Source organism: Silene latifolia, chromosome X (assembly GCF_048544455.1).
Source record: "Silene latifolia isolate original U9 population chromosome X, ASM4854445v1, whole genome shotgun sequence".
In the NCBI taxonomy this organism is placed as follows: domain Eukaryota; kingdom Viridiplantae; phylum Streptophyta; class Magnoliopsida; order Caryophyllales; family Caryophyllaceae; genus Silene; species Silene latifolia.
In genome coordinates this window covers 286,281,804-286,353,892 of record NC_133537.1, presented here as the reverse complement: position 1 = coordinate 286,353,892, position 72,089 = coordinate 286,281,804, and the positions used below count along the sequence as shown (strand labels likewise).

Below are 72,089 nucleotides of genomic sequence, written 5' to 3'. Positions count from 1 at the left end.
AACCCGTTCGAATCCACTTTATACCTAGGTCAGTCAAGGTAAAAAGTGGTGTTGGACATAGGTACTAAAGATAAGGACTCGTCCCCCTTTTAGCATTCTATGCCTAAAATGACTCTCGTACGCCCTGGATAAGGCCATCCACTATCAAAAGGTTTTGAGTAAGGGGTGAGGGTACGTATTGGGAAGCCCTTTAATCGGACACCCAATCTCGCCCGCGTTAGCGGCTTCTACTGATCGATCTTGGTTGTTTAAGTGCAAGAGTTGATAAAACGGTAAATGCATGAATGCGCATCCAAAAGTCTTAACCTAACATGTGAGTTTTCTAAGTCGGTTCGTTAATCCAAATATCAAGCATAAGATGTCAAGTTGGATTTAGATTGATTTGCATGTGAGAACAAAAATTAAACATCCATTTACTAAGTTCGGATTATGATGCTTAACACGATTCCATTGTTTTGAGAAAGGGTGTCAAATGACAAAGTGTAAAAACACGTAAACTTGTCAATCTGACCTGTTAAGGCGCAAGCCTATTGGCGAGATAAAGGGCTCTGCCCTGGTTTTGAAATATGGAAACAGACGGCCGCTTGGGGCGCGAGCCATGAGCCGACCTAAGGGGGCGTCTCCTGGTTCTTGAAAAGGTTATTTAAAATCGTATTTATGATGAAAGATTTGCAAATGTTGTTTGTGATGTGACCATAATTAGCGCATATTTAGCCCCCGAATTAGCCTTGTTCCCATGCTTTTTAGTGCATATTTGGGTCGTTTATTGTCTTTAGTTCTTTGTTTTGCATATTCTTTGAGATTTTGATCCCTTGGTAGGAAAGGAGTGCAAATCTTGCATTTTCATGGCAAAACGAGACTAAATTGATTAAATTCAATGACCAAGCATCAAGGAGAGACAAGATTAGAAGGCCTTTGTACATATGATAGTAGATGAGCAATGTTGAGAAAGGATCCTAGCATCCCCGAGGAAATCCCCACGGATTTTATGAAGAAAAGAGAAGAAAAGAAGAAGAAACCATGCTGAGCTACAATCCGAGCGGATTGTTCCGAATCCGCCCGTCCTCCACAAGCACGATCCGTGCGTTTTCCTTCAAAGACGCCCGGGTTAGCAGCCACCTGAATCCGCCCGGATTCCATTGAAGACGCCCGTCTTCCACCGCCTGAATCCGCCCGTCCTGACTCCAATACGCACGGATTCCAGTACAGCGAAATTTCGTCTTCTCCAAGCTACAAAGAAAGAAGCCCTTCCTTCGAAAAATACCGGCTTCTCCCTGCTCAATCTAAAAAGTGTAATTACTAGTTTAGCCCTTAGTTAACCCTAATGCATCCACCTAATTTCCACTATAAATACCCCATTAGTCTAATTAGAAGAGCATGTTCTTCTTATCAATTATTAGAGTAGTTAATATCAATCAAATCTCTCTTTAGTATTGTAATCAACAATTAATCAAGTTTTAATACAAGTTTTATTTTCTTAATCTCTCTTTTGTTCATCCTTTATTTTGGGTAATTGAAGATTATTTGGGTTATTATTGGGAGATTGACAACCTCTCAATCAAGCATCAAGTACTTCTTTTATTCTTTGCTTTATTATTGGAATCATTAGTAGGTATAATTCTCGTAATCCCTTTTTAATTATTGTTAATTACTTTCATTTATTCATCATGTTTCCTTTTGTTGGTATGATTGACAACCTTGCTAGCATGATCAACATGATAATGAGTGAGTAGTGACCTAGCTAGGGTTAATGGGTAATTAGGGGAAACCAACATGGGGAATGATTCATGCTTAAATTAATATGCTTTCATGGTTTATTTGCTTGCTTGTTTTGATCTCAACTCATGTACATGTTATGTTTGATGAAATGTGAGCCTATGAATCCTTACATTTTTTACCCATCACCTATCTTTTCAATGAGACTTGTAAGACATAAACCAACTCGAGTCTCATTAGACCATGCATGTTGTTGAGTAGGGAAGACTAAGTCGACTTGTAGGTGTTGTACAATCTAATCGATTTGGCTCCGGGACCCAAACTTTCCTAGGATTGTAAGATATAACCCAACTCAATCCATCACAACAATAAATGTTTGCTTATAATTTGAGAACATGTTTGTATGATCAATTCCCATGGTTCCCCTATGACCCCATGACACCCTAGTGCTTTTTATCAATTGTTTACAACCCTTTTAATTCATCTTGCTTATTTATTTTCATTGCTATTTAGTTAGTGACCTTCTACATCAACCCAAATTGTGACACCCCTAAGACACCACTAGTTTCAATAGAAATCTCATATCAATTCCCGTCCCTTGGGATCCGACCTTTACTTGCCTCTTTACTAATTGTAGGGTTGTTTGTGAAGCTATAAATTGTGTTTTGATTCGGACGTGACCCAACGACAACATCTATTAAATTGTGAACACGAAACGGACCGATCAAAAATGGCGCTGTTCGGGACGTGTTAACTTGATTTATATTTTCTTATATTGTTATTAGTTGTGTCTTTCTTTGCCTTGGGGAAGTAAAACTCCTCAAGGTTTGTTCTAATTATTTTCGAGTTGTTTGATATTTTGCATGTCTAGAAGGTCACAAGGTGATTTGTTACCTTCTGACCGTGAAATTGAAAGGACCTTGACAAACAATAGGAGATTTGCTAGGAGGAATTTGAGAGGTATTAGTGAGGTAGTGGATATTCAACCAACTATTGAGTTCATCAACCCTTTTGCAAGAGAATGTGAGGAGAACCCAACACAAGATACCCCACAAAATCAACCTACAATGCCTAAATTTTCATCACATCACTAGTAGAAAAACCCCCTATCGTGTCGCCGCTATCGTGGCGGTTCTAATAGAAAACGACACAAAAGGCAAAAAAATTTGGCGGGAAAGAATTTTTTATGCTATAGGAAGTTTATTGTGGCGGTTTTAAAAAATAACTGTCACAATAAAATAAATTATTTGTGGCGGTTCTAAGTCATAACCGCCACCACAGATAATTTGTGGCAGTTATTTGTATAACCGACATTAATAATGACACTAAAGATAATGATATATAGGAACGCTTATTCATCAAAAACCGCTACCATAAGTGTTTTATGGCGGTTTTAAGTACAATCGACATATTTTAATGGACATATCAAGACCAGACCTTGCTATCACATTACCTACTGACTTTAATTTTGCCTCTCACAAACCCTAAACCACAAACCATCTGACCATTCCAATAACCATTACATATGCCGCCTCCCGTCGACCACCACTATATGCGCCGTCGCCCCCCCGCCCCCCCGCCGTCAGTATCCACGCCTCGCCACCGCCCACCACCAGTTACCTATAGATACTAATAGGCTGTCCTTATTTTTCTCCGTCAATACCCACGAAAACAACCGCCTTTGCAAATTGCTCATGCCACCACTACCACTGCAACCGCCTTTGTTGCACATCGCGTTCCCTCCTCTGTGCTCAAGACGTCTCTGCCCTCGTTTTCTTTGCTCTCAACGCCTCGGTCATAGCTACAACATCAATATAAAGGTACCCGTTACTACTTATCGACATATATTATCTATAAATTTAGTTTGTTGCAATTGGTATTTTGCAATTGTTTTGCAATTGTTATCAATTAATTAGCAAGAGTTATTGAAGGTACGCCTTACCACTTCATCACCCATTTTCTTTCTCTTCTGTATTACACTCCATCTAAACTTCGTATCCCAGGAACTTCCATAATTTGGGTTTCCTCTTAATTGTTCTTTCACTTATTAATTTTAATTCAATTATTGTATTAAGTGAGTTTGTTGTTAATTTGATGCATTAAATCAATCTTAAGATTAATGGCAACCTAATCACCTCCTCCTAATTCCACTAATCCAGGTTTTTTTCCTTTATTTTTATGTTCTGTATTATTATTTACTATTTACAAGTACAAAGATTCACTTTTTGTAGTTGGGTGTTTTTGTTTTAATTTGACGAAGATGCGGACTTTCAATTATTTTTCGTTCCGGTCATTTGTTTACTTTTTCTTTAAATTCCGGCTCAGGAAAGTGAAAAGGTAAAGAATTAATTGGGGCAAAGGAAGTATATGAGAAGGGATTTAAACTGAAGTATTTACTTGAATTGCTTATCCGTGATTATATGTTGATTTTTAAGCTTCGTATGTGGTCGTTAAAATCAAATTGGGCGGAGAGGGAGTAAAAGAAAATTGGTATTTTGCAATTGTTTTGCAATCATTATCACTTAGCAAGAATTATTGATTGTTTAAACTATCAATTTTTTTTGCAATTGTTATCACTTGGCATGTTGTAAGATCTTTGAGTGCTCATATCAATGAGTAAATCAACAGCAAGGTCGATCTTCTGGGGAAACAGAAGCTACTAATTACTGTGTAGAAGGAGTGGGTGTAGTTGTAATTGAAATTGAAAGAGCAAAAGATATATTAGCTTTCTTTTGTAGTCTGCATGACAAAGCACCTTAAAAGATATATTAACTTCGTGCTTTTGTTGTTTTTGCCAGGAGATATTAAGCTAATCTTTATTCACCGCCTCACCAAAGTGATAGATGCATAGAGCAATCGATCGATGAACCAGGCATTCAGTTTTTCTCGCTCTATCGTACCTGCTCTCTTCATTTTTTGGTTAGGTCCGTCCTCCCTGACATCTAAGAAACAAGTAAACTTAAGATGTATTCTGCTTAAAATTAGTGTTTTTGCTGGTTTCTAAGGTAAAATTGTGAACTTGAGGATACAAGGTCAAACCCGTCCCTCTTTTTACTTGAGGATACATTGTCGCCAAATCGAATTCGGATAATGGGATATTCTTGTGGTTACCAGGAGGCAATATAGGCAATTACGCACCTTTTGATTAACAAAAGTTGTTTTCTTGATTTTTGAAACTAGATGGGGGAGTATAAGTTGCTTGGCAACTTGTGAAATTTTGTGATATGCAATGTTGGTTTTTGTTCTATGTTCTCTGTTCTCTGATCCTGCCTGTTCGTGAAGTTTTATACAATATCTAATGATGCTTTGGTGTTAACTTGTAGTCTGAGGGTTTCATTTTGTGGCTACAACATTCCTCATCCTTCTGAACCTCTGGTTAATATCCAAGTCCAAACAACAGGTAATCATGGAATGTCTTGGAATCTTAATTGTTGCTTGCCTAGCTCGGGTTAATATCTAATGATGCTTTGGTGTTACAGAATAAATTGACTCTTAGCTAATTTATAGTCGTGCTAAATGAACTCCACAGTAATTCACTAATTCATCATAAGATGACTTCATACATGAAAAATTATTATTGTTCCTCGAAGATAAAAGGCTTGCTTGATCATAATTTCAATAATACTAATGATTTACACGAGTATTAGTTTAAGAACCTCAATTAATCAAAAATTACTTTGGTTGTTAGACCGTCTAGCCGACACAACACGATACAAGTACTATTAAACAAAAAATGATCATGTTTTAAGTATCACCGACTTAGATGCCTGTTCAAGATTTACTGATTAGAAGTAAATGTTCAATGGTTCTGTTCTTGATATTCTTATAATAGTTTATTTATTTTCTGTTCAATAATATTTTTCTTATAACTAATTTTGTTAAATCTAGTTTATTGCAGATTCAACCATGGCACTTGAGGATATGAATGAAGTTAAAGAGGTGTGGGCTACAAAATGTTTAGAGAACATGTGTTTATATTAGATTATTGGATCTTAATTGTTGCTTGCCTAGCTTGAATTGTTGACGAGGATATACACGTTAGTGTTGTTGGTATACATTGATACTATTGTTGTGTTAGATGAGATGTAAGGGTGTTTCTATGACATTGTATGAAACATTTTATTGCAGTAGTTTATTGCAATATTATGCAGGTATTGTTCCGTTAATAGTTATATTCATACTCGGATATTGTCAAATTTATGAGGAGGTGCTGTTAAAATTCCGCTAGCGATTTTTTTTTTTTTAAAAAAAAAAAGTATAGTGGCGGTTCTTAAATTGGAACCGACACCATAGCTTACTCCTAATATGTCTATTCTTACTTTAAAACCGACACCATAGGTAACCCTATAGTGGCGGTTCTGGAATCAAAACCGACACCATAGGTAACCCTATAGTGGCGGTTTTACAACCGACACGAAAAAAATATGACCCCAGCAATCACGTCGCTAGGAAACCGCCACTGTAGGGTTATTACAACCGCCATTGTAGGGTATAATTCTACTAGTGCATTCCGTACCCACCGAGGAGAACCTACCCAATGGTACTCCCACACCACAACATTTGACCGGAAATTTTATTGCCAAATCCGCCTTTATCCAATTAGTCGAAAGGAGCCAATTTGGGGGGATGCCTAGTGAAGACCCTCATTCTCATATGGAAACCTTTTGTGACTATTGTGATGCGATTTCTCAAACCGGTGTGACTCAAGACCAAATTCGATGGGTCTTATTTCCTTTTTCTCTAATCGGCACCGCGAAACAATGGTTGAAGGGCCTTGATAAGGCCACTCTCGGAATTGATTCTTGGAAGAAGTTGGCTCTAGCTTTCTACAAAAAGTTCTACCCACCGGAAAAGACTAACATGCTAAGAGCTCAAATTACGGGTTTTAAGCAAAGAGATGAAGAATCTTTGTATGAAGCTTGGGAGCGGTTCAAGGGAATTTGTCGCTCATGTCCTCACCATGGACTTAGCGAGTGGTTCTTGGTACAACAATTTTGGAACGGTTTATATGAAGATTCAAGGAACATTCTCAACATGGGATCAAATGGAATGTTCACCGAAGTTGATGACAATCAAACATGGAACAAGATTGAGGAAATGGCGGTCCATAACTCACAATATAGTATACCTCGCAAGGCTACTAGAGGAAAGCATGAAGTGGACTCCGTTACTCAATTGGGTGCTCAACTTAGTGCTCATATTGACACAATCAATTTGAAGTTTGAACAAGCTATGGCTATACTTGAAGAAGCCTCAAAATCACCAAAGCATCATGTTAATGCCATGACGGCATCCTCATCAATCCCAAGTGGGATATGTGAAAATTGTAGAACTTTGGGACATGACCAAAGTGAATGTAGGGGAACAAATGAACAAGTGAATGCTTTCCAAGCATACAAGAGTGGTACCCCTTATTCCAACTATTACAATGAAAACACCAAGTTTCATCCAAATCTCTCATACAAAAGCCAAAATGTTCAAAACCCTCAAACAACATACACCCCACCTCCCATGAGAAACCAAAATCAAAGACCCTTTTTCAACCAAAATCAAGGTTACCAAAACCAAAATCCATACAATCACCAAAATGACCAAGGCTTTGATGTTCAAAAAGCGGTCCTCCAAATGCAAAAGAATCAACAAGAGTTTTTCACTCAAATGCAAAAAGATAGTCAAGCAAAGGAAACCACCATCAACAACATTCTAGCTCACACCAAGATGTTGGAAACACAATTGACTCAACTAGCATCTTCAAGCTCACAAAGACAAAAGGGGCAATTACCACCTCAAAGTAATCCCCCAAGACATGAAATGGTTAGTGCCATTCACTTGAGAAGTGGTACAAGGTATGAAGCACCGAAGAAGCAAGTTGAGGATGAAGTTGTGGAAGCAAGTGATAAGGAAGAAATTGTGCAAAACTCCAAAGATGGAGAATCATCAAAAGAAGAGATTTCAAAGAAAAATGAAGACAAGGTCAAGGAGAAGGAGCCCATTGTGATTAGACTTCATTTTCCAAGTCGTCAAGCCAAGCCCAAGTTTGATGACCAACTTGGAAAGTTTATGGAAATTGTGAAGAATTTGGAAGTCTCAATTCCTTTCACGGAATTAATCAATCACGTGCCGGCCTATGCGAAATACATGAAAGACATCCTCACAAAGAAGAAGTCGATCCGGAAACTTGAGACTATCGCCTTCACTAAGGTGAGTAGTGCAATACTTCAAGGTAGTTCACCTCCAAAACTAAAGGATCCGGGAAGCTTCTCAATACCGTGTACCATTGGCGACACCACGATCAACAAAGCCTTATGTGATCTAGGGGCTAGTGTGAGTGTTATGCCGTACTCGGTGAGTAAAAGGTTGGGGATGGGAGAGCTTAAATGCACCAATATCACACTCCAAATGGCCGATAGATCGACGAAGACACCATTAGGGATATGCGGGAAGATGTCCCCGTACGAACTGGGAAGTTTTTCATCCCGATGGACTTTGTCATTGTTGATATGGAGGAAGATTCCAACATTCCAATCATTCTAGGAAGACCCTTCTTACACACCGGGGGTGCGGTGATTGATGTAAAACATGGTGAGCTCACTCTAGAAGTGGGAGATGAGAGTATAACTTTTAATCTTGACAAAACTATGAGAGCTCCTCGTTTACATGAACCGTGTTTTATGATCGATCATTATAGTCGGAAGGATGAAAGGAAGAAGTCGGAACTCCAATGGAAGAAGAAAATTGAAGATACTCCATTCAAAAAGCAAGTAAATAGTGACAAAGAAAGCTTGCAAGGCTCATCAAAGACAAGCAATGAAGAAGATGGCCTCATTGGCCAAGAAAAGGGAATGGGAAAGTTGTCTCCATCAAATCAAGAGATTTTCAATGATCAACTTAATGAAGTTTGTGGTCTTTAGGACGACGAATTTGAAGGGATTTTTAATCCCTACATTGGTAATGCCATCGATCAAGACCGACAACAAGGGCCAAGGTCTATTGAAGAGCTCTATCATGATAATGAACAAGCATTTGATTACTTTTTCAAGGTGTTGAGCAACATCAACAACACCTTGGACATGCCCCCTTGACATCTCATCAAGAATGAGAGTTTGGTGGAGTCCTCCCTAAACCACCATTTGTAAATATTTCTAACTCCCTAACTTGCATTTCAATTCTTGTATTGCATTTTTGTTATTTTTGGATTTTTATACTTTGATCAAGATAATTATCATGTTTGAGAGAAGTGAGGGAGGGACTAATAATTTCAATTAATGTGTAGTGCTTTAGCTTAGTGTGGGGATGGCAATTGCCTAGGCTATCCATGCCTTAGTAGTGCCCCCACAATGAAGAACACGAGATATGAAGAAGAATGGAAGAATGACAAGGGATATGCATTGTACACAGATGGAACTGAATCCGGGTACAAAGGGGTCGAATCCGAGCGGATTCAGGAGAATCCGCCCGTCTTCAAGCAATCCGGACGTATTGGGTAGAAGACGCACGTCCTGAAATGAGCTGAACTTTTGATATTTTTGATCATCGGCAATCCGGGCGTCCCGCATCCTAATCCTCCCGTCTTTAAAAATCCGCCCGTCCTGAAAGGAAGACGCCCGTCTTCTTGGCTGAAGAAAACAAGAAAAATCCCTGTGAAGGAATCCGCCCGTCTTCTATAGAAGACGCCCGTCCCGTGTTTGCAAATCCGAGCATCTTCACTGAAACACGCCCGTATTTAGGCGAGGATTTCCCAACCTAGAACAGGAAGAATCCGCCCGTCCCGAGCAGAATCCGCCCGTCTTGCCCCTGCAGTTCAAAATTTTCGGGTTTTATAAACCCCCTCCCACCTTCATTTCTTCATTCCTTCATTCATAACACTACTCAAAACCCTCAAAACCCTCATCCTCTCCATTACAAAAACAAGATTCCTCAACAACATTCACCAAAATCAAATCAAAACATCCTTTTAACAACAAATCAATCACTCCTCTTCCAACAAAAATCAAAACCAAGCACAAAATCTTCAACCTTTGAGTCGATTTTTGAATTCATAAAGGCAAAGCCTTTCATCTTTAAATCGATTTGGGTGTACTAGAAATTGAAGATTTTTCACTCTTTTCTTGGTTAATTCATCAATGGCAAGGACTAAGGGAGCAACAAAGGCAACAAAGGCAAAGGCACTCTCCTTAAGGCAAAAGACTCTTCAAGCAAAGAAAGCATTGGCTATGGTGGTAGCAAACCCAAACTTGGAAGTGCAACAACAACAACAACCTCCCATGGGAGCAACAACATCTACTACTCCGGAAATTGATCAACTTGAAAACTATCCGGAGGTAATTTTCATTTCCAAATCCCATAGGGATACTTTTGCCAAATTTGCTAGAAAATCATTTCAATCCACCAAGTTTATTTGTGAAGAAACCTTAGAAACATTGGGTGTCCTTGAGCAAACTAGAGCCTTTTTCAAAGCCATGGGGTTGGAGAAATTGTTTGAATCAAAAGAATTGACATACCCCTCCCTTACCTTAGAATTTTTGAGTTCTTTGAAAGTTAACAAAGTTGAGACCATGGAGACCATCGAGTTTCGTCTAGCTAATGTTAGTAGGTGCATCTCCTTTGAGGAAATGGGTAATGCTTTGGGTCTTAGTGATTCTCTAAGTTATTTTAAGAATGTTGGCAAATATGACCCCGACCCTCTTTGGGAGGCGATTTCCGGAAGGAAATTTGAAGACTTTCATGCGAGTCGCGCTCTATTAGTCCACCATCCGGGCATTAGAGTGTGGCACAAGGTCTTAGGGAATACCATCAATGCAAGAAAAGACACCAACCATTTCACCAAACTCGATTTTGTTTTTCTTGAGTCGGCTTTGAACGTTGGTAGGGAGCACACCAAGCCTTTTAACTTTCTAAGGCTCTTGGTGGATAGATGGTTAAACATTGATTGTGGGAATAAAGGCACTACCGTTATTGTGAATGGAGGCCTAGTCACTATCCTAGCTAAATACTTTGATCCAAACTTCAACAAAGATAACAAGCATGAGGCGAAAGAGGGTGGTCATCTCGTTGATATGCATACTATGATACACAAGTACAAGTGGGTTGCCCATAACTCTCTTGACACCAAGTATGGATGGCTCACTAGTGAGGCTAGTTCTTTCACTTTGCCTTCAAAGATTTGTCGATTGAGTGTCCACCGGACCAATTATCTACTTCCCCTTTCAAAAGAGGCCGAGTATATTATCCAACAACAAAAGGGTGAAATTGAAATGCCCTCCTCTTCCATTGTCACACCACCTTACCCTTTTGAGTACCAAGAGTTCAAGCCGGAAGGTGTTGAAGCAAGAAATGATTATTTGACTCTTCTCATGCAAGCAATGCACAAGCAAGCCTTTGAGGATCGGAAAAATGCTTACTTAGCTCAATATCCACCCCTCCTACATTTAGCTAGGCAAGGACTACTTGACCCATCATGTCCTTTGCCTAGTTGGGCGGATAAGGAAGTCCTATTTCTGAGTGCATCTAGGGTTGTTCCGGGTGATAATGAGGTTGTTGGTAATGAAGAGGTTGATGATAACATTGATGAGGAAGCAAGTGAAGAAGGAGAAGAGGATGATGAGCAAGGTGAAGAAGAAGGTGAAGAAGCGAGTGAAGAGGGAAGTGGCAATGAGACCACTTATAATGAGGAAGATGATGATAGTGATGATATGATGGAAGATTAGCAAGCTTTGGAGGCTCCTACCCTCTCAAGGTTTGTCTATTTCTCTCTTTGTTCTATTTATTTATTTTTCTTGATCATTGTTGGAGTAGTCCTAGCACCATAGAGGACTTACACCTCGGTACTTTTGAGGTGTTCTCATTTTATTGTTCCCACTTTTCAAAATCCAAAATGACAAAATTAGTTTCATGCATTGCATAGTGTGTGCATGAACTACACCCATCCTTGGACATTAGCAATAGTGTCTCACTCGGTTTGGGGAAGTTAATGCATATACAACGGGAGGTAATCTAAATTATCCTCTCCGTCATAAACAAAAACCATGCATCATGTAGTGTAGATTAGTGTAGCTTGCATTTAGTGTAGAAATCATGCATCATGTTTGCATAATTTCCCATCATTTTGGCCATTGAGGACAATGCCCATATTAGTGTGGGGATGGGGAATTCTAACTTAACTTTTATTCAAAAATCCAAAAAAATTGAAAAATTTCGAAAATCCATAAAAATTTGAAAATTGAAAAACCCAAAAACATGTTTATTCCTTTTGTAGTGTAGTTATATATATTGTATATATTGTTGTATATATTGTGTTTGTTCTATCCTTGTTCACATTGATTGACTACGCCACATCCGAGACATGAGGATCATGAAGACCGCATGGTATGATCTTTCCAATCTCCTTTCCCCTCTTTATGTTAATGACTATGTGGCTTTATTTTGATTGATGCGGTATAACAATGTGAATTTAGGACTTGCATTTAGTTTATATGTCATATTAGTTGATAGAATCACTTGCATTAGGATGTATATATTAGTTGCATCATGGCATGTAGTTGCATTTAGATAAAACATTTTGAAAAGTGCCTAATTGAGAACTTTGACAAGAGCAACTAAGCCATTACAAATACTTTTTCAACTTAAGACTTTGCCTACTAGAATGGTTGTAAAATACCCTAGATAGTGTCATAGTAGTGTCTTTTGACCCATGACCCAAAGCCTAGTCAAGGGTTTGCATGTGAGTCACTTATCCAACCCCGTAATGCGATGTGGACTTGGTTAACTTGTCTAGGTGACCTTGATTGACCTTGTGGTAAGGCAACCCAAAAATACTTTCTATCAATAAGTTTGAAGTGCTCATTTTGAAAATTTTGTCATGTGGAAGTAATTTATTGCTAAGGAAACCTCAAATGTTATGAAATGTTGAGAAATTTAGTTGTTTTGATGGAGGCGTACCACTTCGATGTGCTTTGGAGAGGGATCCATTGAATTGGGCCCCCACACGGTTGTGAATTCGACCGCCCAGAGACAGAGTGACTATCACCCCGAAAAGCTATTGTCTAGAGGTTAACCGGTTGCCTAATAAGCGATTGGCGAAAGCAAAGGACACTAGCCCGGAAGGGACAAACCCCATCTTAAATTTTTGAAATGTGAAAGTTGAATGAGGACAATTTTGAATACTAGTCATATCCACCTTTGTTTATAAAGATTTGAGCATTTCATTCCCAAAAAGCCTTTTTGTCAAGCCACTTTGTCGAGCTTGGGACGATCCATGACCTTTACTTTTGTAGAGAATTCGAGACTTGTCATGTCATATGCTACTAGCATCATAGGGATCATCATTCCACCACCATCCGATCGCTCTTGACGAAAGCATTTGGAAATTGAGGACGAAAGTAGTCTAGTTTAACACCATTTGGAGGTGATTTAGTGCCATCCTCTTAGCCTTAGTAATTTGTTGAACTAGTATTTGTGAAGGATTATATGCTCTTAAATTTGTTCTCTTTTAGTTGCCTCCGCCACTTGATGAGGAAGTGGCTATTCTTTTTGTAGATGCATCCATTATTTTATTTTTGTGTGCTTAATGTTTGGATGTGTCGCCATTTTGGCAAGACCCACCTTGCCTTGCAAGAAGGCATCCTACCTCATGGTTGTCTTGTTGTGAGTTGAAGGGGCGGAGTGAGACCCGCTAATTGTCTCATATCGGCTATGTTATTAGGTTAGTTTAAATAATGGTCCTAGTCTTTGTCACCTCTTTACTCGGGACGAGCAAAGGTTCGGTTTGGGGATATTTGATGTGACCATAATTAGCGCATATTTAGCCCCCGAATTAGCCTTGTTCCCATGCTTTTTAGTGCATATTGAAGGAAAAGTAGATCTATATACTTACATATTCATATATGTTATAATTTAATTTGTCATAAAATTAATGATTGATCTTATGCATGCAAACATTAAAACAAAATCAGGAAGAAACATTGTTCTTACATTGTGATTTTCGGTTTAATGGGCACAAGAGAGATCACCTTTCTCTCTTGTTCTTGAGCTTTCCCTTTTGGATGAACAAAGACCCAAGTGTAGGATCTCTCCCAAGGATTTATACCCAAAGCTTACACTTAATTAAAATTAATACTATGAATACTAGATAATATTAATTTTGTAGAAAATTGACCCAAAAATATTATAAAACACTTAATATTTTTGGTTTTTGGGAGAAGGAAGAATGGGAGCTTTTTATCTCTCTAAAACTCAAAGAATTAGAATAATGAAGAATGAATTAATCACACAAAACATTTTGTGTATATTAGATAAAAATAAGAGGAAAAACCAAATGGTTTTTCCTCTCTCAAAAACCGGGTGGTAGGGGGCATTAAGGGAGCCAATGCATGCACTTGTTTATCTTCACAAGGTAAACTAGGGTTGCATGGCTACTAAAGCAAGTAATCATTATGTTTTCCACTTATAATGTAAACACAATATTTAGCTTAAAATCCCTCTTAATTTCGGTACATTAGATAATATGGATTCCATATTATTTTTGTCAATTTGTCAATATGTCACATGTCATATGTTACATAAATTTGTTATGTATTTTTAACATATTAAAAATCAACGTATTAATAAAAATACGTCATATGCAAAAATCGACTTAGTAATTCAAAATTACTTATACCAAAATAATTTACCAATTTATAAATCGTATTTATAATAATTCATTCAAATTTAATTGTTTCCTTAAACAATAATTTCATCTGAGTAATGATACAATTCGATTACTCAGACCGTATCTCATTTAATCAAATTTCAATGTGATACGTAAATTTTACTTCCAAAATCGTCCGTCAATTTTCAAGTAATTTAATTAATTCGTAACGTTATACGATTAATTAAATGATCAATTAAGAGTGTTGCCCTATAGGTATGACCTAGGGGATCAACTGATCACCACCGTCGCACGACAGTAATGTCAAACTCTAGTCAGCCAATCATTACCGATATATGTTGACCAGTTGACAGTAAAAAAAAATTACTTCCCAATTGTATCCTTTATAATGAGATTTAAACATGTGATCATCATGATCAACAGTCGTGATCGCATTATTGTCGGAGGACACATATTCCAACAATCTCCCACTTGTCCTCGACAAGTGTGCGTCACCAATTCTCTTGTCCTATTACTATCTCCCACTCAATGCAAGGTGTCTTTCAGGTCGTACTTGCAAGTGATCATATCGAAAGTGGTTTCCTCGATCTGGAGAATAACTGATTCACCGGACTTATCTATCATAGATACTTTCCGAGCGTGGCCACGCATTTCCAGTTCATTACTCCTTGAGTGGCCCTGAGATATCCTTATAACCCTGACTAGGGGTGGACAATTCCTATCGCACTCATTCCCTTCAACTAGCCACAGCCATCATAACCCAAAATGTGCCCATTTGACCCCATTTACGAAGGTCGTAGTAACACAAATCAAAGTTAATCTGAAACTGTGCCATCTTAGGTGAATAGTCTTTAGTCAAAAGAATCGACTCATTTGAATACTATAGCAGCTCTCGCCACGACCAGGCTATATAAATTTGCCAGAACTCTATAAGCGGTCATTAGGCCCGACAAAATGTTCCTAACAGTCTGCCTATGTGATCGACTAGTCATCTCACATGACTCTATGGCACTTGAACTTGCCATCAATCGCATCACACTCTAGTCACTTCGAGACGTGACCTCATGTAAGTAACTATGGGCAAATGCAATGTTAATCCATGTTCACTTTAACGGGGTTCAATTGTCTCCACAACCCGTTTGGATATAACAATGTACAAGGTGAGTTAATAATAACTCAAACGATAAATGTCGACATCACACTCGGGTAGTCAATATCATATTACAACCTTGTGATGTATATCGTAAGTGTAAACACTTATTGATTTCGATAGAAGTTTAACATGTCATGTGTCCATGTGTTCAAACTTCTTATAATCGCATTTTCCTTTACATTCATGTTCTCTCTCATAGCATGAATCTTACCAAGTACACATCAAGGTTCCCGACCTCGGTTTTGGTTCTTTATCTTGAAAGAACTTCCTTATCGATTATCACATAACGAATGAATTTGTGGTGAATGATATAACTTGTACTGATCAAGTACTCCATCCACACACAATGCACTAGGTACATGTTTTGTAGAGTCTTGCAACAATTTGTCAAGATTATTAGCCTAGCACTTCTTACAAGTCCTAGCTTAGTTAGGAAAGATTAGTTTTGAGTAACTTCTTATTCAACTAAGTATCTTTCCAATAACCTCTTATCTCTCCTTTTGATTTGAAAAGTTAGGATTTCCATAAATCTTTACGTGTGTTCGAACTTTCTATAATATGTGCCCTCTTAACACATAATAGAGTATTCCGTCAAACACCGAAATCGCTCATCGGATTCTACTTGAGAATTCATGATGTTTTTATTATGGCTTACCAATGAATCATCATGCTCTTATGCATATGATTCACTATTGGACATGTGCATGATTATTCTAATGGCGGAAACATTAGTTACTAATAATCATGAGATCAACCATTCATAGGTTCAATGAACGGCCATGACTGCTAATGGCAATTCCATTTTCATCTATATGAATAACCTATGTGTATGTTGATATGATGTGTATTTCTTAATACTAATCCAATATTTCTTGTCGTAATTGGATTCATCCAGAATTGAAAACTCAAAAACTTCCTCTATGAAGGAAGGTGTTAGCTCGTCATTCTTTAATGAGTGGTGAGTTGTAAACATTCAAAGGATGATAGCTCCCACTAAATTCCATGTCTTCACATGATAATTTCCTAACTCCCACTCAATTCCACATATTTCGAAATTGACTTCTCAATCGAAACTTTTCAAGAATTGAAATATAAATTCCATTGCCAAGTTATTAAGATAAAACCATATATGTTCCCATCATATCCCTTCAAAATACCTATTTCGAAGAGGTCTCATTTTAACCTTACGGAAAGAGATTTTAAATCTCTAACACACTCATGTCATAATGATGTGTAGCAATGTCATTATTCAAATATAAATAATATCTAGAACACGTCCTTTGAAATACCCTTTCGGAAGGAGGTTTAACCATTTCATAATGAGGTTAAGCAATGACATTTGCGTGGTTAAAACTTGGCTATTGAAGATATCGGTATATCAATCTTTGCAACTCGATCATAACTAGTATGTTACTATGATTCATTTAGGCTCTTAAGTAAATCTCAAGGTTGAAACTATTGGTCAAAATTTATCATATAGAACTTAGTCAAAAACTTGTTAAGACTTTACATTAGTCATTTTTCTTCCAAAACTTTCTTTTGGTCTCCTCGTGTAGTTATCATAAGAATATGTTCTTTCGATTACTTCACTTGGTCTCTTTTGTCATATAGAACTTACTTGAGACCATAGATCTCATCTATTTGGTATACTATGTAAATAGATATACCTTCATTCAAATCATTCTTTCTTGCGTAGATCTTCATTTACACAAGTACACAATTTTTATCTTGTCTCGTATGTTGTGTCCTCATTTTTCTCCCACTCTATCTTTAGAATAAATACACTATAGATTCAAAGATAGCATATGAGACACAAATAATGATGTTGAAGTTATAAAGAGAACTATCTCATAGATTGACTAATAGTTATAGATATCGTAAGTGTACTTGGTGATTGACATTCCTTTAAGAGAGTTCATAGACTCAAAATCGCTTTATAAATGATCATACAAAAGCCTTAGGCATGTGGACATATAATGAAACCCGTCATTATATTTGTCTATTAGATCACTTTAAGTTATATGTTTCTAAGAACAAGCATTTAAACATGAATTTTAGAACAAAAAGGATAAAATGATAAAACGGGTGACTTGGGTTGCAAACCAAGTCACCATTATCCAAAATACAACCCATTATCCATAATACCTTTCCATGTCGAACACGGAAACTTAAGGTTCTAAAATCCAAGACATAATTTAAAATAAGACAATAAAAAGCAAAGCTCCATGAAAGCTATTCCTAGCTCCTTGATGGTTTCTTATGCTTGCTTTTCTTTTCCATTGTCTTTGCTTGGTGGAGGCCCTATTTACAATAAAAAGGGAGATACATTATCACAACTTTGTATCATAATACCATAGTTGAATTAGAAACATAAAAGAAAGGATAGTCATTTACCTACTGGAGTGATCTTTCCAGCCTTAATATCACCAAGGTATTTGGAACAATTTCTTTTCCAATGTCCCATACCATTACAATAATGGCATTTATCAAGAGGACCCTTCTTGATTTTTGAAGTGCTAGCTTCACAAGTCTTAGCTTTGGTGAATGTGGGAGTTTGCTTCTTACCCTTCCTCCCATTCTTCTTGAACTTCCCCTTACTCTTAGTGCTTATGTTAAGCACATCCTTTGGTGGGTTCACATTTAACCCCATGTCCCTCTCGGCTTGCACAAATAACTTGCGCAATTCTTCAAGAGACACATCCTTGTCTTGCATGTTAAAATTCACCCGGAATTGAACATATGCTTTGACTTTGGACAATGAGTGTAGAATCCTATCTACAATGAGTTCTTTGGGGATTTCAACCTTTTGAATCTTCAAGGTCTCGACAAGCTTCATAAGTTTGAGCACATGAGGGCTAACCTTTTGGCCCTCTTTGAAGTCGAGATCAAAGAATGCCGCGGCCGCCTCATATTGGACGATCCGCGGAGTTTGTGAAAACATTGTCACAAGCTTGGAGTAAATCTCATTAGCATTGCCCATTTTAAAGGCTCTCCTTTGGAGGTCCGCCTCCATCGCAAATATCAAGACGTTTTTCATTGCGGCGGACTCCTTTTGGTAAGCCTCATATGCTTCCCTAGTGGCGGCGGTCGACCTAGTAGTAGGTTCGGGTGGAGAGGCCTCGGTAAGGTAACGAAGCTTGTCGTCACCTTGGGCGGCCAATTTGAGTTGGGCATCCCAATCGGAGAAATTTGACCCATTCTTTTCAAGTTTACATCGATCCATGAAGGATCGGAGCCAAGAAGTATTAGCGAGAGGCGTGGCGTTTGGTGTTGGTGTTGCCATTTGTTATGAGAAAAAGAAGTGGTCTAAAAAACAAAATATAAGGAGTAAAACAAATGTCGTTTTAATAATAATACTCGTAAAATGTATGATTTAAACAAGTTTTATGCATTTTTCTAGTGACCTCTACCCAACTAGATAAATGATTCCAAGACCCAAATTCATATCAACTTAGGCACGGGGTAAATCGATGAAACCTTTATCAATATAACTCGGTGGATTAACCTTTTAATCGATTCTACTTTTAGAACTCTTGGTCGATAAAATTACTCTAATGTTTATCTATAGCCCAAAACACATCAACAAGGGCACGGGGTAGCCGATGAAACCCTTATCAATAACTTTTGTTGAGTTCAATCCAAATTTCGAATAAATGTGTCCATTATCCAAACCCACATTAACTTAGGCACGGGGTAGCCGATGAAACCCTTATCAACATGAATTCGGTGGATAGACATTTATCACCCACTTCCCCTACGTAACAAGGTTTGTACCCCGGGGTAGCCGAGTGCACCCCCTCGCGAAATAGGTTTTCATGGTTTCTACTATTTGGTAAGGCTATGTCTCAATTGATTGTTTTAGCGAGAGGTCATGTCAATTCATTATCTATCACGTTTTAAGTGAACTAAAGCGGTGAACTACGATAATTTTAATTGACACGGTCGATTAACTCGATGAAAGAAGATGCATGTTTTAGTTATGGCGATTTAGCGATGCATGCGACATAAAATAAAATGCAAGCATAAAAATAAATAAATCCTAGTATGGCCTTTCCTAAAATAGAAAAACTATTTAACTATTACATATTCGGAAACCAACTCCATTGGTCCCTTGAACTTCGGTTGTGACACGCATCTCGAGGTAACACCGTCTTTATGTATCGCCATTCTTGAAGAAATCCGTCTTTGGGAACTCCGGAATGAATAAAATTACATAATAAATTACATAATTTCCTATTATACATTTGTAACTAAAATAAAATAAATCTATTAAATTACAAAACGGTGATACGAGATCACAATAAAATTACAACCGAATCGATATTCCCATACATTTCGGGAAATACCAATTAAAATCTAAGGCCATACTAAGTAAAATTACATAATTCAAAAATTACATAAATTAAAATTATGACAATCATAAATAAAAATGCAGCATTATAATATGTATGAACATGCCCAATTTTATGCTAAATCGCCTTTAATTAGCCAATATCGTATATTACTCTTTTTCACGATTTGCGTGATTTCAACATTTTACAATCACAAAAATTACATAAATTCATATTTATGCATAAGTTAGTTACCCTAACCTCTTAGGACTCAAAATTTAGTCTTCACTAATTATTTGACCATAATTAACTCATATTTATAAAATTGTTCATTAATGGACTAAAAATTACAAAAATAAGCTATAAACTTCAAATAAATCACAAAATTTCAAATAAATTTGAAATTTGAAATTTAAACTCATGAACATTCTGGAAAAATACCATGATACTCATAATGTTCAAAACCTTAGGTCAAAAATTTCGAAATTTTTCCGGAAAAACAATGTTGCGGTTTATCGGTTTTTAATAAAATAATCATAAAAACATGGGAAAAATTATATTCATTAACTTTTCAATTTTAGATCTGAAAAAGATAATAAAATGCAACATATAACGTTTTTCCTTAGTCATAGATTATGTTTTATTAATTTTTCACTAATAATGTCACTATTTATGCTATTTTTCTTCAAAAATCCATAAATCATGCAAAAAGACTTCATTATAGCCCATTATTTTACACACATCTTGTAACATTGCATGTGACAACATACTAAATTGCTATGACCAGATTCGAAATTTATCTCATATTAACCTATTTTTCACCTAAATCCGAATTTAATAATGAAAAATCCATTTTTCGAGCATAACAAGTCCAAAAATTATGAAAATTTACAGGTTATCTCAAAATAATATATGTGACAACATATCCAAAAATCACTGGAAAATTCGAAGTATAGCTAATTTTAGACCGAAAATGACATTTTTACTCATAAAATCACATTTAAATGCCATTATTGTATAATATGAACAATAAAAATCCGTAAATTTAACCAAAATATCCTAAAACATTTTAGGACCAGAAATTTTAACATGCATGAATTAATTTCATGATATATCATAATAACACAAATTTTACAAGTTTTATATGTTAATCTTTAAAACTCGGAAAAACTTTTAACCGATTTGCATGCAAACAACCATGGCTCTTGATACCGATTGAAGGAAAAGTAGATCTATATACTTACATATTCATATATGTTATAATTTAATTTGTCATAAAATTAATGATTGATCTTATGCATGCAAACATTAAAACAAAATAAGGAAGAAACATTGTTCTTACATTGTGATTTTCGGTTTAATGGGCACAAGAGAGATCACCTTTCTCTCTTGTTCTTGAGCTTTCCCTTTTGGATGAACAAAGACCCAAGTGTAGGATCTCTCCCAAGGATTTATACCCAAAGCTTACTCTTAATTAAAATTAATACTATGAATACTAGATAATATTAATTTTGTAGAAAATTGACCCAAAAATATTATAGAACACTTAATATTTTCGGTTTTTGGGAGAAGGAAGAATGGGAGATTTTTATCTCTCTAAAACTCAAAGAATTAAAATAATGAAGAATGAATTAATCACACAAAACATTTTGTGTATATTAGATAAAAATAAGAGGAAAAACCAAATGGTTTTTCCTCTCTCAAAAACCGGGTGGTAGGGGGCATTAAGGGAGCCAATGCATGCACTTGTTTATCTTCACAAGGTAAACTAGGGTTGCATGGCTACTAAAGCAAGTAATCATTATGTTTTCCACTTATAATGTAAACACAATATTTAGCTTAAAACCCCTCTTAATTTCGGTACATTAGATAATATGGATTCCATATTATTTTTGTCAATTTGTCAATATGTCACATGTCATATGTTACATAAATTTGTTATGTATTTTTAACATATTAAAAATCAACGTATTAATAAAAATACGTCATATGCAAAAATAGACTTAGTAATTCATAATTACTTGTACCAAAATAATTTACCAATTTATAAATCGTATTTATAATAATTCATTCAAATTTAATTGTTTCCTTATATAATAATTTCATCTGAGTAATGATACAATTCGATTACTCAGACCGTATCTCATTTAATCAAATTTCAATGTGATACGTAAATTTTACTTCCAAAATCGTCCGTCAATTTTCAAGTAATTTAATTAATTCGTAACGTTATACGATTAATTAAATGATCAATTAAGAGTGTTGCCCTATAGGTATGACCTAGGGGATCAACTGATCACCACCACGCACGACAAGAAATGTCAAACTCTAGTCACCAATCATTACCGATATATGTTGACCATTGTGATAAAAAAAAATTACTTCCCAATTGTATTCTTTATAATGAGATTTAAACATGTGATCATCATGATCAACGTCGTGATCGCATTATTGTCGGAGGACACATATTCCAACACATATTTGGGTCGTCTATTGTCTTTAGTTCTTTGTTTTGCATATTCTTTGAGATTTTGATCCCTTGGTAGGAAAGGAGTGCAAATCTTGCATTTTCATGGCAAAACGAGACTAAATTGATTAAATTCAATGACCAAGCATCAAGGAGAGACAAGATTAGAAGGCCTTTGTACATATGATAGTAGATGAGCAATGTTGAGAAAGGATCCTTGCATCCCCGGGGAAATCCCCAAGAATTTTATGAAGAAAAGGGAAGAAAAGAAGAAGAAACCATGCTGAGCTACAATCCGAGCGGATTGTCCCGAATCCGCCCGTCCTCCACAAGCACGATCCGTGCGTCTTCCTTCAAAGACGCCCGGGTTAGCAGCCACCTGAATCCGCCCGGATTCCATTGAAGACGCCCGTCTTCCACCGCCTGAATCCGCCCGTCCCGACTCCAATGCGCACGGATTCCAGTACAGCGAAATTTCGTCTTCTCCAAGCTACAAAGAAAGAAGCCCTTCCTTCGAAAAATACCGGCTTCTCCCTGCTCAATCTAAAAAGTGTAATTACTAGTTTAGCCCTTAGTTAACCCTAATGCATCCACCTGATTTCCACTATAAATACCCCATTAGTCTAATTAGAAGAGCATGTTCTTCTTATCAATTATTAGAGTAGTTAATATCAATCAAATCTCTCTTTAGTATTGTAATTAACAATTAATCAAGTTTTAATACAAGTTTTATTTCCTTAATCTCTCTTTTGTTCATCCTTTATTTTGGGTAATTGAAGATTATTTGGGTTATTATTGGGAGATTGACAACCTCTCAATCAAGCATCAAGTACTTTTTTTATTCTTTGCTTTATTATTGGAATCATTAGTAGGTATAATTCTCTTAATCCCTTTTTAATTATTGTTAATTACTTTCATTTATTCATCATGTTTCCTTTTCTTGGTATGATTGACAACCTTGCTAGCATGATCAACATGATAATGAGTGAGTAGTGACCTAGCTAGGGTTAATGGGTAATTAGGGGAAACCAACATGGGGAATGATTCATGCTTAAATTAATATGCTTTCATGGTTTATTTGCTTGCTTGTTTTGATCTCAACTCATGCACATGTTATGTTTGATGAAATGTAAGCCTATGAATCCTTACATTTTTTACCCATCACCTATCTTTTCAATGAGACTTGTAAGACATAAACCAACTCGAGTCTCATTAGACCATGCATGTTGTTGAGTAGGGAAGACTAAGTCGACTTGTAGGTGTTGTACAATCTAATCGATTTGGCTCCGGGACCCAAACTTTTCTAGGATTGTAAGATATAACCCAACTCAATCCATCACAACAATAATTGCTTGCTTATAATTTGAGAACATGTTTGTATGATCAATTCCCATGATTCCCCTATGACCCCATGACACCCTAGTGCTTTTTATCAATTGTTTACAACCCTTTTAATTCATCTTGCTTATTTATTTTCATTGCTATTTAGTTAGTGACCTTCTACATCAACCCAAATTGTGACACCCCTAAGACACCACTAGTTTCAATAGAAATCTCATCTCAATTCCCGTCCCTTGGGATCCGACCTTTACTTGCCTCTTTACTAATTGTAGAGTTGTTTGTGAAGCTATAAATTGTGTTTTGATTCGGACGTGACCCAACGACAACATCTATTAAATTGTGAACACGAAACGGGCCGATCAGTTTGCATGACTCGGAATAATTACTATTGTGTTAGTAACATTCGGTGTCGGATTTGCATGTTTGAAAAGTATAGTTTACAAATAAAAATGTAAAATGTTTGATTTGAACTAATCATGTTAAGTTCATTTCTTTGTAATTAGTCAAGTTTGTCATCGTACTCGGATTAAACCGACATGGTATAAAGAACCAAGGATGATTATGAATTATGACTAATATGTTTGTAAATGTAAATAAATGAGAAAAATGGTAAATAAAGAAAAGGGTGTTAAAATACCCATTAAAATGTAATTAACCAATAATATCATCGAGTTACGGAATAAACCGTCATGGTATAAGGAACCAAGGATGATTATTGTAATGGTCAAAATATGTTTATCATAAAAATGAATTAAAATGTTTGAAATGGTAAAAACCGTAAAAGGAAAGAAGTAAAAATAAAAGAAAGTGTTGAAGGAAAGACGAACTCAAACACGGATGAGTCTGACCTGGACACCCATAAGAGGTGCGAGCTTCCATGCATAGCAAGGAGCTTCTGTCTCAGGCCAAAACTCGGTTTTGGCTCGTCTAACCTAAATTTGAATCGTGTTATGCATTGTTCATGCTTATAAACTCAACAAAACAGTAAAGACATGAAATAAATGGGATATTTACACCCTCAAACTTACGTATTTTGATGTTTGCGTGGTAGATGACTTTAGAGACGGTTTTCTCGTTGTGACTACTCGCGATCAAAGACGTTTAAAAGAGTGCCTTAAAAAGGATTTGGTTTTGAAAATATGTTGAAAATATATTAATTAAAACATGTTGATTGATGAGTTGAGTTGGTCAAATGGGTCGGTCGAATGCACGGCGATGGTACCAAACAAAATGTGTAAGGCTTGTGTTTACGATCGGTAGGTCTTAAACACGTGTCGATTTGTTGACTTAGGAAGTCGAGTATAGAAGTTTAAGGGAGATGTGAAGGGGGCGGACTCTCGCGTGAATATTATGGTGTGTGATGGTGGGTATTTATAGAGAAATGTGGGATGGCAGATCGGTTGTGTTTGCTTGGAGGCTAAGCAGACACCCCATTGAGGCGCGAGCTACCTCGTGATACAAATGGGTGTATTGTCCCTTTCAATTTGGGCGTGGCCTATTCTCCATCCATTATTGATTTGTGGTATTGAAATGAGATGTCGTGTAACAATATGGGCCTCTAATAAGATGATTTTGGTGTTACTTGGGGTAGGTAATTTGCGTGCTTGACTCGGGTTTGACCCGTGTGAGTCGGGATTTGAATTTCGAGTCGGTTTTTGGCTCGGAGTCGGTTTTGACTCTAATTAGGGTCATTTTAATGAAAATGACATGATAAAGACATTAATGGCATTAGTTTCGATATTCGAGATTTGGTTTGACTCGGTTTGACTCAGGTTGACTCGAGTTGCGGGTTTCTGAGTCGGTTTTGGGTCCGAAGATGGTTTTGACTCTAATTAGGGTCATTTTAATGGAAATGACATGATGAAAACATTCATGGCATTATTTTTGACATTCGAGATTTGGGTTGACTTGGGTTGACTCAGGTTGACTTGAGTTGCGGGTTTCTGAGTCGGTTTTGGGTCCGAAGACGGTTTTAACTCTAAATAGTGTTATTTTAATGCAAATGAAGTTAGAAAACTTTTGAATCATTTTTCATATCCGAGTAGTGCATTAAACCGTCTCATGTATAGCCAATCCACGCACGCATATCAAAGACACGTTATAGGCCGATCATCATCGGGTGGTTTTTGGAAGGTGCAGATACTGGGTATCTACAGAAGTTCTCTTTTAGGGGGAATGAATGTAAGAACTCGGAAAATTTAGAAAAGAAGAGCACGATACGTGAGTAAGTAATGAGAGTGAACAAGAAACATAAGATAAATATGATATACGTGTGTAGCAATAAGAGTAATGATGGCAAGAGAACACACAAGAATCGAGAATGAGGCATGAGAGAAAACCGAGGAATAACTGGGGAAGAGAGTGAGTGGCGAACTTCGGGGACGAAGTTCATTTTTAAGGAGGGAAGATTGTAATACTCAGATAATTTGGGACCCACAAAGGACCTAGGGACACGTGAGGGAACCCACGTATACTCGGAAGTAAAGGATGACCCCTCCTACGAGACCAAGTAAGACCTAAACTAGACCTAGTAGACTTCCAGTGGACCGAGTAGAACCTCTAGTGGAACAAGTGAGTTGACACTCGGTCGAGTAAAGAGTATACTCGACCGAGTGACTGTCACTCGGTCGAGTAAACTGGTCACTCGGTCGAGTGAACCGGTCACTCGGTCGAGTGGCACTGTGCTGTACCCGAGAAATGATATTTCGGGATTTCATCTTATCCAAACCCTATCCCCTTCATTCTTCTTCTCATGCCTTCTTACTCTAGAACACTTTTCCCTCTCTCTAAATGCTCCCTAAACTTTCCCCTTGGCCTTCAAGCTTGGATTGATGATGGAAGATCCCTCCCAATCCTCGATCTACCTTTGTAAGTCGAAATCTCACATTTTTCCTCTTTGTCTTATGATTAATCTCGAGTTAGGGTTTGCTAAGAGAGATTAATTAGTATTTAGTTATGTAATATGAGTAATTAGTAACTAATAATAGGGGTTTTGTGTGGTATTATTGTATAGGGTGATTTGTGATAGTTATTATGTGATTTATGTAGGATGAGACGGTTTTATGAGATGGGTGCTTGGTGATTTCGACTAGCTTATGGATTATGCTAAAAGGTAGGTTATCCTACTCGGTTTCAATATTGTGTATGCATATTTGGCTGTCTTTCCTTGTTGGTATATTCATGAGTCGGTTGGCATGTCATGTGGGTGCTCGAAGGGTTGTTATTCATAACATGTGGGATTGGATTCATGAAAGGGTCGTATGTTTAATGTTGTTCTTCCATTTGTCATGTATGGTTGTGAATGTGTTGTGTTGGGAGTCTTTGGTGGTGGTACTTGATGGTTGAGGAGACGTAAGACGGTTGGGAAAACGTCTTGCGCTCGGGTCGGCCCTTGGAGCTTCCCACTCCAAGGAGGATGTGCATATTAATGGCTTGAGTCACGGAGGGACTCGTGTGATTGAGTCACGATGTCTGGCAGGGGATCTGGTTGGCTTACGAACGTGGTACGTCTGGGCATGTCCCAGTACCTTTGTGTGAGGTGTTGTGTCGTGGGCGTCCCTGGCACCGGTGGTTGTGGGTACGTCTGGGCGTGTCCCGGTACCGGTATGGTGATTGCATAATCGAGTTTCATTCACATAATTATGTCGCGTCTACACTTATCGAGTCATGTCTTATGTTTGTGTATTGAAACTGACGTTTGTTGTGTCCGTGTAAATGTCACCTATTTTCGAGGTGGTCTGTGTCGATCCATATGATATTTCCGATCATATGGGGAGCAGTTGTTTACAGGTTAGCCTTGGTAGTATGCGGGAGAAGGGACGAGCCATGATGACATTGGAGTCGATGCATAGTTGATTAGATTAGTATAGTAGTCATGAGTTATATTATTTATTTCATTTATTTCATTTATATTTATGTAATCAACTAAATATTTCATTTATATTAATTGTTTCTTAATTGCAACTCCGATTTCACCGCCTCGGTAAACCGAGAAGGTAACATCTTCCAATTACCTTGGCCAGGTAAGAAGGGGTGTTACAAAAATAATAAGAACAATTTATAAATTAGTTTCAATATTTTTTTGAAAAATATTAAACAAAATAATAGCTTGTCAACAGTAGTTTGTTTTTTTCGCTCAAAGATTACGAAAGTGACACGTTAAATTTAATACCCACTAAAACTTTTAGAAACTATCGGCTGATCGTATGTTATATTTTTCTTTATATTTCAAATCTGGGGAAAAAAATTCTTGTCGATTTATAAAATTTTAAAATTTAGCTTTAGGTGAATTCAATTCCTGGTTCCGCCCCTGCCCAGTTTGATCCCATTGCTTTTGAAAACTTCATAGTACTCTAGGGCTGATACTCCCGCGATTATTGGCTTAACATTTATTTCAAGCATCATTAGCGTAAATGTTAATACAATTAACATGCGATTAAGAGTGACACCCATATTATTGTTTGTTTGATTGATGAATGCCCTAGCTCGTCTATGGAGTTCCTTTTATTGATGAAAATCTATCAATTACAATGTGTAATTATAGTAAGAATTACTTGTGGCCCTGTTTGGTAAATAGCGGATTAATTTCAGCATAAGCAGATTGCAAAAGCAGATTATAAATGGCAGATTTTATCAGAAGGTTTGACTAGCATATTATAATTAGCAGAATTGATTTGAGTGTTTGGTAATTGACAGATTACGATTAGTAGATTGTTAGTTTTCTTTGTAAAATGGAGAAAAATTTCCTATTTTACAATATGCTAACCAATATCTTTGGGAGTAAAGATATTGTAAAACAGCATATTGACCCCAAATATGCTGTTTCAATATGTTGTTTACCAAACACTAAAATTAGCATATTGATTGGTCAAACATGCTAAAAGTCTTGAATATGCTAAAATTTGGCCAATATGCTGTTTACCAAACAGCGCCTGTATATGATTAACGTTAGCCGTAGTTTTCTGGTATAATATAGGAATATAATTGATAGAAATATGGAAAAATGTACGCGGTGCTCTTCAACTTTGATGTTTTGTCCGAAATACCCAATTTTTTGATCCAGAGAACTTTAAGAGACTATAATTCGTGTTTACGAGCTCAGAAAGTGATGGTTTTTTTTCAAACTGATTACCTTTTCGAGAACTACGACTTGAAAAAAAAAATTGTCGAGTTTGGAATTCGTGAGCAAGAGATATGGTCACTCAAAGTTTGTTCGGTAAAAAAAACTTTGACGTACAAAAACTCCTAGCCACGGGATCCAAATACGATAATTTTTTTTTTCAAATCGTAATTCTCGAAAAGATAATCGATTTGAAAAAAAAAAGTTATCATTTTCTGAACTCGTAGACACGAATTATAGCCTCTTAAAGATTTCCGGAACATAAAATTGGGTATTTCGGGCAAAAATCGAAACTTCAAGGGCACCACGTGCATTTTCCCTAGAAGTATTCTCACCTTTAACCGTTTGACTACTCTTTCCGAAATAGTCTACCTTTTTTATTAATAATCCTGAAATAACCCACCTTTATAGGATATCTTCTCAAAATAGGCCATACTTGCTAATGCCCTACAATGCTTTTATTAGACCTGGTAAACCAACTTAACCTGATTGACCCGATAAAAAAAGACTGACTTGAGATCGAAATTGACCTGAACTACAATTTTCGAATTTGACCCGAAACCCGAATTGAACGACCCGACCCGAACATTGTTGACTCGGAACTGACCGCCCGAAATGACCCTATTAGAAACCACCCGAGTCGAAAATGACCCGACAAAATAGAACTCTAATTGACTAAAAAAAACTTAAAATGACTAATTTAAAAGCCCACTTAATTTTGTTAACGTTTAAAATAAAGAATTAATTATCAAAACTGAACTAAAAATAAGTAATAATACTAAACGTACTTTTTTCTGTCTTAATCGTTGACCCGAATCCGAAATAACCCGACCCGCTTTGATTCGAAAATGACCAGACTAACATACCCGAAATAACCCAATAGTATGAGAGACCCGAAGTAACTTGATCCAAATTAGCCCGACCCATTAACCCGTTTTGCCAGATCTAGTTGCTATTGAGTGATAAATGGATAATGGCTTATGTGAATGAACATAGAAAGATAAAGCAAATTTTTTGGCCTTTTCTTTTCAAAATCTTTTTAAAATATGCAAATTTTATAAAAATATTTTTTTTTAAATATGTAAATCTTAATTAAGTGAGCTACTAATTTCCTTTGTCGTAAGTCATCTCGTACACTAAAAACGAAAAAAAAAACCGTCGTACAAGCGAATTGCCGTTTATTTCCCTTTTTCCTTGACTGAGATTCGTTGTTTTTGAGAGAGAGAGAGAGAGAGAGAAGTTGAAGATTGTGGCGATGGCGATGAACAATGAACCTCGAGTGTACTTCCTTCGTTCGAAGACTGTCTGTCGTGGTCAAGAATTGAAATACTTTTGCGTTCCTCGCAAACACCCACTGTATTTCCTCCTCCTTTTTTGTTACTATATTCATCTCCCTTATTTTTCGATTTTGATACGCCTCTTTGTTGTTTGATTTTGGTTATTCCCATTTCCCCATGTATAACCCTGCAAAATTGAAGTTTTGATGATATTATTCTATCATAATTTTATATTTACAAAAACCCGTTTTGCACTAATTCTTAGTTCTTGTGTAGTAGGGTGGTCTTACACAAGAATTTGTGCAAAACAAGGACCACCCTACACAAGAATTTGTGTGTGCTATACGAGATGAGATGAAAGACTGTCTCATATAGGAACACGTTTTTGCTGTTGAGAATTCAGTATTGACATGCACTTGTTTGCTCTTCCTCCATTAACTCCATGCAGCTGCCTGTTATTTAATCAAACACCCTCTCCCATTGCTTTGGTGCTTGAAAGTCGGTCCTTGTTAACATTGTTGTCCCCAATTTGAAGGAACTTCTGTTGTTTTTAGAGCGATTTGGTTCTAAATTATCGACTCTGATAATGATGAAGGTCCAGACACACGTCTATATACTATATCATCTTGTTTTTTTTAGGGCTATTCATGTCAATTTTATATCCCTGCTTACGGTTCCTACCAGCTTTATTCCATATGTAAATTATGATGGTGCTCCCTAGTGGCTAACTGTGACAGTGTGACTCGTAATGAGCTTTCTTATTTGTGTGTTGCCAGTTGTGCTAAGCTGCCACTGATCCCTAAAAAGCGTGCTGCTGTTGGCTATGCACCTCCTCCTATTCGCCTGTCAGATCCAGTAGCCGCTGAAAGACAGAATCAAAGAATTGCAGAACGAGGCATAGAATTACTCAATCTAGGGGTGTGATTTTTTCTAACGAAGCATTTTTTTTTTTTTTTGACATAATTCGTTTATAACACATTTTGTAAACTTTCAGGCTTCCCAGTATCAGCTTGTAAGACCTCTTCCTAGTAGCGGAAAGTTTAAATCAAAGGCTTTAATCTACCATGCTAACTTTGAGGCTAGGCGAGTGGATGATCCTCAGGCTCCGAACGAGCTTTTTTTTCTTGAACTTGTGTTAGGACCTGGTGGGATGGTGAAGCCTATATCTGCTTACATAGTTCAGAGCTTGGGGCCGAGCGATTCAATGACTGGTACTTTAAAACTTTTTTATCTTGTTTGACTCCTACTTCCACTATATGCGCCTGTTAAACTCATTTTAGATTAACTGAAAGCTCGGGTAGCACTGATTCACTGCGTTAGTGCTTCCAAACATGTATCTGCAAAAAGAGAACATGGGAAATCTTCTGTTTTACATTTAGGAGATTCAACCTAAGCCCTAAATGACAATGATAATACTCAGGAATCAATTCAATACAAAAAGTATTCAATAGCCGAAGGATATTAGAAATTATTATTTCGGTTATACTAGACAAACAGGGTTCCAACTATGATTCTATATTTGGCAATTGGCATGCAGACAACGAGGATGATGATGATTGGAGGTGCTCAATGTGCAAAAAAGAGAGAGCTACCCATGAAAAAGATACTCAGCCGAAAGGAATGGGCAAGAAGATTCGTCACCCTAAAAATGTCAAGTTTAATTATGACTTGTACGCGACAGAGAAGGTGAAAGTTTGAAGCGGCTCCTGAATCGTGCTTTTGTCTTAGTATGTTCGTCAAGGTCTTGACTATATATATTAGCTTGTTGCCATTTAGTTCTGTTGCTGAATATTTGACAACCTAATTGTATGGTAAGCAGTACCAGTATGCTCCGTAGTTATAGTCATTAGCTGTTAGGCTTATCTTCTCAATTGTTGTCTTTGTGTTTAATTGACCCGGGCCTCTCTCCTTCGTAAGGTACACATTGGCTCTTCTATGCTATCGATTATGTTATCAAATGTCACGTCGTCTTGTGTTTCCTTATCTTTGCTTATAAGTTATACAAGCACAAATATTCCTGATGCTTACATATAACGGCCACTCCGAATGTCAATTTTACTGTGGAAGAATGACCACTCACAGTGCCGGTTTTAGGCTACAACTGCCTTTCCTCTGTCCAAGTGTACAACAAGGTGATTCTTACTATAACCCGTCGTCAATTTAATATTGTCAAAGGACATGCCATGAGTGGTGTAAATGCAGATGAAAGTAGAAGTTGCTGGAATTCATCTTTCACCACTAATTTCAGTCTGGAAATGGGAATAACCGGACAGAACCTGGACCATTTTCATTGTAGATGCATTTAATCTTAAAATATCATTTCGGGTCAAGCGTACCTCTTCTATCGTTAGATTTTGATCAATTTGACATTCGAGAATTGGGGACTTTGGTTTAGGGGACGAGTTTTTGGCTGTTGATGACATGGACTACTTGCAATACATATACTGGGGCCTAAAATGTTGTACTCCCTCCTAGTCGCTTTGTTCTTCCCTGTTTCCTTATCGAAGCTAGTCGGATCTTTTTCCCCCTTTCCATTTTTAGTAAGTTTTTGAGTTGTTTAATTACCATATTGTCCTTGTCCATTTTTACATTTTACAAAAGTTGCCATTTATTAGTGGACCTAATTAGACCTAATCCAACCCAATTAAACCCAACAAATGTGATCAGCCCAACCCAAATCCCCTATTAGCCTAATCTCTCCCGCCATTTATACTCCCAATCCCCAACTAAAAAAACCCTAGCAGCCTCACTTCATCCCCTTTTCTCTCAATCTTCATCTCCCTCACTCCCAACCCAGAAAACCTAATCTCTCCCGCCGTTTAATTACTCATCTCTCTACCTTCCATCTTCCTCTAATCCTCCATTTCTCATAATCTGAGACACAGATTATCATTTACGATCTCGCATCTCTCTCTCATTTCATTTTCATCAATCTTCCATCATGTCGTATCTTCAAATTCACAATGAAACTATCAGAGTTGACTCCTTAACTCCAGATCTGATTTATCTTTTCGATGATTTTGAAGATGGTCCTTGTTTATTCAATATGTTAGATGTTGTTGTTGATGAAGATCGCGATAGAGAGATGGGTGTTGTAGATGTTGATGATAAGTCGATGAAGATTGTCCCTGATTCATATGATGACTATTCACAGTCATACGATGATTTTTCTGAGTTCGTCCTTCCTGAATCTGAAGTTCTTCCTCTATCTGATGATGTCGATGTTGTTCCTGAGACATCTATGGATTCTGAAATCATTGTTGTTCCTGATACATGCATGCATTCTGAAGAGCAACCTGTTTATCATACTTGCTTGACCGAGCAACATGCGTTTAATATTTGGTTTAAAGAAGATGTTGAGGAGAGGACTAGGAGGAAATTGGCTAGGTATGAGACACCTGGGTATAAAAGTTGGTTTGCGGAGGACATGTGCATATATTATCCTACCTTTAAGACGATCTGTGAAGATTGAAGGAGGTTGATTTCTTATATCCCTATTTTTATCAATTGTTCGTCTGTTTTCATTGTTTGCGTTGTGTATATGGACTAATGATGATAATTAATTTCCATTTTGGCTTTATGTCCTTCTAATAATGCCCAATGATCATTTGTTGAGGGCATACTGTGACCATGGGTCACTTAGTGCATGCATTATGCCACCACAAGTCCTTGTGAAGAGGCTATGCATGCATTAAGTACCCCGCATCCTTGTGTTTTTTAAAGTTGTACGCCAAGTTTGTTGCAGTCATTTGCTGATGTTCATAAAGTTTGCAACCCAGATAATATTTAATTAATGTGCAAAGTTCATAAAAAAAGCGTAAAATTACATTGGCAATCATCTGATATTCAAAATATGCTTGTCTTGTGTTTATTGGCTTCAAAATATGCTTCTTTGATCTTGTTGTTCAAAACATGCTTGTCTTGTTTTCCTTCTGATGTTCAAAATGTCTTGTTGCCTTCCTTGTCCTTTCTGAGTCACTTACTGCATCTGCTGTTCTGTAAGGTCAATAACTGATGCACCTGTTGGTTCATTACTGCAACAGGCTCATTCATATCATTAATAACAGCTACAACAAAAGCATTAACATGTGCATTCACTGCATCAACTAAAGCAGTTATGGTAAAACTATCTCCTACATTGTTCATGTACGCTATACATTCATTTACCAAATGAATGTCAGCAGTTAAATACTCAGGCAGCATGCCTGCAGCTGCTAGTTTGGTCTTGTGCATGTGTGGCAATGGGTAATCATTACCTCCTTTCCTTTTCATGACCTCTAACATGCATGCCTGTAGTGTTATGAACACATACTTAAGTTTAATAACCTCTAGGTTTGCAAATGCCTTATTAACTTCAATAACAAGTTTATCTAACTTGTAACAATTTGTTCTTTGCTGAAGTGATTGTATTGCTCTGAAAAACCCCAAATCCAAGACATTCAAGTCTGGTGAATTAGGGGGTTGACAACTTAACTCAATATTCCACCCATCTTGGTTTCTTTGCAGATGAAATCTGGGTCTGAGTTCTTGATGTGTGGGCGTGCATTATCTTGTTGTATGATAATGTGCTTGCTTTCATTTTCAGTCCATTTTGCCTTAATTGCTGGAACAACAATTCTTATTATCATGTCCTTAATTACTTGTTTGTTAACAGATTCAATGCACTTAGTTTCCATTGTGCCTGCAACTCTGTTTCTTGAATTTCTTTTTGCTGGTACTTCAACAATGAATGGCCATATGCCTATTTTACCATCAAAAAGAACTTCACCATTTGGACCATACTTTGGCCTTGCAACAGCACACATAAACATGACTTTTCCTATAAATTTTTTTGACTGAATACTTCTATAAGGTCTCTTTTCTCCTTTAGATAAGTAGAACCTTCTACTAGGTTTGGTTAAATAAAACCATTTCTCATCCATGTGAATAACATTACTTTGATCATTGAATTTCACTTGTTTACATACATCATCATAGTGTAGTTGTGCAAGAGAGAAAAGCAACCTATCCAGTTTGTTTTTGTCATTCAATTGTGGTTTGATTGCATTTGTGTGAGACTCAATTGTCTTATCTGCTACCCATCTTGCAATAGCTGATTGGCTGACTCCTAAAGCTTCTGCAGTACTATGTTGAGTGGTCCTTTATGACAATGGAATACTTTTGAACTTCTCAGCATCAAATACATTCCTTTGACGACATTTCTTGCCTTTGATTTTGCTTTGTTTACATTCGATTACTTCACCGATTCTATCCGTTTCTTTGCTATATTCCAAAGATCTGTGATGGTTTTCCTGCACACACTGAATTGATTTGCCACCTCTAACATTACACCTCTTTTGAGTTGTCCATTTGTGGATCTTAATGACAAAATGGTCCAAATTTGGCTCCTTTCTAAGTTGGACAGGTTTTTAGTTTTCATTTATTGCTCTTGAGATATTTATTGTGATATGAATAAAGGTTTTTGAAACTTTATGAAGAAATAATTAATGTGGTAGGAAAGTTTTTTTTTGGCTGTTTGTTCATGAATGATGTGTTTTACTGCCACTATTCTATTTATAGTTGACATGAACTTTGCACAAAGATTAAATTTCATAAAGAATGAATTTGGGCGCAAATCTTGAAACATTTTCATTTTGGCTCTTTAATTGAATTTTGGTGCCAAATTTTTGGTTTCCAAATTTTTGGTGCCTAATTTTGGTGCCAAAATTTCTGCAATGTAACTTGAGTGTCCTTTATTTAACACTTGCTTTGATGTGTTCACTGATGATGGACGTCCAACATGAAGGTTGGAGGCTGCCATAATTGGAATCCTGAAGTCCAAATGTTAACTTTTTTTTTTTTCAGCATTGTAATTTCAATATCTTTAGCGGAAACAGAAATTGTAATTTTATTAGATTTGGAGACATTTATGGTTTGTAATTTTAAGTAATGTTAATCCAGTTTAGCGGAATATGTATTTTTAAGTAATGTTAATCAGGTTTGTAATTTCCCACATAAGTGGAGGGAACTTTAAACTCTAATTTTATGTTCAATATTTTGGAGGGAAAGGTTAAGTATCTTAGACTTAATTAATCATCTTTAATCATCCATCCCTCTCTCCAATCCCTTAGGTCCACCATGTACTATATTATTTTTTTATTTCCCTTCTTATTTCTTGTGCAAATGTTGGAGGGGAAGAACAAAGAGACTAGGAGGGAGTATGTATCTCAGATTGTGAGTTTTCTGCCTGTTTAGCATTGGTTATTGCAGGAGTAAGCTTATATAACAACATGCCATGAATGGTGTAGCATGCCAATACACCATAAGAAATGGTGATCATGTTATTTCATTTAGACTTGTTTGATCATTGATATAGGTTGAAGTAGCCCACTTTGAAAGAAGACAAAGCTGCTGCTTTTTTTTTTTTTTTTTTTTGAAATTTCTTTTCTTCTGAATTTGGTGAACTGGTCTAGAGCATGTTTTGTCTCACTCTATGAAAAATTGTTTCGGAAAATTCATGTGGTACCCTCAAACTTTGCGATTTTTCACGTGGTACCCAACTTTTTAAGTTTGTGCACATAATATCCTTGGAATTTGATTTTCAAGCACAACGTGCCCTTTTTATCGTTTTAAAAATTTTCAATTGGTCATAAATTATAGACCAGAAATCGGAATTGACTAATTTTTTTTTTCAAATTGATTACCTCTTCGAGATCTATAAGTTGATAAAACGAAAATAGTCATTCGGAAATTTAAGATCGAAGATATGGTTGAATTGAGATTTTCGTTAAAAAAAACCCTATAAAATGTCAGTCGACAATTTTTTTTTCACAAATCGTAGATTATGACGAGATAATCATTTTAGGGAAAAAACTTGGCCGATTCTGAATTCCGGTCTAGGAGTTATGCGCAATTGAGTTTTTTTACAGCGACAAAAAGGGTATGTTGTGCATAAAAATCAAACATGGAGGGTATAATGTACACAAACTTAAAAAGTTGGGTACCATGTGCAAAATGGAAAAGTTCGAGGGTACCACGTGAATTTTCCGAAATTGTTTCTATTTTTTAAAATGGTTTTTTAATAAGCTTCTTCTTGATTAAATTGTAGGTTGTTGGCTTACCATTTAACAAAACTATTTTTTAATTTTATTTTTTAATTTTATTTTTTACGTAAGCGAATGAAAAACGATTTGTTTTTTCAAAAGTATATCATTATGGGCCTAGATTTGTAGAGAATGAAAAAGTATACCAAATTGCTTCTACTTCTAGCTCTTGAATTTGGCCTTTTGGCTTAAAATAAGTAGTTTTAACTTTCTTAAAAATAATTGTTTGGTCTAACTTGTGCTTAGAAAAGCTCTTCTAAAAGTTGGGCCAAACACATACTTAATCTATGTTCGAAAATTCTGAATATTTGCGGTTAGTATTTTTCAAGTTCCAACCATATATTATTTTAAATCTCTCCTAAAAAAAAGGTTAATAAATGTATGAGACAGAGGGAGTAAAATAATAAATAAAAATGACCAATAACATTTATACATCAATGTAAAACTATTAAGAGGCCTATTTTAACATAAATAATACAAAGACATGTGATATCATGTATATGACGATCTGACTCGTTAATATTTCGTGTCTGATATATAAATATATGTATGTTTATTCTTAAATTATAGCTTAATAAATATTTTATTTATGAGAGGCAAGATAATAGGCAAATATATGTATGTTTATAAAGTATATATATATATATATATATATATATATATATATATATATATATATATATATATATTTTCATAATAAAATATTATAAGATTTTTAATATATAAACTAGTATAGATCTCGCGCAATGCATGCGCGGTATAAATAAAAATTTTATTTTAGGGGTATTATTTATATATTTTAAATTGGTACTCATTAATATGTAATATTTCACTTTATTATGGTTTGATATGAAACAAAAAAATTGAAATGGAAAACTAATCATAGAGAATTGAGTAAAGTTATGAAATGTGTATTTTTATGAAAATATTTGTTTTTACCATAAAACTAAGAACCATTTTATAAAGATAAAATTCTCTCCAACTATTTTAATGATATACTCCTTTCTATTCTCAATAACTCTCCCTATTTCCTTTTTCATCTACTAGTTGGTGGCATGGCGCGCGCCGTCCCCAAAGTTATTTTAATCGTTTATGTTTCAAATGCATAGTAGCGAATCTTGATTTTGTTTGGTTTTCTATACATTTTGATTGGTGATCACAATGAAATTCTTGTCGTTATAATTTTTTAGAAGTTTGAATCGATTGCAAACAAGATCACATTCGTAAATATTTCGTATCTAACTTTGTTGGGAACATGAATATACGTTCGGTTGTCTGTACATGTTGAGTGTCGATCATAATGAAACTCTTGTTGTTATATTATTTTGATGGTTGAATCGATTGCAAACAAAATTATAACCATTCATAAATAATTTGTATTTAACTTTGTTGAGAGCATGAATATCCGAATATAACTACACTTTTTGGTTAGATGGTTAACTGTTAAAGAACACAATTACATGGAATACATAAGACATTAGTATTATATTGTACTTTGCGAAATAACGTAAACATCACACCTCCTCCTATCATTTCTCCTAATACTAATCGCTCTTCTCCCCTTAGCCCTCCTTACTCCTCCTCTGCCTTGTCCTTTTCCCCAACCTTCCTCATACCCCTCTACTTCGTCATCCTCTTTATCTCCTTCTTTTCTCTTCAACGCCGTCACATCCTAAACCACCTTCTCTTCTTCAACCTCGTATTCCTCCTTTCTTTTCCCCTTTTTCCTTCTTTATACCTTTTATGTTTCCCTATCCTCCTCTTATGTATTTTTTATTTCCCCTTCTTCTCCACTTGCTCTCATATTAGTTCACCCATATTTCCAAGTACTGCTCCTCCTCTATATCTTTCACTTTCTCCTCCCCCTTCCTTCCTCTTTCCCTTTTCTCTTATCGTCCGCATCCTTTCATTTTTCCCTCTCTACCTCCTCTTTTTTACCCTTACTCTCCTTCTCGACTTTCATCCCTTTCCCCTTCCTCCTCCCTTATACCTTCCATTTCCCCTCCCCCTCCACTTACTCTCATATTATTACTCCTCCAATTTTTCCTCGTACTACTCCCCCCTCCCTTCCCCTTATCGTTCACATTCTTCTATTTCCTTCTCCTGGCCTCCTATTACTTCCCTTTTGTTCTCTTCGTCGACCTCCATCCCTTTCCCCTTTCCCATTTGTATTCTCTGACTTCTCTTATCCTTCTACTATTTATCCTACTCTCCTTAGCTCCTCCCATTTCCCCCATTCCTCAATCCCTTCCCCTCGTTCTCTTCCCTCCTCCCCCCCCCCTCTTTTTTTTTCTTCATTCTTCTCCCTTTTATCCTCCTCCTTGTATAGACAATACGTATTCATCTTAGCCCATTATATTCTCAAATTTGACGTATTTGGAAGCCAGACAATGACATATAATGTCCAAAATCTAAGTTCATTTACTTTCTGAAGTCGACAGACTGCCATGAAATCATTAAACCTAGTGTGTACAACCCTCACATAAATGCAGTACATTTAACTTCAGTCGAAAGATTTTTATAATTAGTGTTATGTTTGCTACTTTTGATAAAAATTAGATTTAAGAATGAAAACTGTTGTGTTTTTACCATCAATTTTTAATTGCGTTTGTCAAAAATATTCGTTATCGGTCTGAGTCCAACATTGTTAACCATGTTTGTCAAAATTGGTAACTTCAAATTTGGTATGGAAAAATAGACAAAATCGTGTTGACGTTTCATGTACATGTTAGTATCTTTATTTGGTTCGTTTGTCTGTGCATGTTGAGTGTCGGTCACAATGATAGTCTTGTTGTTATATTGTTTTGATGGTTGAATTGATTGGAAACAAAATTACAATCATTTGTAAAAAATTTGTATTTAACTTTGCAGAGAGCCTAAATATCCGAATCACACTACGCCTTTTGCTTAGATGGTTAATTATTAAAGAACACAATAACATGAAATTTTTGGAGTAGTGTCCTGTAATACTACGGTTTTATGAGTCTCTGGGTACTCTATCGAGTGGGCCTTACTCTGTCGAGTAAGTGTGTTTTGCATTTTAAAATAGTTTCTGACCTGTTGGGTACTCGATCGAGTAGCCTTGGTACTCGATCGAGTAGGCGGCACTCGATCGAGTACGTCGGTTACTCGATCGAGTAGCCGGTTTACGGGAGGATGATTTGTCGGGTTTTGTTAATAATGCGAATTAATATATAAACACTTCCGTCACTTTCATAATACACTTTTACAAACCTAATTACTTTCAAAAGAGAAATCAATCTACGCACTTCGCATTCATCGCATTATTGACAAATCCCGGAGCTTGGAAGGTCGGAATTCATCTTTCTTTACATCTTTGTGATCCTTGCGTCGAGGGTAAGATCTACGTACCGAATTTGTTATATTTAATTAAGTCTTGTTAAACACTAATTTTGGGAATTGGGGATTTGTGTTAGTTTTGTGTGGTTAGTGATATATGTGATGTTATGTTAGGAGGAGGATTCGTAGAGGACGCTTTTTGATAACAGTTGTTGAGATCGTCTGACTGTATTGCATTCTAGGTAGGGTTTCCCTACTCAGTATTAGTCCCATAATGTGTTGGTGGTGATTTGTGATTGTTGATTGTTATCATACGAGTATTGTGACGGTTGTTGGTTTTTATTGTTGTTTAGTAGTTGTGATTGTTTGTATCTGTCTGTGTTCTTGGGCGCGTCCCTGGGCCGAGTGGAGTCACTTGCGGGAGTGGCTTCACGCCCATTATTCGCCTTCTGTGGAACCCGCCACAGAAGGGATGTGCACATTAATGGATTTGGCTTTATCGCTCGACGGAGATGAGCGGGGATTAGGTGGGAACAGCTGCGGTCCCCCATCGGCGGCGTGGGTGACTGTTGCGATGGGCACTGGCGGGGCTACACACTTTAGTGTGTAGTCGGTATTGTGGAGTTGGTGATGGAGTTCGAGTATATCCGTGACGATTGAGTTTGTGTTGTTTGTTGTGTTGTTGGATTATATAAATTGTGTGATTAGTACTGACCCCGTTTAAATGTTTTAAAAACTGTGGTGATCCATTCGAGGGTGGTGAGCAGTTATTGAGCAGGTATGATTGATGTGCATGGGATAGCTGGGATGAGTCATCACGTGGCAGTTAGAAGTCTTCCGCTGTGTCAAACGATGTCTAGTAGCTTTGATAGTTTTATCAGTGGACCGTTTGAGTACTTTGTATTTCATTTAACAGTTTTGTTTGAGACATGTAATCAATTAAATTATATTTACTTTTAAAGTACGTTTCTTTATTGTCTTATGATTATCATTGCCTCGGGTAACCAAGATGTTAGTGTAATACCCCGTATTTTAATTATATTTTTATTAGTTATATTGATTAGTTATGTTTAATAATTATAATAATTGCGGATTATGTTGTTAGACGGAATTAATTAATAAGTTAATAGAATAATGAGTCGGGATGACAATCGAGTAATAACAATATATCATAATTCATAAAATAATAATAATACTTGATAATTATATAATAATAATAATAATAATAATAATAATAATAATAATAATATTTCATAATAATAATAGTAATAACTAATAAGGTAATTACATAGTTTCCTAATTGTTCCCTTATAGATCTAAACTTACCCTATAAATAGAGATAAATACCTTGACCTAGTTTATCATATGCAAAACTGAAAATTTGGGAGAAGAAGAGGAGACACGTAGAAGGAATTAAGACGGAATCTACATCGCTAATTAACTCAAGGTAAGACCGTCTCATGTATACTCTTTGCTACGCTATAACTCGTAAACTAGAACATCATAGCACAAGCCGTGACCGTCATTGTGATCGTGGACCACCAGAGACTTTATTTTACCACCGTGGACCGCCGTTGACCGTCAGGGAAGGGGTGTTTGACCGACCTTTAGTGGTGGCGTTTGTTAGGGTAAATTATACATAAGAATCGGTTTCAACCCTTATTTCATGTGACCCAGACCTGGACGGAGCTTGGGTTGAGATCATGGGTGAGGGTCGACCATAGGGGAGCTACCGTGGGTGTTGTTGCGGGTGTTTTGTGCGGTGCTTGCCGAAAAATTCGAGTAGGGCTAAATTACTGTTTAAACACGTTATACTCGTTGCCTTGACCTGGGTATGGTGGGGATGGAACCGGGTGGTTGGGTCGGACATAGTGGGAGTGATTTGGCGGCTGCAGGTGGTGGTTGGTGATGGCGGTGGCCGAAAAACGCGAAACAGAGGAGGATAGGGGTGTGCTGTGACCATTTTTAGACGGCTGCCTTGGCCGGTAGGGTGACGGTGAAGGGAAGAGAGACCCACCCCTGGAACCACCATCGGTCAAAGGTGATAATGGTGGTGGTCAGAGGTGGTGTCGTGCGCTGTGGTGGCCGTGTTTATGGGTAGTTGTGGAGTGTGGACTGGTTGTGTTATGTGTGTTGGGTTTGTTGTTGTTGTTGAAGGTCGTGGGTGTTAAGGGCATGGTGGTGGTTTTGGATGGTGTGTGAAGGAGTGGTTGGGTTGTTGGCAGAGGGGTCTCACGGTAGGGCAGGTGGCGGATGTGGTTGTGTCGGGTGCGGGCATAACACACGGGCTTTGTGGGTGTAGTGTGACGGGTTTAAACCATTGGGTGTTTGAGTGTGTTATGTGACGGGTTGACACGGGATCATGAGGTTTGTAAAACGTGTGTTTACACGTGAGTTATGTGAGTCATTGCTATATTGAGGGGTTTGTTAATTGGGTTTGAGACGGGTTTTTAATTAGTAATTGACGTAGTAATATAAATATTACAATTAATATAATTATAATCGAATAAATTAATGTAATGAATTGAATAATGATTAAATAATTAAATTATAATATTTATGTTAGGTGACGATTTGTGAAGGATTTATAATCGGGTTCGTGTCCTTTAATTATTTGGAGCACTTTGAGCTGCTTAATTGGATTTGCTTGCCAGGTAGGAAACTACTCAATCTTGACTTCTTTATGTTATTACTAAAAGATGGATTAATTGTATATTGTGGAGGATTGGTGAAGAATGTGTTTAACTATTTACAACGATATTATTATCTTGTTGGGTTTTCTCTCTTATGCCATTATTCTATATCACGTTGGTTTGGCTATATTATTGAGACTATCATTGTTATCGATTGTTGTTGAGGTTGGGGGATGAGATTGTGTGTATCCAGACTGTGTGTCTGAGGCGGGACTGTGTGTCCAGTATAACCAGACTGTGTGTCTGAGGCGGGATTGTGTGTCCATTGGACTGTGTGTCCTGGAGTATGACTGTGTGTCTAGAAGTGGAGTATGACTGTGTGTCTAGAAGTGGGTGTGTGCCGTGATGGGAAGTGGGTGAAATGTGATTGTGGAATCTATTTGCAGGTTGCTGTATTTTTATTCATTGTTTAGTTTTCTACTCAACCTCGTGGTTGACAGTGTATTCGTGAACACCTGTGGTGAACCATAATGGGGAGCAGATTTGACAGGTACTAAAGATTAGCTGACTCGGGAGCACTGGGATGAGAGCTCGACTTGGACCATAGTTGAAGTCTAGATCACATAGAACAATTATATCACTTAAGTTATTGCCGCTGCGAGTTGTAATCATTTTATATTAAGTTTTAAGTTGGATTAAGTTGTAATAAACATGTAATCGCTAAGTTTTAATTTAAAGTACTTTGGTATTGTTGTACTATGTTGCTCACTACCTCGGGAAACCGAGATGGTAACAGTCCTATTTATTTGGGAATGTCTAGCTAAAGGCTCCTGAATAAATGGGGGTGTTACAGTTAGCACTTCCATGCCTTAAGTGGTCCTGGTAAGGCACTTGGAGTATGGGGGTGTTACATGTCCTCCACAATAAGTGCGTTTACATAATAAATCTCGTAAAAGGAATATCGGAGATTTATTTATTTATTTGTCAGCTGGTCATCGTTAATCGGTAATGATTGGCTGACTAGAGTTTGACATTACTGTCGTGTGACGGCGGTGATCAGCTGATCCCTTTAGGTCACACCTATAGGATGATGCCCAAATTGGATAAATTAATTATTTGTATGAGATACGATATAATTAGTTCCTTGTATTAATTGACTTTTAATAAGTCGTGTGAATGTATTATTTGATGACGGGTTACGAACTTGGGCCAAGAGGATTTATTATTTAATTATGTGATAATTAATTAATAAATATAAATTAGAATTTATTAATTAATTGTTAATTAATTAAATTTATACGATATATGTATAAGTTTTGAGATAAAGATAATTAGCTATTTTAATTTACAAGAGGTTGTAAAATTAGCTAAATGGGGTAGTATTGACACAATATATGTTGATAAAATGGTCTCATGATTACTTAATAGTTAAGTAATCATTAGTGGTTAATTTGTGATATTTAACTGTTAAATAATTAAATTAATATTTAATTATGTAAGATAATTAAATATAAGACTTATAAGCATTTGTGGGACAAATGTCGGAAATCGAAATGGACCAAAATATTACATGTGGGTTGACACTTGTATAAGATAAGTGTTATTACATGTGGCATAACCCACTAAGAAATGTTTAACTCATTTCTTTATATTTTGTTCTTTATAAATACCCCACTATTTACACTCATTAGATGATGATTTTGGAGACCAAAAAAAACTCAAAATAGACCCTTGGTCGTGCCATATTGAAGAGAAAAAAGAGAGAAAAAAAAAACCTTATTTTCTTCATATTTTCTCATCAAAAACTTGATCAAATTGTTGATCATCAAAAATAATTCACAAAACTATAATATACATAAACTAATATTATTAGTGTAATAATATTACATAGTATACAAGGTTATCCTACTAATTATCTAGTTAGTAATTATTAGGATTTTTGGGTTTAATCTTGGACGCGTCCAAAGGAGATTACCTATTTTGGTAATTGTGGTGTATTTGGAGGATCATCCATATTCCTATAGATCAAGAACTACAAAGGTAGGAGACCTTTGTAGTGCCCTTACTTGCCTTAAACCATTGTAAGGATTTTTGTCTTAAGATGGTTTTATACCATTTTTTTATATTTTTATTTGCATGCATGTAGATTTAGACCATATTAAATTAATTTTAATTTTAATATCATAAGATGAGTATTAACATGGTCTAAATGACTAACAAGTGGTATCAGAGCATTGCTAAATACATGCATGTTGTCTTAAGACGATTTTAGTAATTTATGAGATAAATTAATAAAATTGATATTATGTTACTAAAATTAGTTTTATCACATAATATGGTCTTGCATGTAAATAATCTGGTCTTAGGATGATATGGGACGAAAATTTGATTTTTGTTAAATTTTTCCACTTTTTATAACTTAAAATGGCATAAAATTGAGTAAAAATGCATTAAAATTAATTAAGAGTTAATTTAAATTGATTGCATGTTAATTTTATGCATATTTATTTAGAAATAACCACATACATGTTTTATTTATGATATAAGTAGATACTTTAGATTAATGTGATTAATTTAGATAGTTTATTGATTTTTATTTGATAAAAATTGGTAAATAATGGTTATTTTGTAAATAAATATTGATTTAATTTGAGGGCTCGAAATTTCTAAATTTTTAGCTCCTGGAAATTGTTCCAAAATGTACAAAATTTTATTTTAAGTCATTTCAATTTTTATGGTTTGATTTAGAATTAAATCGTAAAAATTGTCGCTTTACCAATTAAATTGTTAAATCGTTTTAAATAAACTTTAAAAACAAAAATTTTCACTTGCGTGGCATTTTTGGTGTAAGATCAGAATGTTCATGGCTTTGAAATTTTTTTTTCCATAAATTTTTAAATTAAATGGAATTTTTGTATGATAATTGTGAATTATTATATCATTTTTGTCATAATTTTGTTTTAATTCCCATATAAATTCAAGATAATTGTTGAGAATAATTATTTTGATATATAACCAGATTAGTATGATGAGTATGTCTTAAAATTGTCTTAAGAATTGATTATGAATTTTTATTGGTAAAAATTCCGTCAAAGCAAGCTCAAATGATCGTTGTTGGTAAGTTAGACGATTTGGCATGTCATTTTCCATAATGCATTTTATTATTCATTTGGATGAATTTTTTTTTTTTGCATTATAATAATGTAATTTTTCCTAATATGTCCATAGGTAGAAGTTGGTATTTCCCGTAATGTAAGGGAATATCGACTTGTTTTGTAATTAATTGCGATTTCGTATCGCCTAATTTGTAATTAATTAATAGTTTTATTTTAATTTTATTAAAAATTGTATAATAGGGTATTGTTATGTAATTTAATTATTAGTAATTAGATGAAGCATCTAAAGACGGAGTTTTCATGAAGACGGTGTTTTTGGAAAGGCGTTCCGAAATCCTAAAGAATGAGGCCAATTTATGAAGACTCAAGGGACCAAGGAGTTGGTTTCCGAAGTGTAATAATTTTAGTTAATTAGATTAACTAGGTGGCCATATTAGGACTTGTTTGTTTTAATTCTTTTATGCATTCATGCCAAATCGTCACTACATGTTTTATTTTTGTTGTTATCGATTTAATTGTCTAGCATTCACCAATTTAGTTCACTTAAAAGTGATAGACAATTAATTTGATAAGATCTCTCGCATTTGTTTAAAATTGAGATTAAGCCTTACCAAATAATAGCACCTATGAATCCCTTCTTCATTAGAGGTAGGTTCGGATCACCGAGGTACACTCTTTTTACGTTGGGTAAGTAGGGTAATAAAAGTTATTACGCGCGAAAATTGGTTGGACTCAATGGGATAAATATGGGTTGAATCGGTCCACCGTGCCCATATTTATTCTGGGGCTAAAAGATAGATTTTAAGAAAATCCGTCAACCAAGAGTTCTAGTAGTAGAATCAGTCAAAGTTGTTGACTCACCAAATTTATATAAATGTGGGTTGAATCGGTCCACCGTGCACGTGTTTATATAAAATTGGATCTTGGAATCATTTATATAATTCAGTGGGAGATCATTAAATATTTCTAGACGATAAATGTTAATCTTTCCTTTATTTCCTTTGTAGTAATCACGATGACTTCTACTAGTGAAACCGTCACCATAGCTAGAGATTCATGGCTGCGTTCTTTTATGGACAAATATGTTTTAAAAGCCGACGGTAGTAATTTTAAAGATTGGGAGGAACAACTTCGATTAGCTGCCGCAGGTGATGGCAAATTACGCTACCTTATCGATCCCTCTCCCCTTTCGCCTAGTACTAGGGCCACTGCCGATGTAAGGGAGGCTTTTTCAAATTATCAAAAGGAATCCGCTGCAATAAAAAATATTTTGATTTTTTCAATGGATCCTGCTTTACAAAGGCAATGTATCAAGTTCCGCGATGCACATGAAGTATTCTCGAGGCTTTCTACTATGTTTTCTCAAGCCCCGAGAATAATTCAGTATGACACCGCTGTTCGTTTCTTTGAGGCTAACCTCAAAGATGGTCAACCTGTAAGTTCACACGTACTAAAAATGATTGAGTACGTGGAAACTTTAGAGGGCTGGGATGTAAAATCCCCGACGAACTAGTGGTGGACCGAGTGCTCCACTCTCTCTCTCACGTCAAAGGATTTACCCAATTTAGGGTAAATTATAATATGACAAACATGAGAAAGAGTTACATGAGCTCCATTCTCTGCTTGTACAAGCAGAGAAGGACATGGGATTGGGTGGGAGTACAAGGAAAGATGTGCTTGCGATTAACGTGAAGGGGAAGAAGCAGTTTAAGAGGAACGCAGGTAAGAAGCCCGTTCAGGTGGAAGGCAAAGGTAAAGCAATTGCGAATTGCTCTACCAAGCCAAAACTTATAAAGGGTAATCCTCTTAAAGATACTTGTAATTATTGTAATAACAAGGGACATTGGAGACGTAATTGTACAAAGTACCTGGATGACATAAAAGCTGGCATTGTGAAGCCGACATGTAATTTCTCAACTAAATCTTTTATGATAGACATAAATTATGCTTCAAATACAACTTGGGTATTAGATACTGGTTGTGGTTCTCACTTGTGTAATCATTTGCAGGGCCTAAAAAGCATAAGAAAGCTAAACAAGGGTGAATCGATCTCCGAATGGGAAACGGGTCTAAAGTAGCTGTCGTCTCAGTAGGAACTTATGTACTTAGTTTGGCTTCGGGGTTGGAGTTACATCTTAATAATTGTTATTTTGTACCAACGCTATCTAGAAATATGATATCCGTATCTGTGTTAGACACAGAAGGGTTTTCCTTTGTAATTAAAGACAAGTGTTGTACTTTTTCCCTTAATGGGATTGTATATAGTCAAGTTATTTCAATCAATGGTATTTATATTCTAGATACTTGCAACGATGTTTATCATTTAGATAATAAAAGACTCAAAACAGGTGATCCTGATCAATCTTATTTATGGCATTGTCGATTAGGACACATCAACGAGAAGCGCATTAAAAGACTAGTGTCGACTGGTGTAATTAAAACTTTTGATTTCGAATCATTTGGTACATGTGAATCTTGTCTTCTTAGAAAGATGACTCGTTCACCTTTTCTAGGAAAAGGATCTCGAGCTAGTGAGTTATTGGGTTTAATACATACCGATGTATGTGGCCTAATGACAGTCACTGCTAGAGGTAATTATGACTATTTCATTACTTTTACCAATGACATGAGTAGATATGGGTATATCTACTTAATGAGGTATAAAAGTGAAGCTTTTGATAAGTTCAAAGAGTTTCAGAATGAAGTAGAAAACCAATTAAATAAGAAGATTAAAGCATTACGATCAGATCGTGGTGGGGAATATTTAAGCAATGACTTTAAAGATCACCTTAAAAACTGCGGTATTGTATCTCAGTTAACTCCTTCTGGCACACCACAATTAAATGGTGTGGCTGAAAGGGGGAATCGAACTTTATTAGATATGGTTCGATCGATGATGAGTCAAACAGAGTTACCTAAGTCATTCTGGGGTTTTGCCATTTTATCTGCTATACAATCACTTAATAAAAGTCACACTAAAGCAACTGAAAAAACTCCCGAATCTGCGATACATGAAAGTATGGGGTTGTGATGCTTATGTCAAGAGCAAGTCTGACGATAAGCTTGCACCTCGTTCTGAAAAGTGTATTTTTGTAGAATACCCTAAGGAAACTTGTGGATATTACTTCTATAATAGTAACGAGAACAAAGTGTTTGTGGCTCGTGAAGCCGTTTTTCTAGAAAAAGAGTTTATTTCTAGAAGACAGAGTGGGAGAAAATTTGAACTTGACGAAGTTCAAGAGCCACAAACTGATTTGACAATACAGGAAGATGTTCCTTCTACGTCTGAATCAGTTATTGTTCCCTCTGAACCTAGGAGGTCACAAAGGGTTAGTCGCCAGCCTGATAGATACCTTGGTATTATCGAGGAAGATGGTGACCATGAGATTTTACTTTTAGAAAGTGATGAACCAAAGACCTATAAAGCAGCTATTATGAGTTCTGATTCTAAGCTATGGCTCGAGGCCATGCAATCCGAAATGGATTCCATGTACGATAATCAGGTATGGGACCTGGTTGACTTACCTAAAGATGTTCAACCTCTTCAGTGTAAGTGGATATTCAAGATTAAAATATGTATTTGGTCGGACTATATCTTTTCGGTAACTTGTCGTTAGGAGCACCTAGACCAAAACACAATTTATAACTTCACCAACAACTCTACAATTAGTAAAGAGGCAAGTAAAGGTCGGATCCCAAGGGACGGGAATTGAGATGAGATTTCTATTGCAACTAGAGGTATCTTAGGGGTGTCACAATTGGGGTTGATGTAGAAGATCACTAAACTAAATAGCAATGAAAGTAAACAAGCAAGATGAATTAAAAGGGTTGTAAACAATTGATAAAAAACACTAGGGTATCATGGGGTCATAGGGGATTCATGAGAATTAATCATACAAACATGTTCTCAAATTATAAGCAAGCAATTATTGTAGTGATGAATTGAGTTGGTTTATATCTTACAATCCTAGGAAAGTTTGGGTCCCGGAGCCGAATCGATTAGATTGTACAACACCTACAAGTCGACTTAGTCTTCCCTACTCAACAACATGCATGGTCTAATAAGACTCAAGTTGGTTTATGTCTTACAAGTCTCATTGAAAAGATAGGTGATGGGTAAAAAATGCAAGGATTCATAGGCTCGCATTTCATCAAACATAACATGTGCATGAGTTGAGATCAAAACAAGCAAGCAAATAAATCATGAAAGCATATTAATTTAAGCATGAATCATTCCCCATGTTGGTTTCCCCTAATTACCCATTAACCCTAGCTAAGGAACTACTCACTCATTATCATGTTGAACATGCTAGCAAGGTTTTCAATCATACCAACAAAGTGAAACATGATGAATAAATGAAAGTAATTAGCAATAATTAAAAAGGGATTAAGAGAATTATACTTACTAATGATTCCAATAATAAAGCAAAGAATAAAAGAAGTACTTGATGCTTGATTGAGAGGTTGTCAATCTCCCAATAATAACCCAAATAATCTTCAATTACCCAAAATAAAGGATGAACAAAAGAGAGATTAAGAATTAAAACTTGATTAATTGTTGATTACAAGATTAAAGAGAGATTTGATTGATATTAACTACACTAAAGATTGCTAAGAAGAACATGCTCTTCTAATTAGACTAATGGGGTATTTATAGTGGGGATTAGGTGTAAGAATTAGGGTTAACTAAGGGCTTAAATGACAATTAAGTCCCTACTTAAGGAAACGCCGGTATTTTTGGAAGGATGGGCATCTTTCTTGAAGCTTGAAGAAACGAAATTGTCTGCCTGGGAATCCGTGCGTCTTTAGCACGGGACGGCCGGATTCGTGGGTCTCTGCCCGGGCGTCTTGGGGAGAAGACGGGCGTCTTCTGGGGTTGCTGCTCGGGCGTCTTGGAGTGAAGACACACGGATTGTGAAGGTGGAGGACGGGCGTCTTCAGGACAATCCGCACGGATTGCTGTGTAGTTTCATTTCTTCTTCTTTTCTTCCTCTTTCTTCATAAGATCCTTGTGGGGATTTCCTTGGGGAAGCAAGGATCTTTTCTCATCATTGCCCATATACTATAGTATGTACAAAGGCCTTCTAATCTTGTCTCTCCTTGATGCTTGGTCATTTGAATTTAATCAATTTAGTCTCGTTTTGCCATGAAATTGCAAGGTTTGTACTCCTTTCCTACCAAGGATACAAAACCTCAAAGAATATGCAAAACAAAGAACTAAAGACAATAAATGACCCAAATATGCACTAAAAAGCATGGGAACAAGGCTAATTCGGGGACTAAATATGCTCTAATTATGGTCACATCAAATATCCCCAAACCGAACCTTTGTTCGTTCCGAGTAAAGAGGTGACAAAGACTAGGACCATTATTTAAACTAACCTAATAATATAGCCGATATGAGACAATTAGCGGGTCTCACTCCGCCCCTTCAACTCACAACAAGACAACCATGAGGTAGGATGTCTTCTTGCAAGGCAAGGTGGGTCTTGCCAAAATGGCGACACATCCAAACATTAAGCACACAAAACAAATAATGGATGCATCTACAAAAGAATAGCCACTTTCCTCATCTAAGTGGCGGAAATTATCTACAAGGGAAGCAATTCAAGGATGCACACTCCTTCATAGATGCAATTTCTTCAAACTACTAAGCCTAGAAGGATACCAATAAATCACCTCCAAATTGTGTCAAGCTAGGGTACCTTTGTCCTCAATCGTTAAATGCTTTTGTCAAGAATAGACTCCCTATGGTGTTAGAAACACTGGAGGATCGCGGAATTCCCCCTCTTGCCTAGACAAGAAGAAGGGTCGTCCCCTCTCTACCATGCACAAAAATGGATACGATGGATAAAGGGATCGATAGATATTTGAGTTTCACTTTGGGAGTTTGCTTTCATTTTTGTTTTTCCCCCCAATTTCTTGTGGCATATAACATTTGAGAACACTTTCTTGCCATTTCTTTTTTATTTTTGGCATTTCAACACTTGACAACTTTCAACTTTTCTTTGCATTTTTTTTTGAACATTTTCAAAGTCACCCCATATGTAGTGAGGGTGGCTTATATTTGAAGCTTTAGGAGTTCTATTTTTGCTCCTCTTTTCATTTGATGCATTTATTTTGCAAACTTTCTTTCACTTTTTATTTCATTGAACTCAAATTGATTTCTTTTTGTGCCCATTCCCTTTGATGACAAAAATATGGTAGAACATGGATGATGGATGCATGGATGCATGGTTTCAAGGGTCACCTTGGAATAAACGGTAGCCAAGGAGTTATCACACCACAAGGTACTCTTGACTAGGCCTTAATCCATGGGTCAAAGGATACTAGCATGACACATCCTAGGGTGTTTTACAAGTATTATAACAAGCAAAGTCTTAAGAAGAAAAAGCATCTACTAGGGCCTATATACACTTGTCAAGCTTCCCATGTAGACGGTTTCGCAAAAATTTTCTAACATGCAACTACATGCCATGATGCAACTAGCATATATACATCCTAATGCAAATGATTCTACCAACTAATATGACATATAAACTAAATGCAAGTCCTAAATTCACATTGTTATACCGCATCAATCAAAATAAAGCCACATAGTCATTAACATAAAGAGGAAAAAGGAGATTGGAAAGACCATACCATGCGGTCTTCAATATCCTCATGTGTCGGATGTGGCGTAGTCGATCAATGTGAACAATGATAAAACAAACACAATATATACAATAATATATACATGACTACACTACAAAGGAAATGAACTTGTTTTTGGTTTTTCAATTTTTCAATTTTTTATGGTTTTTTCGAAATTTTTCAATTTTTTTGGCTTTTTGGAATAAAAGTTAAGTTAGAATTCCCCATCCCCACACTAATATGGGCATTGTCCTCAATGGCCAAAATGATGGGAAATCATGCAAGCATGATGCATGAATTCTACACTAAGTGCAAGCTACACTAATCTACACTACATGATGCATGGTTTTTGTTTATGACGGAGAGCGTAATTTAGATTACCTCCCGTTGTGTATGTATGTACTTCCCCAAACCGAGTTAGACATTATTTCTAATGTCCTAAGGTTGGGTGTAGTTCATGCACACACGATGCAATGCATGAAACTAAATATGTCATTTTGGATTTTCAAAAGGTGGGAACAATGAAATAAGAACACCTCAATGGGGCCGAGGTGTTAGTCCTCTATGTTGCTAGGACTACTCCAACCATGATTAAGATAAATAAATAAAACAAAGAAGGAAATAGACAAACCTCAAGAGGGTAGGAGCCTCCAAAGCTTGCTAATCTTCCATCATATCATCACTATCATCATCTTCCTCAATAGAAGTGGACTCATCATCACTTCCCTCTTCACTTTCTTGTTCACTTTGTTCATCATCCTCTTCTTCTTTTTCACTAGCCTCTTCATCAATGCTATCATCAACCGCATTACCGACAACCTCATCGTTACCCGGAATCTCACCCCTAGATGCACTCGGAAAGAAGACTTCCTTATCCGCCCAACTAGGCAAAGGACATGAAGGATCAAGGAGTCCTTGCCTAGCTAAATGAAGGAGGGGTGGATATTGGGCTAAGTAAGCATCTTCCCGATCCTTAAAAGCTTGCTTGTGCATCTCTTGCATAAGAAGAGTCATACAATCTTTGCTTGCTTCAACACCTTCGGGTTTGAACTCTTGGTACTTGAAAGGATAGGGTGGTGTGACAATGGAAGAGGAGGGCATTTCAATTTCATCCCTTTGTTGTCGGATAATGTATTCGGCCTCTTTTGAGAGGGGAAGGAGGTAGTTGGTCCGATGGACACTCAAACGACAAATCTTTGAAGGCAAAGTAAAAGATCTAGCCTCACTAGTGAGTCACCCATACTTGGTGTCAAGAGGGTTATGAGAGACCCACTTATATTTGTTTATCATAGCATCCACATCAATGAGATGACCACCCTTTTTCGCCACATACTTGCTATCCTTGTTGAAGTTCGGATCAAAGTATTTAGCCAAAAGAGTGACTAGACCTTCATTCACAATAACGGTAGTGTCTTGCTTCCCACAATCAACATTTAGCCATCTATCCACCAAAAGCCTTAGAGAATTGAAAGGCTTGGTGAATTCCCTTCCAATATTTAAGGCCGACTCAAGAAGAACAAAATCGAGCTTGGTAAAGTGGTTGGTGTCTTTTCTTGCAATGATGGTATTCCCTATGACCTTGTGCCACACTCTAATGCCCGGATGGTGGACTAATAGAGTGCGACTAGCATGATAGTTCTCAAATTTCCTTCCGGAAATTGCCTCCCAAAGAGGAGCGGGGTCATACTTGCCAACATTCTTGAAATAACTAGGTGAATCACTAAGACCCAAAGCTTTACTAATTTCCTCAAAGGAGATGCGCCTACTCACATTAGCTAGGCGGAACTCGATGCTTTCCATAGTCTCAACCTTTGTAACTTTCAAAGAACTCAAGAATTCTAAGGTAAGGGAGGGGTATGTCAATTATTTTGTTGTAAACAATTTGCCCAACCCCATGGCTTCAAAGAAGGCTCTAGTTTGCTCAAGGACACCCAACTTATCTAAGGCATCTTCACAAATAAACTTGGTGGATAGAAAGGATTTTCTAGCATACTTGGCAAAAGTTTCTCTATGGGAGTTAGAGATGAAAATTACCTCCGGATAATTCGAAAGTTGAGAAATTTCCGGAGTAGTAGAAGTTGTTGCTTCCAAGGGAGGTTGTTGTTGTTGCACTTCCAAGTTTGAACTAGCTACCACCATAGCCAATGAGGCTTTCTTTGCTTGAAGGCTCTTTTGCCTTGTTGATAGTGTCTTTGCCTTAGGTGCCTTTGTTGCTCCTTTTGTCCTTGCCATTGATGCTTGAACCAAGAAAAGAGTGAAAATCTTCAATTTCCAAGTGTACCCAAATCAATTTTAAGATGAAAGGCTTTGCCTTTATAAATTCAAAAATCGACTCAGAGGTTGAAGATTTTGGTGCTTGGTTTGATTTTTGTTGAAAGAGGAGTGATTAATTTTTGTTAGAAGGATGTTTTGATTTGATTTTGATGAATGTGGTTGAGGAAATCTTGTTTTGGTGATGGAGAGGATGAGGGTTTTGAATTTTGGGGTTTATGGGTAGTGTTTGATTGAAGGAATGAAGAAATGAATGTGGGAGAGGGTTTACAAGAGAACCCGAAAAATTTGAAATGCAGGGGGAAGACGGGCGGCTTTCCTTCGGGACGCCCGGATTCTGTCTGTTTTAGGCTTCAGAAATCTCGCCTAAAGACGGGCGTCTTTGAGCAAAGACGCTCGGATTGTTCAGCTGCGGGACGGGCGTCTTTCACTGAAGACGGGCGGATTCTTTTGCAGGGAATTTTCTTGTTTTTCTCAGCCAAAAAGACGGGCGTCTTCTCTTGCAGGACGAACGTCTTTTTTAGGACGGGCGGATTCTTTTGCAGAGAATTTTCTTGTTTTTCTCAGCCAAAAAGACGGGCGTCTTCTCTTGCAGGACGGGCGTCTTTTTGAGGACGGGCGGATTCTTTTGCAGGACGCCCGGATTTGCTAACAGTCCCAAAATTTTAAAAATTCAGCTCAGAGGGACGGGCGTTTTGTGACAAATACGCCCGGGTTACCTGAAGACGGGCGGATTCTCTTGAAAACGCTCGGATTCTTCCCCTTTTACCCGGATTCAGTTCCATCCGTGTACTTGCATATCCCGTGTCATTTTTCATTCTTCAAAATCTCGTGTTCTTCATTGTGGGGGCACTACTAAGGCATGGATAGTCTAGGCAATTGCTATCCCCACACTAAGTTAAAGCACTACACATCAATTTAAATTATTAGTCCCTCCCTCACTTCTCTCAAAAATGATAATTATCTTGATCAAGGCATAAAAATCCAAAAAATGACAAAAAATGCAATATGAGAATTAAAATGCGAGTTAGGGAGTTAGAAATATTTACAAATGGTGGTTTAGGGAGGACTCCACCAAACTCTCATCCTTAGTGAGATGTCATGGGGGCATGTCCAAGGTGTTGTTGATGTTGCTCAACACCTTGAAGAAGTAATCAAAAGCTTGTTCATTGTCATGATAAAGATCTTCAATAGATCTTTGCCCTTGTTGTCGGTCTTGATCGATAGCATTACCAATATAGGGATTGAAAATCCTTTTAAACTCATCGTCCCAAAGACCACAAACTTCATCTACTTGATAACTAAAGATCTCTTGAGTTGATAGAGACAATTCTCCCATTTTCTTTTCTTGGCCAATGAGGCCATCTTTTTCATTGCTTGACTTTGGTGAGCTTTTCAAGCTCTCTTTGTTACAATTCACTTGCTCTTTGAATGGAGCATCTTCAATTTTCTTCTTCCATTGGAGTTCCGACTTCTTCCTATCATCCTTCCGGCTATAATGATCAATCATAAAACGTGGTTCATATAAACGGGGGGCTCTCATAGTCTTGTCAAGATTGAAAGTTATGCACTCATCTCTCACTTCTAGAGTGAGCTCTTAATGTTTTACATCAATCACCGTACCCGCGATGTGTAAGAAAGGTCTTCCTAGAATGATTGGAATGTTGGAATCTTCTTCCATATCAACAGTGACAAAGTCCACCGGGATGAAAAATTTCCCAATTCATACGGGAACATCTTCCCATATCCCTAATGGTGTCTTCGTCGATCTATCGGCCATTTGGAGTGTGATATTGGTGCATTTAAGCTCTCCCATTCCCAACCTTTTACTCACCAAGTACGGCATAATACTCACACTAGCCCCTAGATCACATAAGGCTTTGTTGATCGTGGTGTCGCCAATGGTACACGGTATTGAGAAGCTTCCCGGATCCTTGAGTTTTGGAGGTGAACTCCCTTGAAATATTGCACTACTCACCTTAGTGAAGGCGATAGTCTCAAGCTTCCGGATCGACTTCTTCTTTGTGAGGATGTCTTTCATGTATTTCGCATAGGCCGACACGTGATTGATTAATTCCGTGAAAGGAATTGGGACTTCAAATTCTTCACAATTTCCATAAATTTTCCAAGTTGGTCATCAAATTTGGGCTTGGCTTGACGACTTGGAAAAGGAAGTCTAATCACAATGGGCTCCTTGTCCTTGACCTTGTCTTCATTTTTCTTTGAAATTTCTTCTTTTGATGGTTCTCCATCCTTGGAGTTTTGCACAATTTCTTCTTTGTTACTAGCTTCCACAACTTCATCCTCAACTTGCTTCTTCAGTGCTTCATACCTTGTACCACTTCTCAAGTGAATGGCACTAACCGTTTCATGTCTTGGGGGATTACTTTGAGGTGGTAATTGCCCCTTTTGTCTTTGTGACCTTGAAGATGCTAGTTGAGTCAATTGGGTTTCCAATATTTTGGTGTGAGCTAGGATGTTGTTGATGGTGGTTTCCTTTGCTTGACTATCTTTTTGCATTTGAGTGAAAAACTCTTGTTGATTTTTTTGCATTTGAAGGACCGCTTTTTGAACATCAAAACCTTGGTCATTTTGTTGATTGTATGGAGATTGATTTTGGTAACCTTGGTTTTGGTTGTAAAAGGGTCTTTGATTTTGGTTTCTCATGGGAGGTGGGGTGTATGTTGTTTGAGGGTTTTGAAAATTTTGGCTTTTGTATGAGAGATTTGGATGGAATTTGGTGTTTTCATTGTTATAGTTTGAATAAGGGGTACCACTCTTTTATGCTTGGAAAGCATTCACTTGTTCATTTGTTCCCCTACATTCACTTGGGTCATGTCCCAAAGTTCCACAATTCTCACATATCCCACTTGGGATTGATGAAGATGCCGTCATGGCATTAACATGATGCTTTGGTGATTTTGAGGCTTCTTCAAGTCTAGCCATAGCCTTTTCAAACTTCAAATTGATGGTATCAATGTGAGCACTAAGTTGAGCACCCAATTGAGTAACGGAGTCCACTTCATGCTTTCCTCCTCTAGTAGCCTTGCGAGGTCTACTCTATTGTGAGTTATGGACCGCCATTTCCTCAATTTTGTTCCAAGTTTGATTGTCATCAACTTCGGTGAAAATTCCATTTGATCCCATGTTGAGAATGTTCCTTGAATCTTCATAAAGACCGTTCCAAAATTGTTGTACCAAGAACCACTCGCTAAGTCCATGGTGAGGACATGAGCGACAAATTCCTTTGAATCGCTCCCAAGCTTCATACAAAGATTCTTCATCCCTTTGCTTAAAACCCGTAATTTGAGCTCTTAGCATGTTAGTCTTTTCCGGTGGATAGAACTTTTTGTAGAAAGCTAGGGCCAACTTTTTCCAAGAATCAATTCCGAGAGTAGCCTTATCAAGGCTTTTCAACCATTGTTTCGCGGTGCCAATTAGAGAAAAAGGAAATAAGACCCATCGAATTTGGTCTTGAGTTACACCGGTTTGAGAAATTGCATCACAATAGTCACAAAAGGTCTCCATATGAGAGTAAGGGTCTTCACTAGGCATCCCCCCAAATTGGCTTCTTTCGACTAATTGGATAAATGCGGATTTGGCAATAAAATTTCCGGTTAGATGTTGTGGTGTGGGAGTACCATTGGGTAGGTTCCCCTCGGTGGGTACGGAATGTGAAGAAAACTTAGGCATTGTGGGTTGATTTTGTGTTGGATTTTGTGTTGAGTTCTCCTCACCTTCTTTTGCAAAAGGGTTGATGAACTCAATAGTTGGTTGAATGTCTACAACCTCACCAATACCTCTCAAATTTCTCCTAGCAAGTCTTCTATTGGTTGTCAAAGTTCTTTCAATTTCACGATCAAAGGGTAACAAGTCACCTTGTGACCTTATAGACATGCAAAATATCAAACAACTCGAAAACAATTAGAACAAACCTTGAGAAGTTTTACTTCCCCAAGGCAAAGAAAGACACAACTAATAACAATATAAGAAAATCTAAATCAAGTTAACACCGTCCCACTTCAGAACGCGCCATTTTTTGGTCGGACTATATCTTTTCGGTAACTTGTCGTTAGGAGCACCTAGACCAAAACACAATTTATAACTTCACCAACAACTCTACAATTAGTAAAGAGGCAAGTAAAGGTCGGATCCCAAGGAACGGGAATTGAGATGAGATTTCTATTGCAACTAGCGGTGTCTTAGGGGTGTCACAATTGCGGTTGATGTAGAAGATCACTAAACTAAATAGCAATGAAAGTAAACAAGCAAGATGAATTAAAAGGGTTGTAAACAATTGATAAAAAGCATTAGGGTATCATGGGGTCATAGGGGATTCATGTGAATTGATCATACAAACATGTTCTCAAATTATAAGCAAGCAATTATTGTTGTGATGAATTGAGTTGGTTTATATCTTACAATCCTAGGAAAGTTTGGGTCCCGGAGCCGAATCGATTAGATTGTACAACATCTACAAGTCGACTTAGTCTTCCCTACTCAACAACATGCATGGTCTAATGAGACTCGAGTTGGTTTATGTCTTATAAGTCTCATTGAAAAGATAGGTGATGGGTAAAAAATGCAAGGATTCATAGGCTCGCATTTCATCAAACATAACATGTGCATGAGTTGAGATCAAAACAAGCAAGCAAATAAACCATGAAAGCATATTAATTTAAGCATGAATCATTCCCCATGTTGGTTTCCCCTAATTACCCATTAACCCTAGCTAGGGAACTACTCACTCATTATCATGTTGAACATGCTAGCAAGGTTTTCAATCATACCAACAAAGTGAAACATGATGAATAAATGAAAGTAATTAGCAATAATTAAAAAGGTATTAAGAGAATTATACCTACTAATGATTCCAATAATAAAGCAAAGAATAAAAGAAGTACTTGATGTTTGATTGAGAGGTTGTCAATCTCCCAATAATAACCCAAATAATATTCAATTACCCAAAATAAAGGATGAACAAAAGAGAGATTAAGGAAATAAAACTTGTATTAAAACTTGATTAATTGTTGATTACAAGATTAAAGAGAGATTTGATTGATATTAACTACACTAAAGATTGCTAAGAAGAACATGCTCTTCTAATTAGACTAATGGGGTATTTATAGTGGGGATTAGGTGTAGGAATTAGGGTTAACTAAGGGCTTAAATGACGATTAAGTCCCTACTTAAGGAAACGCCGGTATTTTTGGAAGGATGGGCATCTTTCTTGAAGCTTGAAGAAACGAAATTGTCTGCCTGGGAATCCGTGCGTCTTTAGCACGGGACGGCCGGATTCGTGGGTCTCTGCCCGGGCGTCTTGGGGAGAAGACGGGCGTCTTTTGGGGTTGCTGCCCGAGCGTCTTGGAGTGAAGACGCACGGATTGTGAAGGTGGAGGACGGGCGTCTTCAGGACAATCCGCACGGATTGCTATGCAGTTTCATTTCTTCTTCTTTTCTTCCTTTTTCTTCATAAGATCCTTGGGGATTTACTTGGGGAAGCAAGGATATTTTCTCATCATTGCCCATATACTATAGTATGTACAAAGGCCTTCTAATCTTATCTCTCCTTGATGCTTGGTCATTTGAATTTAATCAATTTAGTCTCGTTTTGCCATGAAAATGCAAGGTTTGCACTCCTTTCTTACCAAGGACACAAAACCTCAAAGAATATGCAAAACAAAGAACTAAAGACAATAAATGACCCAAATATGCACTAAAAAGCATGGTAACAAGGCTAATTCGGGGACTAAATATGCTCTAATTATGGTCATATCAGTATGGATGGACATAAAGATGTCTACAAAGCTAGATTGGTTGCAAAAGGTTTCACTCAGGTTCATGGTTTACACTATGATGAAACTTTTGCACCAATTGATATGCTTAGATCTATTTGGATAATGTTAGCGATTGCTGCATTTCATGATTATGAGATATGGCAAATGGATGTAAAAAACGCTTTCCCGAACGGGTTTCTGGAAGAGGAAGTGTTCATGACACAACCTGAGGGTTTTGTGGATCCTAAAAATCCTAACAAAGTATGCAAACTTAAGAGATCCATTTATGGTCTTAAGCAAGCGTCAAGGAGTTGGAATCATCATTTTGATCATGTTATTAAACAGAATGGTTTTCTGGAAGTGTTGAGGAACCATGTTTATACATGAAGTTTAGTGGGAGTAAAGTTGTTTTCTTACTTCTTTATGTGGACGACATATTACTCATTGGGAATGATGTTGATATGCTTGCTTCTGTTAAGAAGTGGTTGGGAAATCACTTCCAAATGAAAGATTTGGGAGAAGCTCGGTGCATCTTAGGTATCCGGATCTATAGGGATAGATCCAAAAGGATATTAGCATTGAGTCAAGAAGCCTATATCGATAAGATTCTTGACCAATTCAATATGAAAAACTCCAAGAGAGGTTTTCTACCTATGGGCAGTGGGATCACTTTGAGTAAGTCACAGTGTCCTACTGAGCCTAAGGATATTGAACGCATGAAATTGATTCCCTATGCTTCCGCTGTTGGATCGATCATGTATGCTATGATGTGTTCTCGTCTTGACGTCTCGTATGCTTTGAGTATGACGAATCATTTTCAGAAAACTCCAGGTGAGAGTCACTGGATAGCCGTCAAGAATATTTTAAAGTACTTGAGAAGGACTAAAGATTCATTCTTAGTGTTTAGAGGAGAATCTGAATTACGTATAAGAGGTTATACGGATGCCAGTTTCCAAACCGATAGGGATGATTTGAAATCCCAGTCTGGTTTTGTCTTTTTGTTGAACAGAGGGGCGGTTTGCTGGAGAAGTTTCAAAGCGTCTATGACTGCTGATTCTACAACGGAAGCTGAGTACATTGCAGTCTCAGAAGCTGCAAAGGAAGCTGTTTGGATTAGGCAATTTTTAGAGGGACTGAAAGTAGTTCCGAGCGCCGAGGATCCTATCACTTTGTATTGTGATAACAATGGGGCAATTTTTCGAGCAAAATAGCCCAAGTCTAGTAACAAATCTAGACATGTACTTAGGAAATTTCATGTAATTAGAGATTTAATCGAAAGGAGAGAAATTACAGTTGTAAGGTTGGGACAGCTGACAACATCGCTGATCCTTTAACCAAACCTTTGTCTCAAGCTAAACATGATAGTCATGTAGTTTCGAAGGGGTTGAGACGAATGCCAGAACTGTTGTAAATTATATGATATGTAATAATCAAAATATTGTATTTATTATTTCATATATGATAAGTTGCATTTATCGTCATATTCAGTTTTATGTCTGAATTTTATATACTTTGTTTTATCCAAATAGATTGTAGTGACAATGTCGAACTCTATTAAAGTGAACTGGATTAACATTGTATTTTGTCCCTAGTTACTTAATGAGGTGACGTCTCGGAGTGACTAGATTGCAAGAAGATAGATGACAGGTTCGATTGTCATATGGTCATAGTGATGGCTGGTCTATTACATAGGCAGATTGTGAGACAATTTGTCGGACAGTGACCGTTTGTAGAGTCCTTTTGTTGCTAGGTCGTGGCGAGGATTTCTATTTATTCCTTCGATTCAATTCTTTAGACTGGTGACTATTTGTCTGAGTTGGTACGGTTTTCCGGTGGCTTTAGTTTTTGTTCTAGGTCGCACCGTAAAAGGAGGCCGATGAGCATTTACTGGGTCATTGTGATCTGTATCGAATGAAGAAAATAGGTCAACAAGATTGTCCTTTTAAGTCATATTTTATCTCAAGGCCACTCGAGGAGAGATGACTGTGAATGCGTGGCCATGCTCGGATGCGATCTATAGTAGATTATCCGGTCAGACAGTCATTCTCCTGATCGAGGAAACCACTTTATGATATGATCACGTGCAACAACGACCAGAAAGACATCTTGCATTGAGTGGGAGATATTATTGGACAAGAGAATTGGTAACGCACACTTGTGTCGGACAAGTGGGAGATTGTTGGAGTAGTGTCCTCCACAATAAGTGCGTTTACATAATAAATCTCGTAAAAGGAATATCGGGGATTTATTTATTTATTTGTCAGCTGGTCATCGTTAATCGGTAATGATTGGCTGACTAGAGTTTGACATTACTGTCGTGTGACGGCGGTGATCAGCTGATCCCTTTAGGTCACACCTATAGGATGATGCCCAAATTGGATAAATTAATTATTTGTATGAGATACGATATAATTAATTCCTTGTATTAATTGACTTTTAATAAGTCGTGTGAATGTATTATTTGATGACGGGTTACGAACTCGGGCCAAGAGGATTTATTATTTAATTATGTGATAGTTAATTAATAAATATAAATTAGAATTTATTAATTAATTAAATTTATACGATATATGTATAAGTTTTGAGGTAAAGATAATTAGCTATTTTAATTTACAAGAGGTTGTAAAATTAGCTAAATGGGGTAGTATTGACACAATATATGTTGATAAAATGGTCTCATGATTACTTAATAGTTAAGTAATCATTAGTGGTTAATTTGTATTATTTAACTGTTAAATAATTAAATTAATATTTAATTATGTAAGATAATTAAATATAAGACTTATAAGCATTTGTGGGACAAATGTCGGAAATCGAAATGGACCAAAATATTACATGTGGGTTGACATTTGTATAAGATAAGTGTTATTACATGTGGCATAACCCACTAAGAAATGTTTAACTCATTTCTTTACATTTTGTTCTCTATAAATACCCCACTATTTACACTCATTAGATGATGATTTTGGAGACCAAAAAAACCTCAAAATAGACCCTTGGCCGTGCCATATTGAAGAGAAAAAGATAAAGAAAAAAAAAACTTATTTTCTTCATATTTTCTCATCAAAAACTTGATCAAAGTGTTGATCATCATCAAAAATAATTCACAAAACTATAATATACATAAACTAATATTATTAGTGTAATAATATTACATAGTATACAAGGTTATCCTACTAATTATCTACTTAGTAATTATTAGGATTTTTGGGTTTAATCTTGGGTGCATCCAAAGGAGATTACCTATTTTGGTAATTGTGGTGTATTTGGAGGATCATCCATATTTCTATAGCTCAAGAACTACAAAGATAGGAGACCTTTGTAGTGCCCTTACTTGCCTTAAACCATTGTAAGGATTTTTGTCTTAAGATGGTTTTATACCATTTTTTATATTTTTATTTGCATGCATGTAGATTTAGACCATATTAAATTAATTTGTAATTTTAATATCATAAGATGAGTATTAACATGGTTTAAATGACTAACAGAAATACATAAGACATTAGTATTATGTTGTAGCTTGTTAAGGAACGTAAACACATATATAATACTCTGTTCAACTACACATAGATATTCTTAAACACGATTTTTCAGAAAGTTATACACATTTTCACTCAAAACGGAGGCCTATCAAGACACACCGCCCACATAGCGGTATTTTTGAAGCTATATGGTGCATTTTGTTTTACGCTTGCATTTCTAGGTAGCTATCTTGTTTTCGGTTGATGTTATATAGTGGTTCCTCGTCCAAGTCCTGGTGTCATATCCCCTTCTCTTATGTTACTCCCTTATCCTCCCCGCTTCTTCTACCAATGACTGTCTTTTTCCCTTGTCGTTATTCTTCCGCCTCCATATCCTCTATTCCTTGTCGTTATTCTGCCCACTCCTCCTCCTCCTTTCATTTCTCCTAAACCCACTCATTTCTTTCCTCTAATCCTCTTCACCTTTCTCGTCGGCTTACTCCACCTTCATCTTTTTCTTCTTATTAGCAACAGTTTGTAAGTTGATTATTACATTTCATTTCTCCTCACCTTTAACTTCTTAATTCATTATCACTTTCGTCCTTCCCTTTCCCCTTCTTCTTCGATTCCTCAGTCTCCTCCTATTTCCCTTTCATTTTCGTCTTTCTTCTTCTTCTTCTTCTTCGCATCTCCCTCCTCCTTTCCCTCTCCGCATCTCCTCTTATTTTCGTCCTCCACACCTTTTTCTTCTCCTATTTTTACTCTCCCATTTTCTTCTCCAATACGGCCTCCTTTTCTTACCAAATTCTCATCATCACCATCATCATCATCATTCTCATTTTCTGTTGACGCTAATGCGGGACATTTTTCATCCCTAAAATTCGTCAAATTGTACCATTAAAGAGAAAGTGATGAAATAGAAGTGAATAACTGATCATGAAATTTGATTAGAAACCATGCTTTAAGGCTTGAAAAAAATGGGGTTTCATGAGGTTAGGTGAATCATTGTTTGCCATTTTCAAATTCTCATGTTTTGACTATTTAGGGCATGTGGCTTAATAAATGGGGTTGGTTTCTATATAGAAATATGGAGTAGTAAATTGCTTTTTACTCTTGATTTTATGTTAGGAAGGTGTCACAACATTTTATTAAATTGAACGTTGAGTTAAAAAATGACTTATTCTCTTACCCTTCCCCTACACACACTCCTCCTTTCTTACCCTTACTCGTCCCTCATGCCTTCCCTTATGCCTAAAAACGTATTTGATAATACATCGAATAAATAATAGACAAATAGCAAGTATCAATACCTACAGGATGGTCATAAATTTATTAATAATTTAAACACGATCGAAGATCACTTGGACTTGTAAACACGAGAGAAAAAAATTTATAAAACTTTAAGAGCTAAGCTATCCATGCTTGTGAAATACTCTAACAACATTCTTTTTTCAAATGTGCCTCACTTCTTTGAGCCACTTTATTTATGCTAAGTGGTTTACAAACTGTCAAGAAGCTCAAAATCCAAGCTAAGAGTTTGAGAAGGCGAAAGAAAAGTAAATCATTTACATGGGAATGCATTGAAAATGTTTATTTGGAAACAAGGGTTAATAACCCTATTCTTTTCAATTGAGATTATTATCACTTAAACAACAATACAAGAGCCTTAATCCAAAATTATATTGGGAACTACACCAACAAATGATGATATAAAAATATAAGTTAGTAACTTAATATGTCACATATCTAATATCATAGGTAATTATCTCACATTACAAGGCAATGGCTTTGGACAGCATTCATCAACCTCCACTTGCAAGGACCACTACACTTATTTGCATCTTTCCTCTTTCGTTGGACTTTGTAGATACTCTACTAAAATTGCAGTCATACAACGATGACTGAATCATACTGACCGCAGTTGAGTTACCTTCTTCTGACTTGCCTCCCTTTTCAGTTGAATCCTCTGACACACTGCAACGAGCAACGATATAGTACCTTACAATTTGCCGCTCAAAGCGCTTCGAGAATCGAGGTGGCATACTCTGGTGTATCTTTCGTATTTTCATGAAAGTTTCAAAGCTTAGCCATATTAACAGCTGCATTAGAGGAATGGACAGTCGCTCCAAGTAGGACAGTAGTGAGAAAGCATGCAACTCCTGGGAATAAAATGTTCGCTTTATTGCTTTATTTATCTTATCGTCCAAGAAGTAGTTCAAAGAAGTACCTGGAATGACAGAATTCATATAGTTTTCAGCTATGAACCACTTAAGTTGTTAAACTATTCTCTAGATAGCTAACGTAAGGCCTCTCACACCCTATCCTGCCCTCCATTCCAGAGGTCATCAACCCTAAATTATAACCCAAATGACGTGAACCCAGAGAACCCGTAAATTTAAGGTTAGAGTTAGGGCGGTACCCAAATCAGACAGTATTCTGACCTTACACAGCTCAAACTGGTAGTATAAAGTCCTGTAAAGACCAAACCCAGCCCAACATGCCCGACTTGTTTGACATGTTTGGTTGACGTCTTCTATTGCCTATAACAACAGCAATACCTGAAGTAGTAACTTGTGCCATTCAAAGCCCAACAAATGCCCATGCGTACTATATCTACACATTGCTAATGCTCAAGTACAGTCCCCCCTAGCATCGCCACCAGAACACACGGCCAAGTATCCTACATATAAACATTACCCCAGTGCCTCAATGGCTCCCGCAGATTACACAGCAGTAGATAGAGTTGAACTGGTTCCATAAATGAGCCAATATTGGACCGGAATAGTTAGTGTTACCTAAGTTCTTGTGAAGCCAACAATAATCCAATAAGCGGGCAACACTCCATCAAAAAGGACCGGTTAAACCAGTTTTATATGTGAACTATTCGATCCCTTTTGACCGGTAAAGGTAATTCAGTAACCGATATTTCAGATTATATACGAAGGCATACTATATCTATACTATTCAGAAATGCATATCCATTAGGGAATAAGACAACCATATGGAGTGGCGTAGTGAATTTTTTTTACTAGTTAGTGGAAACTATACAGCTACACTTAGTCAGGTCTGCATATGGCATGACTACATCGGATGATCAAGATAACACCCAAATGACAATAACATCAAGCTAACCTTATCCATCTTCACTTTCACCATCGTTAAACTCAAGCACATAGCTGTAAGTCCGTGCTTGATCCGCATTGAAAGGTGACCTGAGTAAGATGACAACGACAACGACAACGGTTAAACCTAAGAAAAACTTAGTTATTAACACGTTAAAGACTAAGCAATAGCATCATCGAGAACAACAACCACGCTCTCCTTTGAAGGCTAAATATGAGCCAACAACCTATTATAAATAAGTAAACTCACATTTGTTTGTCATGTTTTGCTTGTGAAGGACATCTATGCTCCCCTTTCCACCAATCTAGAGAAATTAGAATTTTAAAGTGGTGAAACACAGATAGTCTGCTTTCACAGAATGAGTATTTTCTTCTATCCATTTAGAAAAACTAAGCCTTCTCTAGAGCTGAAGCGGAGAAAATGAGAAATTAAAATATCAGCCGCAATATTGTAGCACGACCGAGTAATTAAGTCTCTGAGGTTATATCGACCACGTTTTCACTCGTTATTGGTGGCATTATAGTGCAAAGATCAAGATCAGGTCGTTAAACCGATTACTTGATCATGTGAAAATAAGATTTAATACCATAGAAGTAAATTATATTGCTTCTCTTAAGAACAAACTCAAATAAGAAAGAGAAAGAGCAGAGAAAATAGGCCAACAGACAACGCATAGGTAGAAGTGGAGTAACGACGATAAATTACGATGTTTCATTAATTATTCTACAACTGAACATCCTATCAGAGTTCCTACATTTACTACTTTTCCTGAGCTCATATCAGCAAAATCGACAATTTAGAAAGCTCAAATCTAGAAGATCGATAAGGTAAAATGACCTTACTCGTATTAAATCTAGCAGAAATCAAAAATCTTGATTGCCTTCAAATAGCACCACTAAATTTGTATTAAATTAGAGCCAACAACATAAAAAAAAGGCCTTGTTACGGGGGTTCAAACAAGGAGCAAGTGGAAAGCAAATTCAAAATATGAGCAATGGGAAGCAGGTAGATAAGAGTAGTTGCAAGACTCCATATCAATAGTAGAAAGCTAAAAAATAATTGTATTGAATACTACCCCTAATCATTGAAATGAGTTGTTCACAATCTAGTTCCTCGACCTAAAAGTGAGATGACAATACTTAAGGCAAATAGTAGTATAAGACAATATAAAAGTACACAATACATAGAAATATAGTACTACTCATATTAGATAATGTGATCATTTAATAAAAGTAATCGTAAGAAACATCCAACATTAACACCAAACATCAATCAATTAATTAACCAACGAAAAGACGAATTGGCAATTTAAACGCATACTCTTAAGCTACCTAAAACTCCGACCAAGCTGCACACAACCAATTTCAAGAAATTCCGAAACTGGATCACCAACAGCGGCCGCGTTATTCAAATAATCCTGTGAACTTCCGAGCATCTAATCAATAGCTTCAACAAATAAATAAACACCTGTTAAATATAAGATTAAACTGCATATAGTAGCTATGTAACCGTACAAGTAACTTAATACTAACTCAAGCCACAACTAAACCTTCCTCACACCATATTATCAATAATATCACACGTAAAATCCCTCCTTCACCCTCAATTTCCCACATAAATATCCCCGGAGATAACTCCACATAAGTCATCTTGTTTACTTCACTAACAGTCGTTAATAACCTTGTTAAATCTTAATCTGACCAACAAATAAACAAATCCTGAATCATAGCACATGATAGCCCCAACCATATTCCACACACAGCTACAGTAATCATAAACGCACCAGACTACCAACTACAACATCTATTTCTTACCAAAAGGGAAAAAAAAGCATCTCAAACGTGACGAAATAGTATAAAATGATGAGATAAGGTCAATGATATAGTACCTTACAATTGGCCGCCAGCTCCATCCCTAAGTTCGACTCTTTTCCACCTCTTTCACCAGCTAAAACACCGAGCAATTTTCTCAAAACAGTACACCTTCAATGCTCAATCAACTCAACTCACGAGAAATTTCACCTGAATACAAGCTAAATCATCAAATTAACCCATCAAACAACACAAGCAATTGTAAAATCACAAAACAAACAACAAAACGCAGAATTCGATAAATCACAAAACAAACAATCAATTGTAAAATCATAAAACAAACAACAAAACGCAGAATTAGATAAATGACTGAAACTCCCTAACTGTGTAGATGCTCATCGGAGTGGGGCATTGAACCGGAGAAACGAGAAAAAGAAAAAAAAAAAGTAAAAGATCAAATTCCTAGACTAAGAGATCATTAATTTTAGGCTAGATGAGCAAATCGATTGAAGTTTGAATCAATCGCATTTGTTATTACTTATTAGTGTTAAGGAATTAATCGATTGAAGTTTTAAAAGTAAAAGATTTGCTAATCTACTGCTCAATGGACAAATCGATTAGGTTAGAAAATAAATCAAAACATAAGTCCCTACTTAAACCATACTGACAAACAAAATGAACAACCTAGATCACTTACCACACAACTCACCGCCATTACTAAGTAAAAATCAAAAACTTGATGCAATTTTACAGAAGGCAAGGCGTGCAGTCGTGAATCCTAATTAGTTTGTAATATAAAAAGGAGAAAAAAAAGGCGAAAATACCTGATCAGATCTTCGATTGAGGGAGTGAGACGAAGCCTAGCCGAGCAGGAAGAATGGAGAAGAGGGAAAGATAAAGAAGGTAAAAGGAGTGGCTGTGTGTGATGATCCGCACACTTGAACCCTTAGTTTTATTTATGCTTATTAATTTTATTTCCCTTGTACTTTTTTAGTAAGTAAGTTCTTAGTTTAGTTTAGTTGTAGAATAGCTTTTATTTCCATAAATGGGTATATCGCTATTCAACTAAACTCAAAAATCAATGTTTCCTGCTACCGGGATGTAAATATCAAATTTCATCTTTGGGAGTCTTAGTCAATCAAACATCTATTCCCACCAAGTTGCCTTCTTATTGCTTGTTGTTGCTTTCTTGTGAACGACTCTTGCCTTCACCTTCTAACAAGCCCGTGTGTGTCGATCGAGACTAGGATTTCGACACCCACAACCCGAGACCGATTACGAGTGCCTAGTGCTTGACAAACACTAGTGCCTAACGCTCTCGCTTTCATTCTTGTCAAAGCGTTTAGACAAAGGTGCGCGTCACGCCCCGACTCAAAGTTTCGGACCGTGACATTTGGTATCAGAGCCCGGTCTTCTTGACGGGCTGCTGTATACGATGGCAACAAAGGCGGTAGAACCGAGTGGGACTAAAAGTGATACTAAGGCCAAACTGGCGGCTTTAGAGAAATTGATGGACGAGAAAATTCCATCCTTGGAGGCACTCATTGTGAGTTTGGGGAATACTCACCATGTAGTTGAGGAGACAGTAAAGGGCATCTTTGCCCGCTTTCGAGGCGTAGTAGACGAGTCCATAGAGGGGCATGAGAGCCGCCTTGTGGCCGTCGAAGAAGCGATTCCGAAAGAGTATAACTCGGATATGGGTTATCTCTATGATAAAGTCGAGCAACTCGAGAACATGTGCAATACCTTGATGAAAATGGCCGCGGACGGGAGTTTTGGTGGAACTCCTAAGGTGAAGCCGCCTACACCCCTCAAGTATAGTGGGGCGAGAGATTCGAAAGAAGTCGATAACTTCATCTTCGACATGGAACAATACTTCCGAGTGAGTGCGCTCGATGAAGGTCTAAAGGTCGATCTGCGAGTATGTACCTAACGGACGACGCTAAACAATGGTGGCGCTCGAAGCATCTTGAGATCGAGGCGGAACCATTAGACTAGAGTCATGGAATGATTTCAAACGACTCTTCAAGGAACAATTCTATCCGGAGAACACCGATTTCCTAGCTCGAAGGAAATTAAAGAACTTGAAACATACGGGCTCGATTCGCGATTATGTGAAGGCATATTCGGCTTGTATGTTGGAGATAGCGGACATGACCGAGAAGGATCGGGTGTTTCAGTTTATTGATGGTTTGAAGGAGTGGGCTCAACGAGAAATCATGCGACAACGACCTGAGTCCCTCGCAACTGCGATGACAAAACAAAGGCTAGTTGACTATTACACGGAGCGCGAAACCTCCCGGAAGAAGGGATTATTCGGCGCAACGGGCGGAAGCAACCAAAGGTTTGGAGGGACGACTTCACAAACAAGACCTCCCTCTACGGGTAATAGTCGGTTTCGTCCCGGAGGTGATAATAGGAGATGGGGTCCGACGAATTCCACTCCAACCTCTTCTAAGGGTAGTAATTACGGCGTCATTGCTAGAAAGCCGTTCGCGTGCTTCCTTTGTAGAGGACCGCACCGAATGTCCGAGTGCCCTCACCAAGGGGAGTTCAACACCCTTAAGAAGAATTTGTCCAAGATGTCGGTAGAAACGAGAATCCAGGGGATAGGCCACGATGCAGGGGGGTGCGATGATGATGAGGCCGGTGAGCAAGGAGAAGTGGCTCGAATGGGAGCGATCCACATGATGTGCTCAATGGACAAAGGCGCCGAGCGCTCAGAGACCAAGTCCACGGAACTGATGTACGTGGAGATAAACGTCAATGGGAAGGCCACTCGAGCAATGATAGATACAGGAGCCTCCCACAATTTCGTCACCCCCGACGAAG

General features: G+C 37.0%; 3 protein-coding genes and 2 non-coding genes across 5 annotated transcripts; 2 read left to right on the top strand and 3 right to left on the bottom strand.

Moving 5' to 3' along the window:
* Nucleotides 1-6,576: 6,576 nt before the first annotated feature.
* LOC141625912 (small nucleolar RNA R71) lies at nt 6,577-6,683 on the bottom strand. Its single transcript, XR_012535655.1, has one exon. It is a non-coding gene; the product is annotated as a small nucleolar RNA R71 (small nucleolar RNA).
* A 23,196-nt stretch (nt 6,684-29,879) lies between these two features.
* Nucleotides 29,880-32,033, top strand: LOC141616826 (uncharacterized). The gene is made up of 4 exons (XM_074433978.1): nt 29,880-30,129; nt 30,827-30,968; nt 31,045-31,261; nt 31,588-32,033. The coding sequence occupies exons 1-4, from the start codon at nt 30,029-30,031 to the stop codon at nt 31,746-31,748; spliced, it is 621 nt and encodes a 206-aa protein (XP_074290079.1). The 5' UTR covers nt 29,880-30,028; the 3' UTR covers nt 31,749-32,033.
* Nucleotides 32,034-34,025: 1,992 nt separating this feature from the next.
* LOC141620245 (uncharacterized) lies at nt 34,026-35,376 on the bottom strand. The gene is made up of 3 exons (XM_074437167.1): nt 35,288-35,376; nt 34,537-35,189; nt 34,026-34,495 (listed from the first exon to the last, which is right to left on the bottom strand). The coding sequence occupies exons 1-3, from the start codon at nt 35,374-35,376 to the stop codon at nt 34,026-34,028; spliced, it is 1,212 nt and encodes a 403-aa protein (XP_074293268.1).
* A 22,923-nt stretch (nt 35,377-58,299) lies between these two features.
* On the top strand, nt 58,300-58,406 carry LOC141624049 (small nucleolar RNA R71). The gene has a single exon (XR_012533861.1). It is a non-coding gene; the product is annotated as a small nucleolar RNA R71 (small nucleolar RNA).
* A 7,506-nt stretch (nt 58,407-65,912) lies between these two features.
* LOC141616824 (uncharacterized) lies at nt 65,913-68,849 on the bottom strand. Its single transcript, XM_074433977.1, has 4 exons — nt 68,767-68,849; nt 67,696-67,750; nt 67,456-67,535; nt 65,913-66,482 (listed from the first exon to the last, which is right to left on the bottom strand). Exons 2-4 carry the CDS (start codon nt 67,706-67,708, stop codon nt 66,126-66,128), a joined length of 450 nt encoding a protein of 149 aa, XP_074290078.1. The 5' UTR covers nt 67,709-67,750; nt 68,767-68,849; the 3' UTR covers nt 65,913-66,125.
* Between the last annotated feature and the right edge of the window lie 3,240 nt (nt 68,850-72,089).

Excerpts from the sequence above, each read along its gene's own strand:
- LOC141616826 (XM_074433978.1), top strand. The coding sequence starts at position 30,029 with ATGGCGATGAACAATGAACCTCGAGTGTACTTCCTTCGTTCGAAGACT. Across the intron at positions 30,130-30,826 it reads GTTCCTCGCAAACACCCACT|TTGTGCTAAGCTGCCACTGA; the intron begins GTATTTCCTCCT and ends GTGTGTTGCCAG. Across the intron at positions 31,262-31,587 it reads GCCGAGCGATTCAATGACTG|ACAACGAGGATGATGATGAT; the intron begins GTACTTTAAAAC and ends ATTGGCATGCAG.
- LOC141620245 (XM_074437167.1), bottom strand. The coding sequence starts at position 35,376 with ATGTTAGAGGTGGCAAATCAATTCAGTGTGTGCAGGAAAACCATCACA. Across the intron at positions 35,190-35,287 it reads AAACGGATAGAATCGGTGAA|GACCACTCAACATAGTACTG; the intron begins GTAATCGAATGT and ends ATTGTCATAAAG. Across the intron at positions 34,496-34,536 it reads CTGCAAAGAAACCAAGATGG|ACTTGAATGTCTTGGATTTG; the intron begins GTGGAATATTGA and ends CTAATTCACCAG.
- LOC141616824 (XM_074433977.1), bottom strand. Across the intron at positions 66,483-67,455 it reads TGAAAGTGAAGATGGATAAG|GAGTTGCATGCTTTCTCACT; the intron begins GTTAGCTTGATG and ends TTTTATTCCCAG.